This window comes from Babylonia areolata, chromosome 8, assembly GCF_041734735.1.
Source record: "Babylonia areolata isolate BAREFJ2019XMU chromosome 8, ASM4173473v1, whole genome shotgun sequence".
Lineage (NCBI taxonomy): Eukaryota > Metazoa > Mollusca > Gastropoda > Neogastropoda > Buccinidae > Babylonia > Babylonia areolata.
In genome coordinates this window covers 19625909-19697997 of record NC_134883.1, presented here as the reverse complement: position 1 = coordinate 19697997, position 72089 = coordinate 19625909, and the positions used below count along the sequence as shown (strand labels likewise).

The following is a 72089-nucleotide window of genomic DNA, read 5'->3' as shown; positions in this document are numbered from 1 at the left end:
AAATGTCCACCTTTTCAAAAAATCATGTTTGTCTTTTCGAGAATAACAGTTAGACACACACACACACACACACACACACACACACACACACACACACACACACACACACACACACACGCAGAGAGTGGGAGAGAGAGACAGAGAGAGAGACAGACAGACAGACAGACAGAGACAGACGCAGAGAGTGGGAGAGAGAGGCATAGAGAGAGAGAGAGATAGAAAGAAGGAGAGAGAGAGAGAGAGAGAGAGAGAGAGAGGACTGTGTTCGTTGTTTTTATGATCGGATCACTGACCACCCACGACAGCAAACCAAAGCGTCATGGTTGAACAACTGTGGTCAGCCGTGGCCTACCCAGGTCAGCACTGTGACAGGTGTCGGTAAAGGACGAAAACAACAAGCAAAAAAATCATGTGGCTGACTGCACCCAATTCTTGACATTTCTGATCCCCTCTTTGTACGTTAACCCCTTCTGGTTTGCCTTCTGAATCCACCCGCCTCTCTGTCTGTCTGTCTGTGTTTTCTGTCAAAGCCTCCGTGTTCACCCAACTCTCACTTTACTTATGTCTGTCTGCCGTCCGTACGTCAAGGTCTTTCTCCTTCCGAGAAGACAGTGGGGCAGAAGAGCACAGAGAGAGGGGGTGGGGGGGGGGGGACAGAGAGAGATAGAGAGAGAAAGGGAGAGAGAGAGAGAAAGAGAGAGGGGGGCAGAGAGACAGAGAAAGAGAGGAGAGAGAGAGAGAAAGGGAGAGAGAGAGAGAGAGAGAGAGGGGGGAACAGAGAGAGAAAGAGAGAGAGAAAGAGAGGAGACAGAGAGAGACAGAGAGAGAGAGAGAGACACACACACACACACACACACACACACAGAGAGAGAGAGAGAGAGAGAGAGAGAGAGAGAGAGAGAGACGCTTACATACAGTAATGTGAAGTGATCAAGCGAATGTTTCAGTTAGTACTGATTCTTTTTTTGTTATTTGAATAATGCACACTGCTACTACTACTACTACTTCTACTACTTATAATAATAATAATAATTATTATAATACTAATACACAAATGCAAAGTAATCATCGAAAGAAGATGAATATCATGGTTTAACCAGGCTGTCAGCGGACAAGTATACATGTATACTTTGTTAAGGGGTACTCCCAAAAAGTAACTTCGTTTAATTGTTCACCAAGATACATATATACCTTGTAAAGAGGTTCCCCTGAAAGTACTCACGCTTGATAGTTCACGGAGAGTAAACACTGTGGCGCACCTTGTCCTGTGTACCCGTAAGAACAGTGACCACCTGGTCTCAGACTGGACCCCGGAAAGGTCAACGGAAAGGAGGAAGGAAGTGGGTGGAAAGAGGGAGTGGGTGGAGTAGGGGGGTAGGAGTCAGTGTCGTCACGCAGCAGTACAGTCAACACCCTGTTTTCTTTGTCTTCTGGGCGGCAGTTAGCGAGTGGACTCCTGCTGGATACAAGTGGACAGCTGGGAGAGACCCTTGGGTATGCCTACCTCTCTTTTCTTCACCAGTTAAACCTTAGGAACGTGCGGATCCAAGACAGACACTCACACGAATGATGACTTTTTTAAGGACAGACGGTCACACTGTTTCAAGGTATACGCGTCATATAAGTCATACTGTTTCAAAGTATTCGTATGTCACAACCAACTGACCTTTTCACGAGACTGACTTGTTTTCAACATAATCGCTGTTGTCAAAAACGCAAAAAAGAGCCAAAAATAGATTAAACGAAGACAATAATGAATATAACATTTAAAGGTTTTGTCTTGCTTTCTTAAAGAAATGAGTAATATTGAAACCAATCTGACTTCGATTTGGAAATCCCCCCCCGTCTCTCTCTTTTGTTTTGTTTTGTTTTGTTTTGTTTGCCTTTGGTTGTCGCTCAAAAAAGACATTCCGACTCATACCCGTCTACTTTGTCATGTTTTTGAAGTGTAAGACTACCCTAGCTCTGGACTGGGCTAGACATAACAAGACTGAGTTGGGGACAACACGAATAGAATAAGAATAGAATTAATACATATAGGCCTATATAAAACAAAAGGAGAAGGGGGAGAAGGGTGAAGAGGAGGTTACACTGAGAATTGTATTTTCACTCCGAAGTGTTTTGTTCAGGAAACCCTGTTACCCTGACCGTAGAGAAAGGGATACTCACTTCCACAGTCCTGGCTTTTCCTAGTGATCAGGTAAGTCGAAAACAATCTCTTACTTCTTGTCTTATTGAAACATGTGACATGTTGTCATATTCACACGCGTGCGCTCACATGCGTGCGCGTACACACACACACACACACACACACACACACACACTACGGCGAGTAGAAACCATACTTTTCAATGCTTACAATCTAATGACTCTACACACATCCTATTGGATCTAGAACGTTCACATCCTAACGAAGTTACAACACTGACATACTAATTAATATACACGACTAGCATCCTAATGAACCCACAACACTGACATCCTAATGAATCTGCCATCCTAATAACTCTACAACACTTAAGCCTACATCCTTATGAATCTACAATGCTCATATACTGATGAATCTACAACGGTCACATTCCGATGAATCTACAACACTAACGTCCTAATAAGTCTATTTCACTGACATCCTAAGGAATCTAGAACACTCACATCCTAAGGAATCTACAACGCTCACATCCTAACGAATCTACAATACCGACATGCTAATTAATCTACGATACCTATCATCCTAATGAATCCACAACACTTACATCCAAATGAATCTATACATCCTAATAAATCTACAACACTCACATCATAATGAGTCTGCAATGCCCATATCCTAATAAACCTACAACGCTGACATCCTGTGAATCTACCCATCCCAATGAATCTACAACACTGACATCCTAAAGAATCTGGAACATTTAAATCCTAATGAATCTACAGGCAATTATTGTGTGAAAAGAGAAAGAGCATAGAACATTTGTGTGGAAACAAAGGGAATACTCAAATATTTGCATGTAAAGAGGGGCATTTAGAAAGTAGGGGTCTTTTTTTTCACATACAAAGGGTATGAATTTACTTACCTATATTCAGAAAAATATATTTGTGCTTAGAAAGAAAGGGCGTTTGCACAAATACTTCGAAAGAACACTTTAGAATGGTTGCTCAGAAAGCATGAGTGTTTATCCCTGTGTATAAGAAAGAAAGGGCATTGATTTGGTAGGCCATACTTGCATAAGAAGGAAGGGTATATATAGGAAGGCTATACCTATGTCTGTCTAAGAGCTGGTTTGGCTATACACTTGCATATTTGTATTGATAAAAAAAAACCCACAGTATATTCAAATAGAATATTTAAAATGACATTTAAATGTTTAATTTTTTTTCAAAGAAATATATGGTATTTAAAAGTTTATTTGGAAAGAAAGGGCGCCATGTATCAACGTGTTCTTCATAAATACACGTCTTTTGATATTCTTATTGAGACAAATTCAAAGGATTCTAAAACATTCATTTAAAGCATCAGATATTGTTTGACCAAACAGAAGAGGCATTTAAATTCTCGTTCAGAGATTACGACCGGATGGATGGGGCGGTGCATGCATACACTCATTTTGAAAAATGGTTGGAACGCTTGTTTAGAACTTAAAAATATGATGAGGGTGGGGGTGGGGTGGTGCATGCACACACTCAGTTTGAAAAAGTGTTGGTACGCTTGTTTAGAACTTAAAAAGGGATAGGAATGGGGGTGGGGGTGGGTTGTGCATGCACACACTCAGTTTGAAAAAAGGTTTGTACACTTGGGTAGAACTTTAAAAAAAAGGGATGGTGTTGGGTTGGGGGGTGCATGCACACACTCAGTTTGAAAAATGGTTGGTACACTTGGGAAGAACTCAAGAAAAGAATGGAGTGGGGGAGGAGGGTGCATGGACACACTTATTTTGGAAGACTGTACGCTTGGGTAGAAGTCAAAACGGGATAGGTCCACACACACACTGGGCTAGAAAGAGGGTTTGTACACTTGGTTAGAAATGAAAAACACCTGCAAGTTGCTGCAGGCGTTCTTGATACGAATACACATAGCGCCATGCACATCTCCTCGGTAACAATGACATCCAATATGTGTGGATGTGTGGGTGTATGTGTGTTTGTGTGTGCGTGCATATGTGTGTGCATGCGTCCATTTGTATGTGTATATACGTCATATATATATATTATGAGTCAGGTCGGGGGCATAGCCCTTGCTACTGGTACCATGTAAACCAGTACTACCTGCCGCATGTGAAGTCTCCCAACGACGGACCAGGCGGAGGAGGAAACCTTTCCCAACGGCTGTGAAGGCGGAAGAGGATGACCAAAGGGTAGGGGGAGCTCTTATCCTTGGCTGGAAGTCCTCCTAGAAGACGGAACTCCGAAGAAAAAACCTGCACCTACCGAGGCCGTCCTACACGTGGCAGTATCTGCACCTGTGGGACTCTGAGCGTCGGTAGGCGAGAGAGTGGGGAAGGGACTGCACAACTCCTCTTCACTAAAATAAGTTACCTGTGCTGGTCAGGCAACCAGGCTAATGACGGAACGACGAGCTAGCCCTTCAACACCCAGCTTTCCCAAGCCCTGCGGCGATGGAGAAGTGGTAACGGGGACAGGCAGAGGATGCTGCTGGCAGTTCCTTGTCACGACTCTGCACGCAGGCGGCTGTGGGGTGATGGTCGTCCGCCGTAGACTGGAGCAGATGCGGCGCCCGTATCCTCCCACAGTGTCAGAGCAGCCCTTTTTAGGGACAGCACTGCTCTCCCCACATGGGGAAGGGCAGATAAAAGGATCCCTAAACAAAGCCTGCCTCGCCTAGTACCTAGTAGGAAACCGCACCTACTTGGACATCCAACACTAGTGGTCGAAAACAACAGAAGAAAAGAACCAGGAGTCATGCCCTGACTCTGGGTGCCTGGAATGTTCGCACCCTTCTAGACAGAGATGACAGACCAGACAGACGAACAGCGCTCATTGCTAGAATGCTTGATCGCTACCAGGTGGACATAGCAGCCTTGAGCGAAACCAGGTTTGCCGGTGAAACCCAGCTGGAGGAAGTTGGAGGGGCTACACCTTCTACTGCATTGGGAAGCCAGGTGGCACCCCAAGAACCTCAGGCATGGGCTTTGCAATATGAACCAAACTTGCACGACAGCTTGACATCCTTCCACGTGGGATAAATGATAGGCTGATGACCCTCCGTCTGATGCTGTCCGAGGATCGCTTCTCCACAGTCATCAGCTGCTATGCCCCTACGATGACCAACCCTGATGACATCAAAGAAGCTTTCTACGAGGAGCTCAGCCGCACCATTTCAGTGGTAGACAGAAAGGACAGGCTGATCATCCTTGGGGATTTCAATGCCCGCGTCAGCGTGGACTTCTCCTCGTGGCCAAAAGTCCTAGGACAGCACGGCACTGGCAAGTGCAACTCCAACGGACTGCTTTTGCTCTCGCTCTGCGTGCAGCATGGGACTGACCATCACCAACACCCAACAAGCGGACAAGTACAAGAACACATGGATGCACCCCCGCTCCAAGCAATGGCACATTCTGGACTATGTGATTGTCCGCCAGAGGGACAGAGGTGATGTTTCCATTACACGCTGCATGAGAGGAGCAGTCTGTTGGTCGGACCATCGCCTGGTACGCAGCAAGATGAACATCAGACTTGCACGCAAGCTCCAACCAGCCAGGCAGAAACCCCCAAGGAAGCTGAACATCCACCGCATCCCTATCATCAAGGACGTGCTGCAGCAGCAAATCCAAGTAGCTCTCCAAGAAATTCCTGCATCGACTGATGTAGAAAGGGTATGGAGCACCTTTAGAGATGCTGTGTACACAGCAGCAGCTGACACACTCGGCTTTGTACAGAGGAGCCACAAAGACTGATTTGACGAGAACGACTCTGGAATCTCCAAGCTCCTGAACACACTGCATATACGGCATCAGGATCACATTTCTGATAAAGACTGCCAGAGGAAGAACCAGTTCTTGCAAATCAAGCAACTCGTACAGAAGAGGCTGCATGAGATGAAGTACACCTGTTGGGAGAGAAAGCGAAGAGCTTCAGTCCGCTGCTGATGCTCACGACATGAAGACCTTCCATGATGGTCTCCGAGCTGCGTATGGGCCGAGAGTCACAGGATCAACCCCTGTCCAAGCCTTGGACCAGACCACCCTCCTGACAGACAAGAAAGACATCCTTGCCCACTGGGCAGAGCACTTCAACACCCTCCTCAACAGAGGCTCGTCTGTATCTGAGGAGGTAATTGCAGCCCTCAAACAGCTACCAGTCAATGACTCGCTAGCTGCCCCTCCCACCAAGGCAGAGACCCGAAAGGCCCTGAAGCTGACAACGTCATGAAAAGCACCAGGAGCGGATGGAATCCAGGACGACATCTACAAGTATGGAGGCGAGGTGCTGACAGACAAGCTGACCGCCCTGTTCAAGTGTATCTGGGAGAGAGGGGAGGCCTCCCAGGATTTCAAGGATGCTTCAATTGTCCACATCTACAAACGGAAGGGAGACAAAACATCCTGCGATAACCACCGTGGAATCTCTTTCCTCTGCATCGCCGGCAAGATCTTCGCCCGCATCATACTGAACAGACTGGTTGACCATGTCTCCAACACAGTCATCCCTGAAGCACAGTTCGGCTTCCGCTCAGGCAGGGGAACATGTGATATGGTGTTTGCCGTACACCAGATGCAAAATAAGTGCCGTGAGCAGAACAAGGAGCTCCACATGGTCTTTGTAGACCTGACTAAGGCCTTCGACACAGTGAACCGCCGTGGTCTGTGGAAGATCTCCTAAAGTTCGGCTGTCCAGAGAGCCTAATCCAGCTGATTGCGTCATTCCACGATGGCATGCAGGCGAGAGTATAGGAAAATACTGACATGTCGGATCCGTTCCCTGTGGTAAATGGAGTGAAGCAGGGCTGCGTCCTGGCACCCACACTGTTATCCATTTTCTTCTCTGCCATGCTGATTGACGCCTTCCAAGACTGTGACTGGGGCATCTACATTCAGTTTCGCACAGATGGCAAACTTTTCAACTTGTGGCAACTCCACGCCAGGTCCAGGGTGTTTGAGGCACTGTTGAGTGAGTTCCTCTTTGCTGTTGACTGTGCACTTGCTGCACACATCCTTGAGGACATGCAGTTCATTATGGACAGGTTCTCAACCTACTGCAGGCGCTTTGGACTCACCATCAGCCTCAGCAAGACCGAGTCCATGTACCAACCAGCTAGCTCACAGAACGCCAGTGCCTCCCCCCAACCTGCAATCAAGATCGATGACACAGAGATCAAGTAAGTCGACAAGTTTTGCTACCTGGATGCAGAAGTGACGCTGCACATCGCTAAGGCCAGCTCTGTCTTTGGCAGACTCAACAACAGGCTGTGGAACAACAAAGGCATCAAGCTCAGTGCCAAAATAAAAACCTACAGAACTGTTGTGCTGACCACCTTGTTGTACTGCTGTGAAACATGGACGACGTATCGCCGTCACATTCAACAACTTGAGCAGTTTCACCAGAGATGCCTCGGCATAAAGTAGCAAGGTAGGGTCTCATACCTTCAGGTCCTAGAGAGGAGCGGCCTGCCCAGCATCGAAAGCCTGCTGATCCAGTGCCAGCTATGCTGGACAGGACACATTGTCCGCATGACAGACAGCAGGATCCCGAAGATGCTTTTGTATGGCCAGCTGAAGGAAGGCCATCATGAACTTGGAAGACCCTGCAAGCGCTTCAAGGACACCTTGAAGACAAACCTCAAAGCCTGTGAGATAGACATCGCTTCCTGGGAAACTGATGCCCTTGACCGCTCTCGCTGGAGGATGGTGTGCTCCAGTGGCATAAAGACGTTTGAAAACAAGAGAACGCTGGAAATTAAGGAGAAGCGTGAGCGAAGGAAGCAGGGCTCAACTTCTGGAGACGTACACCGCCAGATAAGCCTGCCTGCCTACTCATCCATCGGTCCGACGGGAGACTCCATCATATATATATATATATATATATGTGTGTGTGTGTGTGTGTGTGTGTGTGTGTGTGTGAAATAATAGTCTAATGTTGTGACTCAAAGTTAGTTAATACGTCCATGGCTCTAAATATTCAAACTGATAAAAAGAATTCCTTCCCCACATGTAGCGCCTGCACCCAAAGCCATGACGTCGACCCGAGACACACTCTGCTGGAATACCTTGAGAGTCACTTCACCAGGACCCTCAGTGCCTTGAGGAATATCTTGAGAGTCACTTCGCCAGGACCCTAGGTGACTTGAGGAATACCTTGAGAGTCACTTCGCCAGGACCCTAGGTGACTTGAGGAATACCTTGAGAGTCACTTCGCCTGGATCCCCTAGTGCCTTGATGCTGAGACCTGGAACAATATTGACCACAACAACTCAGACTTTGCCGACTGTCTTCTCCTGAGTCACGATGGTTGTCTGCACGCTGGTTTCTGACCGGCACACAAAGAACTGACCGAATGGTGGTTTCAGGAAGTCCAGAATTATTGTTGCTGAATATTTGTCAGAGGACTTCTTGGCTTGTCTGATTTGTTGGCCCAGTCACTCCCCGATCCAGGATGAATTTCATGACTCAGATCTGTGACAACGCCATGGGTCATGGCTACAAACAGCCCGTCAACTTCCACCTCAAACCCGACCACTTCCTGTACGAAGGGCACGGCTCCAGGTCCTCCATGCGACGTCACACCATGATCGGCACGTGTGATGACATCACTGTCAGCTCTGATGGTAAGCTGCAGCCAGACATGCCACGACCCAAGTCCACCAACCTGGACATCTCTTTGGAGGACTTGGGGTTCCATGGCCGGTCCAGTTCCTCCACCTACGTCCACAGCGGGAGCAGCGCACGTGCGCGCAGTCAGAGTCATTTGCAAGACGACTATCTGGAACAGTTACTGCCGACGGAAAGGGACTGCCTGGCGCCGGGCAGCGAGTACCTGATGCCTCCCCACACAGAATTCCTCTCCCCGGACCACAACTGTCGCCTGCAGGGCTGCCAGAGAGCCGTCATCAACGTCAGTGGTCTCAGGTTTGAAACCCAGCTCCGCACATTGGATCGTCTGCCCAACACTCTACTGGGTAACCCCGAGAAGCGAAGGAAGTACTGGGATTACAGTCGGCAGGAGTTTTTCTTTGACCGCCACCGACCCACCTTCCAGGCGGTGCTGTACTACTACCAGTCCGGGGGGCGGCTGAAGCGGCCTCTGGAAGTTCCAATGGACATCTTCCTCAATGAGCTCGTCTTTTATGAGCTGGGAGGCTCAGCCATCGATGCCTTCAAGCACAATGAGGGTTACATCGTAGAGAAGAAGCAACCAACATGTCCTTCCAACAGAACAATGTATAAGATCTGGTTGGCCTTGGAGTATCCAGAATCGTCCCTCGTGGCCAAAATCTTTGCCGCCATGTCCGTGTTTTTCATCCTGGTGTCAGTGGTCACCTTTTGCACAGAGACATTGCCTCAGTTCCGTGACGTGGACTGCATCAACGTCAGCTGGGTGGACCAGCACGGCAGACACGTGACCAGACACAGGCCCAACGTCATGCACCCCCTCTTCATCATCGAGTCGTGCTGCATCGCCTGGTTCGTAGTGGAGCTGGGTCTGCGGCTGGCGGTCAGTCCCTCCAAGCTGCTCTTCTTCCGCGCGGCCATCAACTGGATCGACCTGCTGGCCATCGCTCCTTACTTCGTCTTCCTGGCCCTCAACCTGGCCAGTGACAGCTGCAGTGGCGGCCACCAGAGCTCCATGCTCAGCGTGCTGCGCGTGCTGCGCGTGGTGCGCATCCTGAAGCTGTCCAAGCACTCCGTGGGCCTCAAGATCCTGGGCATGACGCTCAAGACGTCCATCCGCGAGCTGTCCATGTTCCTGCTCTTCCTGGGCATCGCCACCGTCATCTTCTCCGGCGCCATCTTCTACGCGGAGCTGGGTCAGGCGGACAGTCAGTTCGCCTCCATCCCGGACGCCTTCTGGTGGGCCATCGTGTCCATGACCACAGTGGGCTACGGGGACTTCGTGCCCAAGGGGCTGGCCGGCAAGCTGCTGGGGGGAATCTGCGTACTGTCTGGCGTGCTGGCCATTGCCCTGCCAGTGCCCGTCATTGTGGCCAACTTCAACAACTACTACCGACACTACACAGGTTCAGGCTACTGATGAGCCTGTAGTGATAATGTCACCTAGAAACACTAACAATAACTACCACCGACACAACACAGGTACAGGCTACTGATGAGCCTGTAGTGATAATGTCACCTAGAAACACTAACAACCGCTACTACCGACACTACACAGGTTCAGGCTACTGATGAGCCTGTAGTGATAATGTCACCTAGAAACACTAACAACCACTACTACCGACACTACACAGGTTCAGGCTACTGATGAGCCTGTAGTGATAATGTCACCTAGAAACACTAACAACAACTACTACTGACACTACACAGGTACAGGCTACTGATGAACCTGTAGTGATAATGTCACCTAGAAACACTAACAACAACTACTACTGACACTACACAGGTTCAGGCTACTGATGAGCCTGTAGTGTTCCTGTCACCTAGAAACACTAACAACAACTACTACCGACACTACACAGGTTCAGGCTACTGATGAGCCTGTAGTGATAATGTCACCTAGAAACACTAACAACAACTACTACCGACACTACACAGGTACAGGCTACTGATGAACCTGTAGTGTTCCTGTCACCTAGAAACACTAACAACAACTACTACTGACTCTACACAGGTTCAGGCTACTGATGAGCCTGTAGTGATAATGTCACCTAGAAACACTAACAACAACTACTACCGACACTACACAGGTACAGGCTACTGATGAACCTGTAGTGTTCCTGTCACCTAGAAACACTAACAACAACTACTACTGACACTACACAGGTACAGGCTACTGATGAGCCTGTAGTGATAATGTCACCTAGAAACACTAACAACTACTACTGACACTACACAGGTTCAGGCTACTGATGAGCCTGTAGTGATAATGTCACCTAGAAACACTAACAACAACTACCACCGACACAACACAGGTACAGGCTACTGATGAGCCTGTAGTGATAATGTCACCTAGAAACACTAACAACAACTACCACCGACACAACACAGGTACAGGCTACTGATGAGCCTGTAGTGATAATGTCACCTAGAAACACTAACAACAACTACTACCGACACTACACAGGTACAGGCTACTGATGAGCCTGTAGTGATAATGTCACCTAGAAACACTAACAACAACTACTACCGACACTACACAGGTACAGGCTACTGATGAACCTGTAGTGTTCCTGTCACCTAGAAACACTAACAACAACTACTACTGACTCTACACAGGTTCAGGCTACTGATGAGCCTGTAGTGATAATGTCACATAGAAACACTAACAACAACTACTACCGACACTACACAGGTACAGGCTACTGATGAACCTGTAGTGTTCCTGTCACCTAGAAACACTAACAACAACTACTATTGACACTACACAGGTTCAGGCTACTGATGAGCCTGTAGTGATAATGTCACCTAGAAACACTAACAACAACTACTACTGACACTACACAGGTACAGGCTACTGATGAGCCTGTAGTGATAATGTCACCTAGAAACACTAACAACCACTACCGCCACTACACAGGTAGAGGCTACCGCTGAACCTGTATTGCACTGGTCAGCTGGAAACACTCTAACACTTGTCAACTAGAACTAACCCAGACCCCTTGGAATCGGGCCACAACGAATGTTGCAGAAAATGCTATTTTCGGTGTATGAGTGGACTGCAGTCACACAATCTAAACTTTTAAGAACATTTAACACTGCCGTAAAGACAATTAATGTAGCTTGCATGCTGTGGATGGACTACACTCTGTGTTGGAAACGTTTGTTTTATTGCCTGGTATCTCAAAACTTGCCTGTGTGATAGAATGAGTGTCATATTCATTGCTGTTGCTCGGTGTAATCTGTGTGGTCTGAAGTACACACACACACACACACGGGAATGGGGATGGCGTAATTAAATAACACACACACACACACACACACACACATACACACTACTACTGCTGTCGCGACTACAACGATGGGAGCTCGATAAGTATCTGAACAGATACAAACTATGGGAACAAAGAATCACGAGTTACGTCATAAAATAAAGCAATGACATCCACGCTATAACGTGAAATATCATTCCATTCCTGAAAACCAGTTGTGCTGAGGAAGGCAGTTTGAGGGGAAAGGTGACGGCCATTCTGCACGAAACGTAGCCCTTTCACAGCGTGCTTTTGGTTGTGTGATCCATCAGGACTGCACGAAACGTGGCCCTTTCATAGCGTGCTTTTGGTTGTGTGATCCATCAGGACTGCACGAAACGTAGCCCTTTCACAGCGTGCTTTTGGTTGTGTGATCCATCAGGACTGCACAAAACGTAGCCCTTTTACAGCGTGCTTTTCGTAGTGTGATCCATCAGGACTGCACGAAACGTGGCCCTTTCATAGCGTGCTTTTCGTAGTGTGATCCATCAGGACTGCACGGAACGTGGCCGTTTCACAGCGTACTTTTCGAAGTGTGATCCATCAGGACTGCATGGAACGTGGCCGTTTCACAGCGTGCTTTTCGAAGTGTGATCCATCAGGACTGCACAAAACGTGGCCCTTTCATAGCGTGCTTTTCGTAGTGTGATCCATCAGGACTTCTGCCAGAGAAAATGGTTCAGTGAAAGATTTTCAAGTTTGGCATATTGCTTTGTTAGGCAAGCTCCACATTTTTTAAACTGGTTCAAAGAATTTAGGTATGGAAGATCAACGCTTGAAGATAATGACCGTTGTGGTCATCCAGTAACCGTCGGTACTCTAGAGGACGTTACCCATATAAGGTCAGTGAATGAGGAGAATCCGATAATGACCTCTAATGAAACGAAAATCCAATGAACTTTTCATCAGGAAGTAGATGTCAATGTCATTTTACATATCACATGGGCGTTGGAAATGTGCCTGTTGGGGCCCTCATACATTTTCGATGATCAAAAGAAGGTAAGGTTTATTAGAGCACACAGCTGTTCCATAACTTTGATGGAGGAATCGCGTTTGGGACCTTGCAACTAGAGACGAGACATAGATATTTCACTTTGATCCCGAAACAAAGCAAGTCCGCCGTCTCAGTCAGTGAGAACCCATCTGTAAAATTTAAAATAACCAGAAGTGCAGGCAAATAAATGGTGGTGAATTTCTTTTTTCAAAATCAGGTCATACAGCCACCATTCCACTTCAGGACAGAAAGACAGTGACCTCAGGCTAGAGTGCCAACCACTGCCCACATGACGTATCTGAGGCATGGTGCAGACAGCGTCCCCACACTGGAACTCAGGGTCTCCTGCTGCATTATGACAATGCCAGTGCACACACTGCTGCAGCAACTTTGGTCTTTCTGGTGGAATACAGTGCACTGCTGGTCACATGTCTCCCATATCCTGTCCGTTCTCCCTTGTGATTGGTTCCTGTCCCCACATTGGGGTGGATCATGTCAGGGTCAGGATGACCTGTCCCTACATTGGGGTGGATCATGTCAGGGTCAGGATGACCTGTCCCCACATTCGGGTGGATCATGTCAGGGTCAGGATGACCTGTCCCCACATTCGGGTGGATCATGTCAGGGTCAGGATGACCTGTCCGTAATGTCTGGGACATGGGGACTGACATTCACCCCCCCCCCCCCCCCCCCCCCCCCCCCCCCCCCCCCCCCCCCCCCCCCCCGCCCCACAAGTGATTAATTAGAATAACAGAGGTCTACCAAGTACAGAAAGAAAATCGACAGTCTGTCTCTGCGTCATATGGCAAAGTTCTCACAAAGTAGACAGGCAATGAAACAGCAGTGGAACTGCAATGTCCAACAGTGACCACCGAATTTGGTTGAACTAGGCCACTTGCTTGGCCAAGTGACTGACTGATCAACAGGCCCAGTTATCGACCCCAGGCTTTGGCAGCAAGCACCCCTACCTTCCTCCCCTCTCCCGCCCAGCAGGCACCAGACGCACGGTGAGCTGACTGTATGGTCCAGGCAGCAACAAGTGTCAGGCATGTCAAACAACAAACAGCAGCAGTGGGCACCGCGCCTTACCCGCACAGCAAAGCTCATGGTATTCGGCTTCGTGTGAGGAGGGGCTTAAGAATTATCGTGTGAGTGGCTTGAGAGTTATCGTGTGAGGGGCTTTAGAGTTGTTGTGTGAGGGGCTTTAGAGTGAGGGACTCTAGATTTATTGCGTGAGGGGCTTCAGACTTATCGTGTGAGAGTTATCGTGTGAGGGGCTTTAGAGTTATCGAGTGTAGAACTTTAGAGTGAGGGACTTTAGACTTGTCGTGTGAGAAGCTAAAGAATTATCGTGTGAGGAGAGGCTTAAGAATTATCGTGTGAGGGGCTTTAGAGTGAAGGGCTTTCGATTTACCGTGTGAGGGGCTTTCGAGTTATCGTGTGAGGGGCTTTAGAGTGAGGGGTTTTAGAGTTATTGTGTGAGGGGCTTTAGAGTGAGGGCCTTTAGAGTTATGGTGTGAGGAGCTTTAGAGTGAGGGGCTTTAGGGTTATCGTGTGAGGGGCTTTAGAGTGAGGTGCTTTAGACTTATTGTGTGAGGGGCTTTAGACTTACCGTGTGAAGGGCCTTAGAGAACGGGGCTCTAGACTTATTGTGTGAGGGGCTTTAGAATTATCGTGTGAGGGGCATCCTCGCTGCATGTCGGTGAAGTGTACTAACTGTGCAGTAGTCTTGTTCCAAAGCTTGCAGTGTTACCGCTATACATTACATACTGTGAGTGTTACAGCTATACTTTACACAATGTGAGTGTTACAGCTATACTTTACACACTATGAGTGTTACAGCTACACATTACACACTGTGAGTGTTACAGCTACACATTACCCACTGTGAGTGTTACAGCTATACTTTACACACTGTGAGTGTTACAGCTACACATCACCCACTGTGAGTGTTACAGCTACACTTTACACACTGAGTCTGTGACCGTAGGAAGGATTGCCACAGCCGGGCCACCCACAGGTCCGTGTTTCTTTCACACTGCTGTCATGACCTGAAACCACCACCACTTGGCCCCCACACACGTACACATCACCTGCATTATTTTATTAGCTCGGTCCCTGCATACAGTATACACCAACACGCTGACGGCGACAGAGAAAGAGAGAGAGAGAGGGGGGGGGAGGGAGGGGGTGGAGGGAAAGACAAACAGTCAGGTTGTCAAGACAGATGTGCAGATTTTAATTATCGACAATATGTTACCTTTGTTTTGTGTTGTTCTAAGCTGTTACATGCCGTTACTCGGTGGCATGACAGGGGCAACAACCACGGACCCAGAAAGAGTTACCGTCCGTGGGGAACATCTGGATGCACACTCACACACGCTTGCACATGCACGTGCGCCCTTGCGAACACACACACACACGCGTGCGCACACACACACACATGGTTAAATGTTCATGGCTCAATCTCGCCCCCTCCCCCATCACTCAACTGGATGACACAATCTGGTTGCGCTTTTTAGATACTTCGTAAAAGAAACGAAATACTTGCAATGCAGTCACTACATCATCTGCTGTCATAACGTGCTTCTGCTTCTGGACCATTTGGATCTATCCTTTGCATTATCTGAACATTAATTTTTGTCTAAAATCAGTGTAACTTCCATACCTGGAGACAACGTGTCCTTCCGTCTCGATCTCAATTTTACATAAAGGACACAGTAATTGACCTGGGCAGACATCATCAGTTTCTGTAGCTCGGTCTATGACGGAGAAATGGAGGTATTCCCAGTCTGAACTGCACATAAAAATCTCGGAAACATCATTTCTGTTTGTACGCTATGTGGTTTTCGCTTTTAAATACAGCTTTGAAGGAACAGTAAAAATCGTACCGTTTTGTTAAATCAGCATCTGCTGTCCATGTTTGTCCGTACTGGTCCGCGAGTCTTTGTTTAAAACACTGATAAACCAGTCAGTGTTACCTACACTTTTGTTGCCAAACGTGGCCAGACCCATCTGTGAAAAGCATATCATTAATCTGTGCGGACCACGTTCTTTTTCCATGCTCCTGCAGATGATACAACATTTTACACACCTTTCCTGCAAGTCTGTTGTCTGGCAAGTTTATGACTGAGCCAAAACTAAATACATCTTACAGGAGAGTGGATGAATATGGAAAATGTACCATGATCTAAAAGCATCTTATTTGGAGTCTGTAATCCAATGTTCAAAACCTTTCACATGCAAACATGTGAACCTTTCATAAAACCTCAAACTGCTGTACATGATTACAGGCAAGACATGAGCATCTTATATACGAAAGAACACATGTTAGACATAAGCATCATATATACGAAATAACACATCTTTTTCAACAGACTCCATTTTTCAGAGAGATTTCAATATCTGTTTAGTTCTTACTTTTTGCCTTTGTCGCAAGTCTGAAAAAGCCTGTGTTAGACAGTTTGGTCGCAAAATTCAACCCCAAGTATTTATAGCTGTTGACTACCTCTATTCTGTTGTTTCCATACCACCATTGCTTAGCTTTCCCAAGAAACCCTCCTTTTCTGAAAACAATTAACTTGGTCATACTCCAGTTCGCAGTCATTGAGGACCTCTCTGCAAATTCTCTGAGTATGTTTATTTAGGACTGGAGCTCATGCACACACTATGAAGTCAACACCACAGCATCAGCAAAAAGCAAAATTAAAATTTGTCTAACACTGGGAGTCAGCTGAACACCAAACTGCCCAGCTTGAGACATTTCTGTTGCCAGTTCATTAATAAAAGAAATAATAAAATAAAATAAAAAGAAGAAAGATAGAAATAAATAACTTTCGGTATAAAACACAACCTCGTCGACCTCTCTGGGGGATGGGGGGAGGGTGGTGGTGGGGTGGGGGGGAGGATGCTCATGAATCTATCTGTGAATGCGCAGACGGCTGAATAGTCCAATCTGCGCACGAAATGTTCGCTGACAGTTGGGGCAGACAAAGACAGGCATATCATTGTCAGGGAGCTTGTTTGCCCGTGACTTTCTGGCCTGCCTCTTCTGAACAGCTGCAGCAGTCCTGTTGGCCTCGCACAACTTGGCGCCTTTGTGCACAGCAGCGCGCCATTTGTTACGGTCCACTGCAGATTCCTCCCAGGAGTCAGGGTTGATATCAAACGCTTTAAGAGAGACTTTCAGAGTATCTCTGAAGCGCTTCTTCTGACCTCCGTGTGATCTCTTCCCTTGTTGCAGCTCGCCATAGAAGAACCTTTTGGGCAGCCGATGGTCTGGCATGCGCGCCACGTGTCCAGCCCAGCGAAGCTGGGACTGCATCAGGATGGTGAAGATGCTGGGAAGGGTGGCTTTTGCGAGTACCTCTGTGTCTGGGGTCCTGTCTTGCCACTTGATGTTCAGTAGCTTCCTGAGGCATGTTGTGTGGAAGTGGTTCAGCTTCTTGGCATGTCGTTGGTACACTGTCCAAGTTTCGCAGGCGTACAGTAGTGTGGGGAGAACTACTGCTCTGTAGACCTTTAGCTTGGTCTCAAGACTAATGCCTCTTCTGTTCCAGACATTTGCACTGAGTCTGCCAAAAGTTGCGCTTGCTCTTGCAATCCTGACGTTCACTTCATCGTCGATGGTCGCATTTCGTGACAGTGTGCTGCTAAGGTATGTGAACCGCTCCACCGCACTGAGTCTCTGACCGTTGACTGTGATGTTGGGCTCAACGTAGGGTTTCCCTGGGGCTGGCTGATGGAGAACTTCAGTTTTCCTCGTGCTGATGGTAAGGCCGAAGTTCCTGCTGGCAGTGGCAAACTTGTCGACGCTGAGTTGCATGTCAGCTTCAGATCCAGCGTTGAGGGCACAATCATCAGCAAACAAAAAGTCTCTGATGATGTCTGTCATGACCTTCGTTTTTGCTTGATGCCTTCTGAGGTTAAACAACTTGCCATCTGTTCGGTACTTTAGGCCGATTCCAACATCGCCATCTCTGAAGGCATCAGTAAGCATTGCAGAGAACATGAGGCTGAACAGCGTTGGAGCCAGGACACAGCCTTGCTTGACACCATTTGTGACAGCAAAAGGAGCAGATGTTTCGCCATTGTCCTGGACTCGAGCCTGCATGCCTTCATGGAATTGGCTGACCAAGGAAATAAATTTCCGAGGGCATCCATACTTGGCCATGATCTTCCACAGTCCCTCTCTACTCACGGTGTCGAAGGCCTTAGTGAGGTCGACATAGGTGGAGAACAGATCAGCATTTTGCTCCTGACATTTCTCTTGCAGCTGCCTTGCAGCAAACACCATGTCGGTGGTTCCGCGCTCTTTCCGGAATCCACATTGGCTCTCAGGCAAATGACCTTGGTCAAGGTGTGCTGTGAGGCGGTTTAGTAGGATCCTGGCAAGTATCTTGCCTGCGATGGAGAGCAAGGAAATGCCCCGATGGTTATCACAGGCTTGCTGGTTCCCCTTTCGCTTGTACAAGTGAATGATAGATGCATCTTTGAAATCCTGGGGGATCGTCTCTTCTTTCCATATGAGTGAGTACAGCTGATGGAGCTTCTCAGTCAGCACAGTGCCTCCTCCTTGTAGACTTCTGCTGGTATCGAGTCTGACCCAGGTGCTTTGCCACTGGATAGCAGACGGATTGCTTTCTGGGTCTCAAGAAGTGTTGGCGGATCGTCCAGTGCTTCGTTGATGGGGACTTGTGGGAGACGGTCTATGGCTTCATTTATGGAGGAAGGGCGATTTAAGACACTGTTGAAGTGCTCAGCCCAGCGTTCGAGAATTTTCTCCTTCTCGGTGATAAAGGTATTCCCATCTGCACTGAGGAGGGGGGATGATCCTGAGGATGTGGGGCCGTAGACTTCTTTTAAGGCATCATAGAACCTCTTCATATCGTGCCTGTCAGCATATCCCTGGATCTCATCAGCTTTGTCACTCAGCCACTTATCCTGCATCTGGCGTAACTTTTGCTGAACAGTCCTGCGGATGGCATCGTACGCATCCTTTTTTGATGTGGACTTTGGGTTGCTCAGGTAGGCTTGATGCAGACGGTGTTTCTCATCCAGAAGCTGCTTGATTTCATCACAGTTTTCATCAAACCAGTCTTTGTGCTTTCTGGTCATGGGTCCCAGGGTCTCTGAAGCTGTACTATAGATCAGCTCACGCAGGGTCCTCCAGTCAGACTCCACATTCTGGTTGTCCAGAGAGGCGGATTCCAGACGATCTTCCAGCAGCTCCACAAATGACTGTTTGATGGTGATGTTATTCAGCTTAGTGATGTTGAGCCGTTTTGGAGCCTTCTGGCCTTGGGGGCGTCTCTTGGGCTGGATTCGAATATTCAGCTTCGAGACTACAAGGCGATGGTCTGTCCAACACTCGGCGCCGCACATGGTCTTTGTTACACGTACATCTTGCCTATCCCTTTTCCTGACGATGACGTAATCGATGAGATGCCAATGCTTTGAGCGTGGGTGCATCCATGACGTCCTGTTACGGGTAGGGAGGCAGAAAACTGTGTTGGTTATCAGCAGTTCGTGCTCTGCACAAGTCTGAAGCAAAAGCAATCCATTTGGGTTGCAGTGGCCCACACCGTGCTTTCCAATCACTCCATCCCAGGAGATGTAGTCAGAGCCAACTCTAGCATTGAAGTCCCCAAGAATGATGAGCTTGTCTGCTTTAGGGATAGCAGCAATGACAGAGTGAAGGTCCTCGTAGAACTTCACATTCACTTCATCCGGGTTGGTCATGGTTGGGGCGTAGGCACTGACAATGGTGAGATGCTTCTGGCCAGATGCCAGTGGGAGTTTCATGGTCATAAGCCTATCGTTGACTCCCTTTGGGATTCCAGCTAGCTTGCTGACAAGTGCTGTTTTTACTGCAAAACCAACGCCAGCCTCACGTCGCTCTTCGCTTCCTCGTCCACTCCAGAAGAAGGTGTAACCAGATCCCCGTTCACAGAGCTCGCCTTCGCCTGCAAGCCGAGTCTCACTCAAGGCTGCGATGTCAATGTTGTATCTGGCGAGTTCGGATGCAACTAGTGCCGTTCTCCTTTGAGGTCTGTCCGCGTTATCTCTGTCCAGGAGAGTCCTCATGTTCCAAGCACCAATGGTGAGAGGAACGATCCTTGTTTTTTTTTCTTTTCTTTCTTGTTGTTTCGACCGCTGATGTAGGGTCCCCGCCAGCCGCGGTATGCTGGCCAGGGTGATATGGAGCAGGCAATTTTTAGGGCACCTTTTCTAGCCCCTTCCTCATGCCAGGGAGGTGAGCAGTGCATTCCTAAAGAGGGCTGCTCAGACGCTCAGACGGCTGCCGAGCTCCATCGCTGCTCCTGTCGACGAAGAACGACCCTATGGCCTGAGCCGCCTGCGTGCAGGTCTGCGGCTGCGACTGCCAGTGTACCCAAACCTGTCGTTTCGTCGCTCGCCTGTCGCCACAGGACTTGGGGGTGATGAAATGATGAAGGATGAAAAGTCATTTTGGATGACTGATGACTTGCGCGATGAGTTTGTTTAAAGTGAAGAGGAGTTGCGCAACGTCGACCTCACTCTCTCGTCCGGGTCCACCAATTTCCAGTGGCAAGACTAAGTCGAGACGACTGGAGGATGAGCACGGATGCAGTGGATGACCAAGATATCCTTTCGGTATCTCATCTTGCTCTCTGCACTCCACAGTGCGTTGCTGTAACCGCCTTCCTCTCCGTTGAACCGATAGGTTTCTTCCGCAGATTCTGCCGGATCCAGACTTCGCATGCATGGGTAGACACACCCCGGGGGCCAACTGCGTGTGGCATGCACACAGCACAGTGGAGCTAGATGGCCGTCGGTGGCTCTCCTGAGCCGACGCCCTTTTATGGATCTCCATAAGGGTGTCTAGCCACCCGCCTTACCAGTCCCGGAAGGGAACAGTGGGAGTGCCGGTTTAGTCGCCGGCAACCCGACCCTGAACAGGTTGTACTGGATTACAGGTTACCAGTAGCAAATCTAATGACCTGACCTGCACTACAAGTCTGTTGACTCACTACCTGTCTGTCTGCACTACAAGTCTGTTGACTTACTTACCTGTCTGTCTGCACTACAAGTCTGTTGACTCACTACCTGTCTGTCTGCACTACAAGTCTGTTGACTTACTTACCTGTCTGTCTGCACTACAAGTCTGTTGACTGTCTGTCTGCACTACAAGTCTGTTGACTTACTTACCTGTCTGTCTGCACTACAAGTCTGTTGTCTTACTCACCTGTCTGTCTGCAAGACAAGTCTGTTGACTCACTACCTGTCTGTCTGCACGACAAGTCTGTTGACTCACCACCTGTCTGTCTGCACTACAAGTCTGTTGACTCACTACCTGTCTGTCTGCACTACAAGTCTGTTGACTGTCTGTCTGCACTACAAGTCTGTTGACTCACTACCTGTCTGTCTGCACTACAAGTCTGTTGACTCACTACCTGTCTGTCTCACGACAAGTCTGTTGACTCACCACCTGTCTGTCTGCACTACAAGTCTGTTGACTTACTTACTTGTCTTTCTGCACGACATACTGTATGTTTCAAACTGGTGAAGTGCTGCCGGGCCAGCTGGCCTGATTGAGCCGCTAAAAGCACGAGTTTCCATTGTCTCCCTGACATTGGCCTCCATTTGGGTGCACCCGTCTCTGTCCCCTGTATGCGCGCGCGCGTGTGTGTGTAGTGTGTGTGTGTGTGTGTGTGTGTGTGTACACTGACACACACACACACACACGCACACATACACACACACACACACACACACACACACACACACACACACACACACACATATATATATATATATATATATATATATTATAATTATATCAGTTCTATGAATGATTGCAGTTTCATATTTGCCGCTTCTTTAGTGGACATTTCATCTAACTGAATAAGAATTAAAATGAAAGAGTTCATGGGAACAATAATGCATAAAACCTCCGTTGCGCCGCGTTCTTCAGCTTTCACGATGTATTCCTCAGTTGACTGAGAGGGTTTTCAATGTTTGACTTTTGACCATTACACTTAGAAACTGAAACACATCTCCGTGTGATGGGCGTGACGAAACGTGGACAGCCACGTGCAATTGTGAACTGAGGTGAACTCTGACCGGAACAACACACACACACGTCCGCGCCCGACCGTTCGCACGCATGCACGAACGCACCCCCCCCCCCCCCCCCTCTTTCAGCCAGTTCACAGCCAGCAGTCAGTGCACAGTGCAACAGGGAACAGAGAAAGTAGGGCACAAGGCTGTGAGTGACGGCCAGTCATGGATATCATAATTCACAGTAGTGCTCACCTCGTGTCAAGCCGTCACCGTGCCCCACACGCGGCATGGTGTTCCTGTTCCGAGTGCTGATGGCAGCTGTTGGTTTTCTGAGGCATCAGCCTGACAGAAGGCCCACTTTGAGCTTTTGGTGGATCACCTATCTCGCCTGCTTTTTTTGGCCGGGGGGAGGGGGCGGGGGGCGGAGCAGGATATATCATGTTTGTTTTTCCACGACGACAGAGAAGAAACAAAAACCCTCGAAACTGCAGCTAAAGTGACAGGGGCAGTGATTCTTGGCATTGTTTGCGATGCTGCGTCCGTCTTGTATAACTCCGTAACGTCCAAACTTCACAACGTTTTCTGTTGCCGTATTTGGTTTTAAACAGACAGCTTGGACATGCCGCCACCATGAAAGAATGCGATAGAATGGGTAGAGAATCTGGCTTAGTACCCAGAAACAGATACTCGAGAAAGTGAATGTGCAGATCTTTGCTTCATCTCTTTTCCTTGTCTTAAAGCTTCAAACTTTCCACTTCATTCTTTGTAATCACATTAATTTTCAATTTTCACCCATCTTCGTAAGTGTCGTACGCCAAGCTGGTAAGGGAAGTAACTCCAACCTACGATGTGGTAAATGTTAATGGAAGAGTTTTCTTCCTTTATTTTCTGAACTCTTGACCTGTAGTGATTCAACACTCACAGAACATCGCCCACTGAACTCTTGACTGACGGCTATATATATATTATTTACTCAGTCATTGAAACAGAAAGTAGAGGCCCCCACCATGTCCATCCATCTACAGTCCCCCGTGAATCTGCCCACACAACACACTGACAGGAAGTCACCACAAGCAGTTAGATGGAATGGAAATATCACCTGAGGTCACCATGACAACAGGATATGAACGGCCACAGTGATGTGTCACAAAATGATATTTATCATCCAGACGTTTTTCATTCATGATTGGTGTACTGGTGACTCATTGTAAAGAGGTGTGTGTGGCGAGTACATCATGACTGTGGTGGTAGTGGTGGTGGTGGTGTGGTGTGTGTGTGTGTGTGTGTGTGCATGCGCATAGATTATGTACATGCGCAGTACATATATGTGCATGTCTGTGTGTACATAAAAAAACTATAGAAAGTTAGGAAGGCAATGTCTGTCCTGCTAATCATGTGTACCTTTCGACATAGACCTGTCCATTCATTTGCTTCACTGTCCTTTCTCCCTAGGCCAACCCACAAATACTCTAAACCTACATGTGTTGTTCCGTCATTCAGAATATACTGTGATAGTCAGAAATCTCAGGGGCTTTTCGAACAGTTCAACATCCTTCAGTGACAGACAGACATCCTTTATCAACATACTTCAGTGACAGACAGAGAGACAACCTTTATCAACATCCTTTGGTGACAGACAGACAACCTTTATCAACATCCTTCAGTGACAGACAGAAATCCTTTATCAACATCCTTCAGTGACAGACAGACAGACGGATAACCTTTATCAACATCCTTCAGTGACAGAGAGAGAGACAACCTTTATCAACATCCTTCAGTGACAGAGAGAGAGACAACCTTTATCAACATCCTTCAGTGACAGAGAGACAGACAACCTTTATCAACATCCTTCAGTGACAGACAGAAATCCTTTATCAACATCCTTCAGTGATAGACAGACAGCCTTTATCAACATCCTTCAGTGATAGACAGACAACCTTTATCAACATCCTTCAGTGACAGACAGAAATCCTTTATCAACATCCTTCAGTGATAGACAGACAGCCTTTATCAACATCCTTCAGTGACAGACAGACAGCCTTTATCAACATTCTTCAGTGACAGACAGACAGCCTTTATCAACATTCTTCAGTGACAGACAGAAAACCTTTATCAACATCCTTCAGTGATAGACAGACAGCCTTTATCAACATCCTTCAGTGACAGACAGACAGCCTTTATCAACATCCTTTAGTGACAGACAGACAGCCTTTATCAACATTCTTCAGTGACAGACAGACAGCCTTTATCAACATCCTTCAGTGACAGACAGACATCCTTTATCAACATCCTTCAGTGATAGACAGACAGCCTTTATCAACATCCTTCAGTGACAGACAGACAGCCTTTATCAACATTCTTCAGTGATAGACAGACAGCCTTTATCAACATTCTTCAGTGATAGACAGACAACCTTTATTAACATCCTTCAGTGACAGACAGACAGCCTTTATCAACATTCTTCAGTAATAGACAGACAACCTTTATCAACATCCTTCAGTGACAGACAGACAACCTTTATCAACATCCTTCAGTGACAGACAGAAATCCTTTATCAACATCCTTCAGTGATAGACAGACAGCCTTTATCAACATCCTTCAGTGACAGACAGACAGCCTTTATCAACATTCTTCAGTGACAGACAGACAGACAAACAGGACAGATGAATAAACACCAAAAAGTGATTTTCAATTTTAATGGTAACAAAAGAGGAGAGTGGTGAGGTAAACCGCACAAAACACAACCTGTGAATTCTCCAATCAGAGACAGACAAAACACAACCTGTGAATCCTCCAATCAGAGACAGACAAAACACAACCTGTGAATCCTCCAATCAGAGACCGACAAAACACAACCTGTGAATCCAACAGCAGGAGTGAGGGACCATCACACAACACACAGAGACTAAGTTGCCTCCCTTCGTTGTCGTGTGAGATCACACACAGATTAAGTTGCCTCCCTTTGTTGTCCTGTGAGATCACACACAGACTAAGTTGCCTCCTTTCGTTGTCCTGTGACATCACACACAAGCCAAGTTGCCTCCCTTTGTTTTTGTACCATGACATCACACACAGGCCAAGTTGCCTCCTTTTGTTGTCCTGTGACATCACACACACAGGCCAAGTTGGCTTCCTTTGTTTTCCTGTGACACCAGACAGACCACATTGCCTCCCTTTGTTGTCCTGTGACATCACACACAGGCCAAGTTGCCTCCCTTCGTTGTCTTGTGAAACACCACATTGCCCCCTTTGTTGTCCTGTGACATCACACAGGCCAAGTTGCCTCCCTTTGTTGTCCTGTGACATCACACAGGCCAAGTTGCCTCCCTTTGTTGTCCTGTGACATCACACAGGCCAAGTTGCCTCCCTTTGTTGTCCTGTGACATCATACAGACTAAAGTGCCTCCCTTTGTTGCCCTGTGACATCATATAGGCCATGTTGCCTCCCTTTGTTGTCCTGTGACATTGACACAGATCAAGTAGCATTCCTTTGTTCTGCGAGTTCACACAGAGACTAAGTTGTCTCTCTTTATTGCCTTGTCACACATCACACAGGCCAAGTTGCCTCCCTTTGTTGTCCAGGGCTACTGATAAAACCTTTTCACTGTCACTGTTTCTGGCTGTTCAAGGTGCATAGTCATTGTCTGTTCTGGCTGTTCAAGGAGCACAGTCAATGTCTGTTCTGGCTGTTGAGGGTGCACAATGTCTGTTCTGGCTGTTCAAGGTGCACAGTCAATGTCTGTTCTGGTTATTCAAGGTGCACAGTCAGTGTCTGTTCTGGCTGTTCAAGGAGCACAATGTCTGTTCTGGCTGTTCAAGGAGCACAGTCAATGTAAGTTCCGGCTGTTCAAGGAGCACAATGTCTGTTCTGGCTGTTCAAGGTGCATAGTCAATGTCTGTTTTGGCTGTTCAAGGAGCACAGTCAATGTCTGTTCTGGCTGTTCAAGGAGCACAATGTCTGTTCTGGCTGTTCATGGTGCACAGTCAATGTCTGTTCTGCTGTTCAAGGTGTACAGTCAATATCTGTTCTGGCTGTCCAAGGTGCACAGTCAATGTCTGTTCTGGTTGTCGAAGGTGCACAGTCAGTGTCTGTTCTGGCTGTTCAAGGTGTACAGTCAATATCTGTTCTGGCTGTCCAAGGTGCACAGTCAGTGTCTGTTCTGGCTGTTCAAGGTGCACAGTCAATGTCTGTTCTGGCTGTTCAAGGAGCAGTCAATGTCTGTTCTGGTTGTTCAAAGAGCACAATGTCTGTTCTGGCTGTTCAAGGTGCACAATGTCTGTTCTGGCTGTTCAAGGTGCACAGTCAATGTCTGTTCTGGCTGTTCAAGGAGCACAGTCAATGTCTGTTCTGGCTGTTCAAGGAGCACAGTCAATGTCTGTTCTGGCTGTTCAAGGTGCACAGGCAATGTCTGTTCAAGGTGCACAATGTCTGTTCTGGCTGTTCAAGGAGCACAATGTCTGTTCTGGCTGTTCAAGGTGCACAGTCAATGTCTGTTCTGGTTGTTCAAAGTGCACAATGTCTGCTCTGGCTGTTCAATGAGCACAGTCAATGTCTGTTCTGGCTGTTGAGGGTGCACAAAGTCTGTTCTGGCTGTTGAGGGTGCACAATGTCTGTTCTGGCTGTTCAAAGAGCACAATGTCTGTTCTGGCTGTTCAAGGTGCACAGTCAATGTCTGTTCTGGCTGTTCAAGGAGCACAGTCAATGTCTGTTCTGGCTGTTCAAGGAGCACAGTCAATGTCTGTTCTGGCCGTTCGAGGATCACAGTCAATGTCTGTTCTGGCCGTTCGAGGATCACAGTCAATGTCTGTTCTGGCCGTTCAAGTTGCACAGTCAATGTCTGTTCAAGGTGCACAGTTGATGTCTGTTCTGGTTGTTCAAGGTGCACAATGTCTGTTCTGGCTGTTCAAGGAGCACAGTCAATGTCTGTTCTGGCTGTTCAAGGTGCACAATGTCTGTTCAAGGTGTATTTCTTCAACTTCCAGGCAAACATTTCAACAGATGCAGAGCAATTGATGAGATGACATCAAACATTGGCAAGAACACATAAAAACTTATCTTTTAGAATACTGATATATCGACAATCATTCAAAACTCCTCCTAATTGTCCCCTGGAATGAATAACCCATCAAAAATAAGCGCATCCACCTGTGTGTGTGTGTGTGTGTGTGTGTGTGTGTGTGTGAATGGAAAGCGTTTACTTCAGAGCTCCCATCCAACAAATGAATTATCCAAACCATCTTGTGTGTCCACCGCTGATTGAATGGCAACAATAAAGGAGGCGTGTTTGTCAAATAAAAGTTGCTCAGTGTCATGGGATCAAATCAGCCTAAAGTCTGTACACTACTTTGTATAAGAACTGTGATAAATAACAACACTCAGACACACACACAAGTAAATACATCTGTACAATGATACGCATACACCAGCCTCACACACATGTACTGGCAACCTACCACCATTTCTCAGACATAGTTACATGTCTCACTTTAACAAGGCTGGACATGTGTGTCTCAATGCAAACCATTGGATCACTAGGAAATAGTTCAACATTTTGATGTGAACAATGATGCAGACAGACAGAAATGATGAATGAGAGAGAGAGACAGACAGAGAAAGAGACAGAGACAGAGAAAATAGATTGAGGCACTGCACTTAAGTGACACGTTCTCCATGGAAAAAGTAATCTGGATTGACAAAGAGAACATCTGTTGCACTTGGCAAATAATGCCACACAAAACAACACAGTACAGTACAGCAGAGAAAGACTGAGATCTACAAACAAATAAACACGACATACAAATAGATGCAGACACAAACTTGCACACAACACTTTTTATTTTGACACCAGTATGGATGGAATCGGATCAGAAAAGACAAAGGAAAAGCTTGATCATCCCCAAATGTTATTGGCGCACATTTCACACCAACATCCAACATAAACTGTTGCCACCTTGTCACTTTGTTATGCTTTCATTCCCACAGATGGGTTGGCAACATTGTTCAACACCCACTTTCTACTCTTGTTCAAGTTGTCAGTCAAGTCTGAATGTGATTTGATGAACAAAATGGCTAAAAAACAAACAAACCATTCAACGACAGAATATCAAGTAATTCAAACATTCTTCCACCAAGCAGTGCATAAAAACCCCAGGAATTCTCACCACTTTTGTATGCCAAAAATATAAACCCTTGGACTGAGTGTATTTTAACAACAAAAACCAACAAGACATGCACAGACTGGACACCGAACAAAAACAGTGACATGACACAGAACAGGAAAACCAAAAGCTCTGTAGGCCCACAGTGAACAACAACCCATGTCACACATCATTCAGAGGTGAAGTATTGAGCACTGTAGGCCCACAGTGAACAACAACCCATGTCACATGCTGATCAGAGGTGAAGTATTGAGCACTGTAGGCCCACAGTGAACAACTACCCATGTCACACACTGATCAGAGGTGAAGTATTGAGCACTGTAGGCCCACAGTGAACAACTACCCATGTCACACACTGATCAGAGGTGAAGTATTGAGCACTGTAGGCCCACAGTGAACAACAACCCATGTCACACATCATTCAGAGGTGAAGTATTGAGCACTGTAGGCCCACAGTGAACAACAACCCATGTCACACACTGATCAGGATGAAGTATTGAGCACTGTAGGCCCACAGTGAACAACAACCCATGTCACACACTGATCAGAGGTGAAGTATTGAGCACTGTAGGCCCACAGTGAACAACAACCCATGTCACACATACTGACCTTTCAGAGGGGAAGTAGTCCAACACCCAAACTAGTAAAAGCAATCCGAACAGCAAGCAAGCAACAAGAAAACCATTACATCAACAACAACAGGGAGATAAGCTTCACAACTCCTCACACCCTCCTGGCAGATAAGTCCTACACTGATTCACCACACATTTCACACACATCTCAATGCCGCTCACAAAGCACAGGACAGAGTGCCTGATAAAAATAGCGGCCATTGCTTCAGATACCCTGTGAGACATGGAATCGGCATTGTTGGGTGCTATGGCACTTTGTATGGAGCTCCACAAGCACACAACACAGCTATCAACTGAACTGTATGGAGCCCACACAACACAGCTATCACCTGAACTGTATGGAGCCCACACAACACAGCTATCACCTGAACTGTATGGAGCCCACACAACACAGCTATCAACTGAACTGTATGGAGCCCACACAACACAGCTATCAACTGAACTGTATGGAGCCCACACAACACAGCTATCAACTGAACTGTATGGAGCCCACACAAAACAGCTATCAACTGAACTGTATGGAGCCCACACAACACAGCTATCAACTGAACTGCATGGAGCCCACACAACACAGCTATCAAATGAACTGTATGGAGCCCACAACACAGCCATCAAATGAACTGCATGGAGCCCACACAACACAACTATCAACTGAATTGTATGGAGCCCACACAACACAGCTATCAACTGAACTGTATGGAGCCCACACAACACAGCTATCAACTGAACTGCATGGGGCCCACACAACACAACTATCAACTGAACTGCATGGAGCCCACACAACACAACTGTCAACTGAACTTTGTATTTAGCCCAACAAGCACATGACACAGCCATCAACTGCTGCAGAAAGGCTGGAGTACAAGACAAGGAAAATTAAATCTGTGCATTTATTTATACATGCCATTCAGTTATTTATTTCAAACACAGTCAATTACACTTTTATATAAAATAGTGTAATCTAATTATGTCTCCACTTATGGACAAAAAACAGCTGAAGCATAGACAGTGTTTTGAATATCATATGGACTGTCCACTAACAGAAAACAACAACAACTGAAGTGTAGATAGCGTTTAAAATATCATATGGACAATCCACGAACAGAAAACAACAACAACATATGGACTGTCCTTTTACAGAAAACAACAACTGAAGCATAGACAGCATTTTAAATACCATATGGACTCTCCTTTTACAGAAAACAAAACTGAAGCACAGACAGCATTTCAAATACCATATGGACTATCCATTAACAGAAAACAGCAACAACTGAAGCACAGATAGCATTTTAAATATCATATGGACTCTCTCCTTTTACAGAAAACAACAACTGAAGCATAGACAGTGTTTTGAATATCATATGAACTGTCCATTAACAGAAAAAAACAACAAATGAACTGTAGACAATGTTTTGAATATGAAGCAGAAATAACTAATAACAACAATGAAAATACCATAGGATTCAACATATGAAGAATTTATCTGTGGACTTTGCTGATAATTTGTGGAGTGAGTGAAGGAGGAGGAAGTGTGGGGGGCAGTGCAGACATCACCCACTGCTGTCCATCTGTCAACACTGATACACAAAGGTTCAAATCCACAACCACCTACACAGTGCAGTCATTATCAACCAGTAACTGATGAACACTGACACAACACTGTCCTCAGCACAGTCATATCAACCAGTAACTGATGAACACTGACACATTGTCCACCGCACAGCTGTATCAACCACTGACTGATGAACAATGACACAACATTGTCAGCACAGTCATATCAACCAGTGACTGATGAACACTGACACGACATCGTCAGCACAGTCATATCGACCAGTGACTAATAACACTGGCACAACATTGTCAGCACTGTCATATCAACCAGTAACTGATGAATAATGACACAATATTGTCCACAGCACAGTCATATCAACCAATAACTGATGAACACTGACATGACATTGTCCTCAGCACAGTCATATCAACCAGTAACTGATGAACACTGACACGACATTATCAGCACAGTCATATCAACCAGTGACTGATGAACAATGACACAACATTGTCCTCAGCACAGTCATATCAACCAGTAACTGATGAACAATGACACAACACTGTCAGCACAGTCATATCAACCAGTAACTGATGAACAATGACACAACACTGTCAGCACAGTCATATCAACCAGTAACTGATGAACAATGACACAATATTGTCCACAGCACAGTCATATCAATCGATGATTGATGAACTGTGAGGAAAGTGACAGAATGGTTAAGACTCTCATCTGCCAGTACAGAGTCTGTGAAGGTCTGGATTCGAATCCTGCTCTCTCCCTTTCTCCCACATTTGACAAGAAAATCCAACTGGGTGTCTAGTCATTCAGATCAGACAATAAACTGAGGTCCCGTGTGCAGCACAATGAAAAAGGACCCATGGCAAGAAAATTGTTGTTTTCTGGCAAAATCCTGTAGAAGAAATCCACTCTGAAAGGTCGAAAAATATATATGCATACACTCGAGGCCTGTCAAAGAACTTTGGGTTATGCTGCTGGTCAGACATCTGTCTAGCAGATGTGGTGTAACGTATATGGATTCTGTCCAAACGCAGTGACGCCTTGTTGAGAAATGAAACTGAAACTGAAACTGCTGAACACTGGCACAACACTGTCCACCGCACAGCTCTGATGGGGACTTCTTTCCTTCTCAAACTACTGGGCTTTCCACAGAAGCAGACTCCCAGTGGTGCCCATCCCAGTGATGCCCATGATGTACTTGTTCCCAACTTTGTGTGTCACAACCCTGCCAGCACTGTGAGTTCAATTGTCAAAGGTCCAAAACCATTCATGGTTACACATCCACACAGCCAAGGGCTAGGCAAGGAACAGGGGGCACCACTTGAACATCCCCCATCCACAGCCAGGTACCAATTCACACCTGCCTGGAGTGAGGAAAGAGGGAGTGAAGTGCCTTTCCAAAGGACACACCATGCTAGAACGGAGCCAGAGGACACACCATGCTAGAACGGGGCCAGAGGACACACCATGCTAGAACGGGGCCAGAGGACACACCTAGAACGGTGCCAGAGGACACACCATGCTAGAACAGGGTCTGAGGACACACCATGCTAGAATGGGGCCAGAGGACACACCATGCTAGAATGGGGCCAGTGGACACACCATGCTAGAATGGGGCCAGAGGACACACCATGCTAGAATGGGGCCAGAGGACACACCATGCTAGAAAAGGGTTTGAGGACACACCATGCTAGAACGGAGCCAGAGGACACACCATGCTAGAACGGAGCCAGTGGACACACCATGCTAGAACGGGGCCAGAGGACACACCATGCTAGAATGGGGCCAGAGGACACACCATGCTAGAATGGGGCCAGAGGACACACCATGCTAGAACGGAGCCAGTGGACACACCATGCTAGAATGGGGCCAGAGGACACACCATGCTAGAATGGGGCCAGAGGACACACCATGCTAGAAAAGGGTTTGAGGACACACCATGCTAGAACGGAGCCAGAGGACACACCATGCTAGAACGGAGCCAGTGGACACACCATGCTAGAATGGGGCCAGAGGACACACCATGCTAGAATGGGGTTTGAGGACACACCATGCTAGAAAAGGGTTTGAGGACACACCATGCTAGAACGGAGCCAGAGGACACACCATGCTAGAATGGAGCCAGAGAACACACCATGCTAGAACAGAGCCAGAGAACACACCATGCTAGAACAGGGCCAGAGGACACACCTGTTCCCAGACACTGCTCCAGGTTCACTTCAGTTCACTTTCTCAAGGAGGTGTCACTGCATTTGGACAAATCCATGGTCTGCATTTCAGCTGCAAAGCAAATGCCCGACCAGCAGCGTAGCCAAATGTGCTCAGTCAGGCCTTGAGGGGGAAAAAAAGATGCATAAACAAATAACTGGATAATGCTCCAGGTGTGACAGTGTAGGATGACCACTGCACTGTTTTCAGTTCAAGCTCCAGCACCACACCTGCCTACCCTGTGTGCACTGACCCCAGCTGGGAACTAACCTGGACCAGTGTTAACAAAAATAACAGATACATTCACTGATCCTCTGACAGCAAAAAATAACAAGAAAAAGAAAGAAAGAAAGAAAGATAGATAGACAGACCAAACAACAACACACTGTTTCGTCAGAACAGAGGTCCAAAGCCACATGTCTGGCTGTGGGCTTGACCAGTTTCTGTTTCACTTCAGTTTTAAATCTTCATCAGCTTTTGTCCAGGTTGACTGATTTGTCACTGGGGTCTGGGGAAAACAACAGCAGCTAACACTCCACACTTTGCAGACATTATTCAGTTGTAAAATAAACCTGTATCATTCTAGCAAGAAGGTGATTAAAAAAAAACCCCAAAAAACAAACAAAACTCACAGACACCATACCACCCCCACAGACACCACCTCAGTTCACAGACATCACACCACACCTAACAGACATCATGCCACACCCCACACCTAACAGACACCATGCCACACCTAACAGACACCATGCCACATGTCACAGACACCATGCCACACATCACAGACACCTAACAGACACCATGCCACACCTAACAGACATCACACCTAAGAGACATCACACCACACCTAAGAGACATCACATCACACCTAAGAGACATCACACCACACCTAAGAGACATCACACCACACCTAAGAGACATCACACCTAAGAGACATCACACCACACCTAAGAGACATCACACCACACCTAAAAGACATCACACCTAACAGACATCACACCACACCTAAGAGACATCACACCTAAGAGACATCACACCACACCTAAGAGACATCACATCACACCTAAGAGACATCACACCACACCTAAGAGACATCACACCTAACAGACATCACACCACACCTAAGAGACATCACACCTAAGAGACATCACACCTAACAGACACCACACCACACCTAACAGACACCACACCTAACCGACACCACACCACACTAACAGACACCACACCTAACAGACACCATGCCACACATCACAGACACCACACCTAACAGACATCACACCTAACAGACATCACACAGACATCACACCACACCTAACAGACACCACACCACACCTAACAGACACCACACCTAACAGACATCACACAGACATCACACCACACCTAACAGACACCACACCACACCTAACAGACATCACACCACACCTAACAGACACCACACCACACCTAACAGACACCACACCACACCTAACAGACATCACACAGACATCACACCACACCTAACAGACACCACACCACACCTAACAGACATCACACAGACATCACACCACACCTAACAGACATCACACCACACCTAACAGACATCACACCTAACAGACATCACACAGACATCACACCTAACAGACATCACACCACACCTAACAGACATCACACCACACCTAACAGACACCACACCACACCTAACAGACATCACACCTAACAGACATCACACAGACATCACACCACACCTAACAGACATCACACCACACCTAACAGACATCACACCTAACAGACATCACACAGACATCACACCTAACAGACACCACACCACACTAACAGACACCACACCACACCTAACAGACATCACACCTAACAGACATCACACCTAACAGACACCACACCACACCTAACAGACATCACATCTAACAGACACCACACCACACCTAACAGACACCACACCTAACAGACACCACACCACACCTAACAGACACCACACCTAACAGACACCACACCACACTAACAGACACCACACTAACAGACACCACACCACACCTAACAGACACCACACTAACAGACACCACCACACTAACAGACACCACACCTAACAGACACCACACCACACTAACAGACACCACACTAACAGACACCACATCACACCTAACAGACATCACACCTAACAGACACCACACCACACCTAACAGACACCACACCTAACAGACACCACACCACACTAACAGACACCACACTAACAGACACCACACCACACTAACAGACACCACACTAACAGACACCACACCACACTAACAGACACCACACCACACTAACAGACACCACACCTAACAGACACCATGCCACACATCACAGACACCACATCTAACAGACACAACACTACATCCCACAGACACCTAACAGACACCACACCTAACAGACACCACACCACATCTCACAGACACCTAACACACCCCACCCCACAGACACCACACCACATCTCAGACATCACACCACATCACAGACACCACACCACATCTCACAGACACCACACCTAACAGACACCACACCAAATCTCACAGACACCACACCTAACAGACACCACACATCACAGACACCACACCACATCTCAGACATCACACCACATCACAGACACCACACCACATCTCACAGACACCTAACACACCACACCCCACAGACACCACACCACATCTCAGACATCACACCACATCACAGACACCACACCTAACAGACACCACACCAAATCTCACAGACACCACACCTAACAGACACCACACATCACAGACACCACACCACACCTTACAGACACCACACCATATCTCACAGACACCACACCTGACAGACACATACAAACCTGTGAAACAGTGAAATAAACAACATATCACAAATGCTTTACTTTTTTGTTTTCTTTTCTTTCTTGTTTTTACTAGAAAAGCAGAAATACATCACATTTCAAAGGAAGCTGCCCCTCCTTCTCTGTAGTTCAGGTGATTTTTATTTTACAGGGTGAAGCAAAGAAAGTAGGGGAGACTACTTTGGATATGGGTCCTCTTTGTATTGTAAGATTAACAATGGGGGAGGATTTGATGGATGTAGACCTGTGTATGTTGTTAGATTAACAATGGGGGAGGATTTGATGGATGTAGACCTGTGTATGTTGTTAGATTAACAATGGGGGAGGATTTGATGGATGTAGACCTGTTGGTTGTTAGATTAACAATGGGGGAGGATTTGATGGATGCAGACCTGTATGTTGTTAGATTAACAATGGGGGAGGATTTGATGGATGTAGACCTGTGTATGTTGTTAGACTAACAATTGGGGAGGATTTGATGGATGTAGACCTGAGTGTGTTGTTAGATTAACAATGGGGGAGGATTTGATGGATGTAGACCTGTGTATGTTGTTAGATTAACAATGGGGGAGGATTTGATGGATGTAGACCTGAGTGTGTTGTTAGATTAACAATGGGGGAGGATTTGATGGATGTAGACCTGTGTATGTTGTTAGATTAACAATGGGGGAGGATTTGATGGATGTAGACCTGAGTGTGTTGTTAGATTAAAAATGGGGCAGGATTTGATGGATGTAGACCTGAGTGTGTTGTTAGATTAACAATGGGAGAGGATTTGATGGATGTAGATCTGTGTGTTGTTAGATTAACAATGGGGGAGGATTTGATGGATGCAGACCTGTGTGTTGTTAGATTAACAATGGGGGAGGATTTGATGGATGCAGACCTGTGTGTGTTGTTAGATTAACAATGGGGGAGGATTTGATGGATATAGACCCGTGTGCTGTTAGATTAACAATGGGAGAGGATTTGATGGATGTAGATCTGTGTGTTGTTAGATTAACAATGGGGGAGGATTTGATGGATGTAGACCTGTTTGCTGTTAGATTAACAAGAGGAGAACACTGACCACAGAGTGGGTCTAGCTGCTGTCAACAGTCATCTTCTTCTTCAGCGTTTGATATTGTTGTCATCACCCTGACGAAGCCCAAGGTTTTCTCCAGGTCAGTCCGGTCACCCCAAAGCTGTGCCTGTAGCTTCACTCCCTCGGGCCAGGTCTGGCGCCACTGATCCCCATAAGTGGGGCAATGTTGGAGAATATGTTCTGGGGTTTGTGTTCCTGTGCCACAGGACATTCATCTGTGTGAGATTTTTCATTCAGCTCAGATGACTCAAAAGCCTGCAGTGGCCTGTACAAAGTCTGAGGAGGATTGTTTCCTGGTGTTACTGGAGTTGCTGAATCACATCTGTCCCTATCTGTCAGCATTCGGCTGTCTCTTCCTTCGGTACTGGCTGTGGATAATGGTTTTGCCTCTCTGTACGTCACTGGGTGACTGAACTGCTCCATTTTACTTCACACTTTTGACAGAGCATCAGCTTTTTCATTCCCAGTGATCCCGCAGTGGGATGGAATCCATTGCATTGTGATGGTAGACACTTGTGAGAGGTCAGTTAGGGTCTTTTGTACAGACACTTGCTGTTGGTCAGTTTGTTTTGCAGTGCTTCTAGCAGAGATTTGCAATAAGTCGAGAAGATGATCTTGGGTGGTGGTCTGGCTGATTCAGCAAGGCTTTTTGCTGCATGGAGGGCAGCACTTGTTTCTGCTCTGTAGTTGGAGGAGATTTTTCCAGTGGGAAATGTTTCTTGTGTGAGTTTTCCAATTGTGTGTTGGATGAAAACTCCTGCTCCTCCGTTGTTTACTGCTCCGTCTGAGGACCCATCAGTAAAGACATGTGTCCACACACTGGGATGGTAATTTCCATCAATCATCTGTTGTGCCACAGCCTTCACGACATATGGAGCTTGGTTTTCCTTACTTTCTATTCCTGGGACGTTTGTGACAATCGAGACTCCTTCCAGGGGGATGTCTGGCTCCTCAAAAACAGGCAGCAATTCCACTTCTTCCTGGTCTGTAGGTAGCAAGTCTGCATTTTTCTGGTGGAGGGATTTTGAGAGATGGTTAAAACTCTGTCTTTTAATCCTGTTCTTGGTGGGGTTCTTGATGCTGGAGTGCACAGGGTGGTCTGGCATGCGCAGCAGCTTCTCACTGTGAATGTAAACCTTCTCTTCCCGTCATTCTTCCAAGGGCTGTAGGTTTGTGTCGTTCTCCATTGCCTGGATCGGGATAGTCTTCAGTTCTCCAGTGATCAGCTGAAGGCCCGCATTTCGCACTTTGTTCAGGTGGTTGGTGTTTGTTTTTGATTGTTAGCAGTTTGTTTTCCTTCACCTTGTCTTCCCTCCACACTACCCAGTCACAAAGAAAGGAATGGTAAAAACATCAAACACCCTTCCACAAAACATTCTGCAAACAACAAACAAAGGAGTAAATCAATCAAATCAAATCAAATCAAACAGAAACCAACTAAAAAACAAAGCATGACAGCCAGGCTGGACTGTTCACAGAAACCTGTGAGGTCTCCACCAGAACAATGTGTGTGTGTGTTGTGCTGTGGTGATGACAGTTCTCTGTTGCACAACACAGTCACTGGCAACGAATAGACATCAGTCCACCTCTGGCACAGTTCTCTCTGTTGCACAACACAGTCACTGGCAACAAGACGGCCAAGACTACCAAAACAGGCTCTCTCACATATCAGCACAAAGCCCCAAACCTGCAGTTTACAATCAAAAGGAATGCCCACATTCCTGGTCATTGTAAATTACCATCACCTACCACAATGGTAAAAGGCCAAAACTAGCTCTCAAATACACAACAATACCAAAGCCTTTTTTAGGGGTATACATTGCTATTTGATTCTAGATTTGTGTCTGTTGCCTCAACATACATATACATGTTTCTATATGTATAAAGCACATAATATATCTCTCTCAATGTGTGGTACAGAAACAAAATGTATGTTACATCATCCATCATTATACAAGGGTCACACATGGAAACCTTGTATCTCATTTGATAGCAAGAAGTTACAAGGCCTGCACTGGTCACACCCAGTGTATACAAATAATCCTGGCCAGAGCACACAGGAAAACCATGACACACACAGACAGCAACATGCTGTGGTGCACATGTACCCTGATGCAGTCACTCCTCTCCACACCACCACCACCACCTCATCAGGCCACCATCAAGAGCAGTATGGAAGAACTTTCTGTTCAAAACAAAGGAAAGAAAACCAAGGCAATGGTTGAACAAGACAGTGAAAAACCCTACAGGCACAGTGGAGGCCCACCCCCCAAGACAAGACAGCCACCCCCTCACTGTCCACCGTTGGCTATATGGTTGTGGTCCGTCCTGCGATGGGTCAGCTGGCTGCTGTCAGACCTGTCCTTGCCTCGGTGCCCATGGGACGAGTGATGCTGGCCATGGTGTTTGTGGCGGTGGCGGTGGCCATGGTGGTGGTGGGAGGAGGAGGTGGAGGAGGCAAGGTTCTGGTAGCGGAGGAACTCCTCCACCTGGGAGATGGGGATGTAGCGGTACTCGCCGTGCTCGGTGTGACACCAGTGGATCCACACACAGCCCAGCAGCAGCAGTGCAGCCACCACCGCCACCACCACCCCCGCCACCACCAGACTGCGCCGCTCCACGTGAAGCAACAGGGACTCCCGCAGCTCTGCACACACAGCAGGCAGTGTTGGGGCACACAGCAGTCATGGCACTCCTCATCATTCATGGCACCCCTCATCATTCATGGCACTCCTCATCATTCATGGCACCCCACAGCAGTCATGGCACTCCTCATCATTCACAGCACCCCACAGCAGTCATGGCACCCCTCATCATTCACAGCACCCCATAGCAGTCAGTCATGGCACCCCTCATCATTCATGGCACCCCAAAGCAGTCATGGTACCCCTCATCATTCACAGCACCCCACAGCAGTCAGTCATGGCACCCCTCATCATTCATGGCACCCCAAAGCAGTCATGGTACCCCTCATCATTCACAGCACCCCATAGCAGTCAGTCATGGCACCCCTCATCATTCATGGCACCCCAAAGCAGTCATGGTACCCCTCATCATTCACAGCACCCCACAGCAGTCATGGCACCCCTCATCATTAAATAGCACCCCACAGCAGTCAGGCACCTCCCCCCCAGCCCCCTACCAGTCAGGGTATCAACACATCCATTTCCAAACACCCCTCATACATCAAACACCCCTCACACATCAAACACCCCTCACACCTCCATTTCCCAACACCCCTCACACCTCCATTTCTCAACACACCTCACACCTCCATTTCTCAACACACCTCACACCTCCATTTCCCAACACCCCTCAATTTCTCAACACACCTCACACCTCCATTTCTCAACACACCTCACACCTCCATTTCCCAACACCCCTCACATCTCCATTTCTCAACGCACCTCACACCTCCATTTCTCAACACACCTCACACTTCCATTTCCCAACACCCCTCACACCTCCATTTCTCAACACACCTCACACATCCATTTCCCAACACCCCTCACACATCCATTTCCAAACACCTCTCACACATCCATTTCCCAACAGCCCTCACACATCCATTTCCCAACACCCCTCTCACATCCATTTCTCAACACACCTCACACATCCAACACCCCTCACACATCCATTTCCCAACACCTCTCACACATACAACACCCCTCACACATCCATTTCTCAACACACCTCACACATCCATTTCCCAACACCCCTCACACCTCCATTTCTCAACACACCTCACACATCCATTTCCCAACACCTGTCACACATACAACACCCCTCACACCTCCATTTCTCAACACACCTCACACCTCCATTTCCCAACACCCCTCACACCTCCATTTCTCAACACACCTCACACATCCATTTCCCAACACCTCTCACACATACAACACCCCTCACACATCCATTTCCCAACACCCCCTCACACATCCTTTCCAAACACCCCTCAGACATCCATTTACCAACACCCCTCACACATCCATTTCTCACACATCCATTTCCAACACCCCTCACACATCCATTTCTCAACATCCCAACACCCCTCACACATCCATTTCCCAACACCCCTCACACATCCAACACCCCTCACACATCCATTTCCCAACACCTTTCCCATATCCATTTCGAAACACCCTTCACACATCCAACACCCCTCCATTTCCCAACACCCCTCACACATCCATTTCCCAACACACCTCACACATCCATTTCCCAACACCCCTCACACATCCATTTCCCAACACCTCTCATACTCCCAACACCCCTCACACATCCATTTCCCAACACCCCTCACACATCCATTTCCCAACACCCCTCACACACCCATTTCCCACACCCCCCAACACAGATCACACATCCAACACCTCTCAAACATCAATCTCCTAACACCCCCACACATCCATGTCCCAACACCCCCACATGCCAACCCCCGAAAGGCCCAGTGACTCACCGCCAGGCAGGTTCTTGAGTTCCTCCATGACCTCACTGGGCAGGGCCTTCAGCTCCTCCATCATCTTGGAGTGCATCACGTTCTCCATGATCTCGTTCAGTTTGTCCTCAAACGACTCACCCCCGCCACCGCCATCCCTGTCCTGGGTGTCACACACACCGCTCTGATCCCCCTCCTGTAACCATGGCAACAGGCCTGGTATGAAGCTTTACAATACTGGTCAGAGTGAGGCTGTACACCATTGACAGTAAGGCTGTACACTATGGACAGAGTGAAGCTGTACACTATTGACAGTGGACAGAATGATGCATTATGGACAGAGTGAGGCTGTGCACTTTACACTGAAAACAGAGTGAGGCTGTGCACTGTGGACAGTGACGCTCTACAATGGAAACAGAGTGAGGCTGTGCACTATGGACAGTGAGGCTCTACAATGGAAACAGAGTGAGGCTGTGCACTATGGACAGTGAGGCTGTGCACTATGGACAGAGTGAGGCTGTATGCCATGGACAGTGAGGCTGTACACTATGGACAGAGTAAGGCTGTACACTATGAACAGAGTGAGGCTGTACACTATGGACAGTGAGGCTGTGCACTATGGACAGTGCCAGGCTGTGCACTATGGACAGAGTGAGGCTGTGCACAATGGACAGAGTAAGGCTGTGCACTATGAACAGTGAAGCTGTACACTATCAACAGAGTGAGGCTGTACACTATGAACAGAGTGAGGCTGAACACTATAGAGAGTGAGGCTGTGCACTATGAACAGTGAGGCTGTGCACTATGAACAGAGGGAGGCTGTACACTATAGAGAGAGTGAGGCTGTGCACTATGAACAGAGGCTGTGCACTATGAACAGAGTGAGGCTGTGCACTATGGACAGTGAGGCTGCAGGCTGTACACTATAGACATAGGGAGGCTGTACACTATGGACAGTGAGGCTGTACTACAGACAGTGAGGCTGTACACTATGGACAGTGTGAGGGTGTACACTATGGACAGTGAGGCTGTACACTATGGACAGATAGAGGCTGTACACTATTGACAGTCAGGCTGGAAAGTGAGGCTGTACACTATGGACAGAGTGAGGCTGTACACTATCATTATGGACAGAGTGATTGATGCTGTACACTATCACTATGGACAGAGTGAGGCTGTACACTATGGACAGTGATGCTGGAGAGTGAGGTTGTACATTATGAACAGTCAGGCTGGACAGTAAGACTGTACTCTATGGACAGAGTGAGGCTGTACAGTGAGGCTGTACACTATGGACAGAGTGAGGCTATACAGTGAAGCTATACACTATCACTATGGACAGAGTGAGGATGTGCACTATGGACAGAGGGAGGCTGTATTCTATGGACAGAGTGATGCTGTACAGTGAGGCTGTACACTACGGACAGAGTAAGGCTGTGCACTATGGACAGAGTGAGGCTGTACAGTGAGACTGTACACTGTGGACAGAGTGAGGCTATACAGTGAAGCTGTACACTATCACTATGGACAGAGTGAGGCTGTGCACTATGGACAGAGTGAGGCTGTACTCTATGGACAGAGTGAGGTTGTACAGTGAGGTTGTACACTATGGACAGAGTGAGGCTGTACAGTGAGGCTGTACACTATGGACAGAGTAAGGCTGTACTCTATAGACAGAGTGAGGCTGTACACTATGAACAGTGAGGCTGTGCACTATGGACAGTGAGGCTGTACACTATGGACAGTGAGGCTGTGCACTATGGACAGAGTGAGGCTATACAGTGAGGCTGTACACTATCACTATGGACAGAGTGAGGCTGTACACTATGGACAGAGTGAGGCTGTACACTGTAACTATGGACTAAGGCTGTACACTATGGACAGAGTGAGGCTATACAGTGGACAGAGTGAGGCTGTACACTATGGACAGTGAGGTTGTACACTATGGACAGTGAGGCTGTGCACTATGGATACACACACACACAAGCGCATTAGCATGTATGTCTCAACAACAGATGCACACACACCAAGCATAAGGTCTCTCTGAGTCTCTCTCTCTTCTCTTGATGTCTCAACAACAAATGCAAACACATCCATGCACAGGCATTCTCTCTCTCTCTCTCTCACAGACACAGACACACAGAGGAAGAAGCAGTGACTGACCTGTTCCCCACACAGCAGCAGCAGGGCAGATAGCAGCGTCAGCATCTTTCTGTGGTGTGTGGTCGATGAGCTCCCCTTGACTGCACAGCTGACAACCAGTTCTGCTGTACCACACCACACCACACCACACCCCTCCCCTTGACTGCACAGCTGACAACCAGTTCTGCTGTCCCACACACCACACCACAACCCTCCCCCTGTCTGCACACTTGACAACCAGGGCAGTGCTACTGTGGCACACTGATGGTCCTGCCCAGCACACTACACCATCAACCTCACTGTCCACTGGGCACACCCTCACTGGGCATCCTGACTGCACACCATGCCCTGCCACCACCTGCAGGCAGCGCTCAGTCCCAGGAAAGTGGCAGCTGGCAGGGTTGCCCTGATGAAGAGCACCACTTGTACTGTTCAACACCTGCCTTGTACTGTTCAACACCTGCACACAACTGGACAGGTAGGTGTGGGGCACAGTGGCTGTCTCTTCACACACCTGGACAGGTAGGTGTGGGGCACAGTGGCTGTCTCTTCACACACCTGGACAGGTAGGTGTGGGGCACAGTGGCTGTCTCTTCACACACCTGGACAGGTATGTGTGGGGCACAGTGGCTGTCTCTTCACACTCCTGGACAGGTAGGTGTGGGGCACAGTGGCTGTCTCTTCACACACCTGGACAGGTAGGTGTGGGGCACAGTGGCTGTCTCTTCACACACCTGGACAGGTAGGTGTGGGGCACAGTGGCTGTCTCTTCACCTGTACACACCTGTCACTTGCTGCCTTGTGCTGATCCCTGGTCTCTGCACACAGACACCACCAGTTGGTAACATGGTTTTTTGCTCAGTCACTACTTGCTCTTTCTCCTCTTCTCTCTGAAAAAATGTCTGTCTTTTCCCCACAGGAAAACACTATGTCTTTCCCCCAGAAACATTCTCCCTCTGTGAACACACTATGTCTTTCCCACAGAAACATTCTCCCTCTGTGAAAACACTATGTCTTTCCCACAGAAACATTCTCCCTCTGTGAACACACTATGTCTTTCCCCCAGAAACATTCCCCCTCTGTGAAAACACTGTCGTCTTTCCCACAGGAACATTCTCCCTCTGTGAACACACTGTCTATGTCTTTCTCATAGAAACATTCTCCCTCTGTGAACACAGTCGTTGTCTTTCCCACAGAAACATTCCCCCTATGTGAACACACTGTCTGTCTTTCCCACAGAAACATTCTCCCTCTGTGAACATACTGTCGTTGTCTTTCCCACAGAAACATTCCCCCTCTGTGAACACACTGTCGTTGTCTTTCCCACAGAAACATTCCCCCTCTGTGAACACACTATGTCTTTCCCACAGAAACATTCTCCCTCTGTGAACACGCTATGTCTTTCTCACAGAAACATTCTCCCTCTGTGAACACACTGTCGTCTTTCTCACAGAAACATTCCCCCTCTGTGAGCACACTATGTCTTTCCCACAGAAAAATTCCCCCTCTGTAAACACACTATGTCTTTCCCACAGAAACATTCCCCCTATGTGAACACACTATGTCTTTCCCCCAGAAACATTCCCCCTCTGTGAAAACACTGTCGTCTTTCCCACAGGAACATTCTCCCTCTGTGAACACACTATGTCTTTCTCATAGAAACATTCTCCCTCTGTGAACACAGTCGTTGTCTTTCCCACAGAAACATTCCCCCTATGTGAACACACTGTCTGTCTTTCCCACAGAAACATTCTCCCTCTGTGAACATACTGTCGTTGTCTTTCCCACAGAAACATTCCCCCTCTGTGAACACACTATGTCTTTCCCACAGAAACATTCCCCCTCTGTGAACACACTATGTCTTTCCCACAGAAACATTCTCCCTCTGTGAACACACTATGTCTTTCCCACAGAAACATTCTCCCTCTGTGAACATACTGTCGTTGTCTTTCCCACAGAAATATTCCCCCTCTGTGAACACAGTGTCGTTGTCTTTCCCACAGAAACATTCCCCCTATGTGAACACACTGTCTATGTCTTTCTCACAGAAATATTCTCCCTCTGTGAACACACTGTCTATGTCTTTCCCACAGAAACATTCCCCCTCTGTGAACACACTATGTCTTTCCCCCAGAAACCTCTCTCTGTGAACATACTGTCGTTGTCTTTCCCACAGAAATATTCCCCCTCTGTGAACACACTATGTCTTTCCCACAGAAACATTCTCCCTCTGTGAACACAGTGTCGTTGTCTTTCCCACAGAAACATTCCCCCTATGTGAACACACTGTCTGTCTTTCTCACAGAAATATTCTCCCTCTGTGAACACACTGTCGTTGTCTTTCCCACAGAAACATTCCCCCTATGTGAACACACTATGTCTTTTCCCCAGAAACCTTCTCTCTCTGTGAACACACTGTCTGTGTCTTTCCCACAGGAACATTCCCCCTCTGTGAACACACTGTCTGTGTCTTTCCCACAGGAACATTCCCTCTCTCTCCACAACACTTGATTGTGATGAAGATGACTCGAACACATTCAGTACACAACAGACAGGCAGTCAGCAATGGCAACATCCCAACCTTCCAGGTGTATATGTCATGAAACTTCTAAAACACTACCAAGAAGAGAGTGATAAAAAACTGATGTGTGACAAAAGCTTTGTGCACTCTTCTCTTCTAACAGCCCTGGTAACAGGTGGGAAACATTGACTGTACCTTGTGTACTCACATATGTATAAACAATGTGAGTCTGTAACAACATTCATTTGGCTCCTGCCCCCCCCCCCCCCCCAATCCCCGTGTGTGTGTGTGTGTGTGTGTGTGTGTGCGTGTGAGAAAGTATGTGTGAGAGAGAGAGAGAGAGAGAGAGAGAGAGAGAGAGCGAGAGAGAGAGAGAGAAAGTGTGTGTGTGTGTGCGCATTAGTGAGTAAGAGTGTGTGTGTGTGTGTGTGTGTGTGTGTGTGTGTGTGTGTGTGTGTGTGTGTGTGTGTGTGTGAGAGAGAGAGAGAGAGAGAGAGAGAGAGAGAGAGAGTGTGTGTGTGTAAGAGTGTGTATGTGTGTGTGTGTGTGTGTGTGTGTGTGTGAGAGAGAGAGAGAGTAAATGTGTGAGTGTGTGTGTGTGTGTGCATGCATGAGTGCATGTGTTTGTGTATGTGTGTGTGTGTGTATGTGTGTGTGTAGCACTGCTAAAACACTCTTTCCTCCTGACCTGCTGGCTGCCAACTGAACTGCTTGTTTCCATGACATCCATCACAATCTGTTACCCAGCTCCAGCATGTGAATGAGTGCATGCCTGTGTATGTTATGTGGAGGAGAAGTGGTGGTGGTAGGGGCAGAGAGACCATATGCAAGCAGGTGCAGGGTGGTGTTTGTGCCTGAATGCATATCACTGGATTTTGTTGCTTGTAAACTGCCTGTATTCCAGAATATAAAGTGCTATGTACCAAAATATAAAGTATGTTTGCACAACTTCTAGAATTGTTAGAGAGAGAGAGAGAGAGAGAGAGAGAGAGGAAGAGAATGCACGGCACGCATGTGTGTGTGTGTGTGTGTGTGTGTGAATTTACTGTTGTGTGATTTTACTGTTGTGTGTATATTCAGTACTATCGTGTTCTTTTGCTTTTTCACAAATGTTTTTGTGAAGCACATAGTGTGAAAGAGCGCCACAGAAATATTCAACCAATATCATGACTGTTAATATCATGATGTCACAAACACAACAAAGTGCAAAAACCTGTAACAAATGACACATCACTTTGAAACGAAACACCACCATTTAATGACAAATTCAACATCTACTCAAGCATTTGCAGTCCTATTTGAATCTGTCAATGTGCGGCAGTCACACAGACAGGCCAGTGTGTCACAAGGAGTGGTTCACAACAGATACAACACCTACACTGCACAGCCCTTTTCTTTTGACTCAGTTAAATTCAGACGTGACAGGCTCAGTGACAGACTGGGGGCAAGATCAAGCAACAAAGTGTGAGCACCACAAGTCAAAGTGCAGAGAGCTAAACACTTGGCCATGCATGCCAACTATCTGGTGACCTTTCTTCCCATGACCTGGACAGATTGTGTGGCCTGCCCACTGTTTCCACACAAAACACCCAAACCCAGTGATGACCCACTAACACTATCACAAACCTTTCTTGAAAGACACAGATCAGTCAGGAGACACTTCACCAAACTGAAATGGTTGACAGCAACCCCATTAAGTTAACACGTGGACTGTGAAGCTGACTAACAAAGAGCAGTTGGGGTCTCACACAAAGGGAAAGTCCCATGGAAACATGAACAGCACAAAGCATAGACATGTGCCATACGTGCTGAAATGAATAGTTGTATACTCAACTTCAGAGATCAACATACATCATTTCACAACCTTGCAAACAAATTACCTGTGGTGACCCCTGTCACTTCCTTTTGGAAAGAGAGAAGCAAGGAAGACTGACCTAAAAATAGAACAAGGAGTGGGGTGGACTGTTGGATCTTGTGATTCATGCAGAGAGCTGCACATCAGTAGTAATGCCATGTAAACACCTGGTAAATCTGTTTGCATTTCCACCCTCTCCCTTTCTGCAAACTCCCTCCCCACAACCCCTCTATTGTCAATTCTGTGAGTGTGTGTCTTTCCACTCCCTCCCTGTCAATCTGTCTTTCCACTCCCTCCCTCTGTCAATCTGTCTTTTCACTCCCTCCCTCTGTCAGTCTGTGTCTTTCCACTTCCTCCCTCTGTCAGTCTGTGTCTTTCCACTCCCCTCCCTCCCTGTGTCAGTCTGTCTCTTTCCTCTCCCTCCTTCTGTCAGGCTGTGTCTTTCCTCTCCCTCCCTCCCTCTGTCAATCTGTCTTTCCACTCCCTCCCTCCCTCTGTCAGTCTGTGTCTTTCCTCTCCCCCTCTGTCAATCTGTGTCTTTCTACTCCCTCCCTCTGTCAATCTGTGTCTTTCCACTCCTTCCCTCCCTCTGTCAATCTGTCTTTCCTCTCCCTCCCTCTGTAAATCTGAGTCTTTCCACTCCTTCCCTCCCTCTGTCAATCTGTGTCTTTCCACTCCTTCCCTCCCTCTGTCAATCTGTGTCTTTCCTCTCCCTCCCTCCCTCTGTCAGTCTGTCTTTCCTCTCCCTCCCTCTGTCAGTCTGTGTCTTTCCTCTCCCTCCCTCTGTCAATCTGTGTCTTCCCCTCCCCCCCATGTCAATCTGTGTCTTTCCACTCCTTCCCTCCCTCTGTCAATCCGTGTCTTTCCACTCCCGCTCTGTCAATCTGTGTCTTTCCACTCCTTCCCTCCCTCCGTCAATCCGTGTCTTTCCACTCCCGCTCTGTCAATCTATGTCTTTCTACTCCCTCCCTCTGTCAATCTGAGTCTTTCCATTCCCTGCCTCCCTCTGTCAATCTGTGTCTTTCCTCTCCCTCCCTCCCTCTGTCAGTCTGTGTCTTTCCTCTCCCTCCCTCTGTCAGTCTGTGTCTTTCCTCTCCCTCCCTCTGTCAGTCTGTGTCTTTCCTCTCCCTCCCTCCGTCAGTCTGTGTCTTTCCTCTCCCTCCCTCTGTCAATCTGTGTCTTTCCACCCCCCCCCCCCCCTCTGTCAATCTGTGTCTTTCCACTCCTTCCCTCCCTCTGTCAATCTGTGTCTTTCCACTCCCCCTCTGTCAATCTGTGTCTTTCCACTCCCTCCCTCTGTCAGAGTCTTTCTTCTCTCTCCCTCTGTCAATCTGTTTCCACTCCCTCCCTCTGTCAATCTGTGTCTTTCCACTCCCCCCTCTGTCAATCTGTGGATTTCCACTCCCTCCCTTCCTCTGTCAGTCTGTGTCTTTCCACTCCCCCCCTCTGTCAGTCTGTGTCTTTCCACTCCCTCCCCCCCCCCCTTCTGTCAGTCTGTGTCTTTCCACCCCACCCCCCCTTCTGTCAGTCTGTGTCTTTCCACTCCCTTCCTCTGTCAGTCTTTGTTTTTCCACTCCCTCCCTCCCTCTGTCAATCTGTGTCTTTCCACTCCCTCCCTCCCTATGTCAATCTGTGTCTTTCCACTCCCTCCCTCCCTCTGTCAATCTGTGTCTTTCCACTCCCTCCCTCCCTCTGTCAATCTGTGTCTTTCCACTCCCTCCCTCCCTCTGTCAATCTGTGGAATTCCACTCCGTCTCTTCCTCTGTCAGTCTGTGTCTTTCCACTCCCTCCCCAACCCCCTGTCAGTCTGTGTCTTTCCACCCCACCCCCCTCCCACCTGTCAGTCTGTCTTTCCACTCCCTCCCCACCCCCCTATCAATCTGTGTCTTTCCATTCCCCCCCCCCCTCTGTCAGTCTGTGTCTTTCCACTCCCTCCCTCTGTCAAGTCTTTGTCTTTCCACTCCCTCCCTCTGTCAGTCTGGGTTTTTTTTTCCACTTCCTCCCTCTGTCAATCTGAGTGTTTCTTTAATGAAGGGGGGAAAGTGGGAAGGGAGAGGGGAGGAGAGAAAAAAAATTCAGTGGGAAAAGACATGTGTGTAACTCTCTGTGTGTGTGTGTGTGTGTGTGTGTGTGTGTGTGTGTGTGTAAGCATGCACACGTGCATGTGTGTTTGTTAAACTCTGTAACTGTGAGTGTGTGTATGTATGTGTTTGTGTGTGGGGGTGGGAGTCTGTGAGTGAGTGAGTGCGTGAGTGAGTGTGTGTGTGTGTGTGTGTGTGTGTGTGTGTGTGTGTGTGTGTGTGTGTGTGTGTGTGAGAGAGAGAGGGAGGGAGAAAGAGAGAGGGAGAGAGGGAGAAAGAGAAATCATGGAGAATATTTGCTCTTCTTGTTGTCCACTCTTTCTCTCCTCAGTTACCTTCACCTTTCAAAATGACTGAGTGCATCATGCACTACACGAGTGCAAGCAGGTGTACTAACAGAATACTGAGCACTCATCATGCACTACAATATAAATAGTGCAAGCAGGTGTACTAACAGAATAATGACCACACATCATGCACTACAAGAGTGCAAGTAGGTGTACTAACAAAATACTGAGCACACATCATGCACTTAGTGAGTGCAATCCGATGTACTAATAGAGTACTGACTGCTGTGTGGGGATATCTTTTAACTGAACTCAGCTCAATGTTGAATTGACCTGAAGATAAGGCCACTGTACTTTGTTCTGCTCCACAAACAATTCACTTTGTTCCACACATGCACCACTACAGTTCAAAGCAGGTGATTTCAGAAATGTGCTAACCTGACTGTTGCCTGAATACCTGCAAACAGCAGCCACTGGCCCCTGACTGATCAATGTAGTTAGCGATGTTGACTCTCACCCTTGGAGGGCAGACCTCTCTGTTCTGCTCATCGTCATTTCCTGCACTAGGTACAAACCACGGTGTTGTGTGCAGTATCATTTCACAGTCGGAGAACAGCATGGGGATGAAACACATGTGAACTGTTCAATTCCCCAATAAACCGTCACACACACACCAATAAACCATCACACACACACCAATAAACCATCACACACACACAATAAGCTGACACACACACACAATAAACCGTCACACACACACACACAATAAACTGTCATACACACACACACACACAATAAACCGTTACACACACCAATAAACTGTCAAACACACACCAATAAACCGTTACACACACACACACACACAATAAACCGTCACACACATCAATAAACCGTCACACACACACCAATAAACCGTTACACACACACACACACACACAATAAACCGTTACACACACCAATAAACCGTCACACACACACCAATAAACCGTTACACACACACACACTAAACCGTCACACACATCAATAAACCGTCACACACACACCAATAAACTGTCACACATACACCAATAAACCATCACACACACACAATAAACCGTCACACACACCAAACTCTTCAAGTCAGTCTTTCTATATACTGGAGACGTGTGATGAAGACAGTTCAATCTCTGACACAGAGACACCAAATGAAGAAAGATGGCAAAAGAGAGTGAGGAAGGGACATGTTAGACAGCTTCAAGACATAATCTAGGAGAGACTGAGACAGAGGCAGTGAGAGAGAGAGAGAGAGAGAGAGAGAGAGAGAGAGAGAGAGAGAGAGAGACAGAGAGAGAGACAGAGAGAGAGAGAGACAGAGAGAGAGAGAGAAGAAAAAATAATAAAAGAAAATAGAGACCAGGACAGAGAATAAGGAAAAATGAATGTAAAGCTACATGGCGTGAGACAGAAAGACAGACCAGGACAGAGAATAAGGAAAAATGAATGTAAAGCTACATGGCGTGAGACAGAAAGACAGACCAGGACAGAGAATAAGGAAAAGGAATGTAAAGCTACATGGCGTGAGACAGAAAGACAGACCAGGACAGAGAATAAGGAAAAAGAATGCAAAGCTACATGGCATGAGACAGAAAGACAGACCAGGACAGAGAATAAGGAAAAATGAATGTAAAGCTACATGGCGTGAGACAGAAAGACAGACCAGGACAGAGAATAAGGAAAAAGAATGTAAAGCTACATGGCGTGAGACAGAAAGACAGACCAGGACAGAGAGTAAGGAAAAAGAATGTAAAGCTACATGGCGTGAGACAGAAAGACAGACCAGGAGACAGACAGACAGCAAACCAACCAAATTCAACAAAATCTGACGACAATGCTGGACAAAAACTGTATATTCAGTTGAATCAGAAAAAAACAATCCACAAGACTCAACAAAAGAAATATGTCTTAGAGTTCCCACTCAAGAGATTCACACCACCTTCACACCCAAACTGCCAACAACTGCACAAAGCAGGCCAAGACCCTTTCAGTCCAACAGCACATGCCTGACCCCTTCCAGTCCAACCCTACAACCAGGAAACAAGTGTTACAGCAGTTGAGTGCTGTCTGAGATCGCTGGATGATCTCACCAATAACAGCTTGAACAGCTTACATCACCACACCTCTTCCCATTCTCTTCAGTTCTCCGCATGTATGTAATGTGGGCCCAGTGTTGGAACAATAGGGCCTAAGAACTGCACTTCACGTATAGACATCTCTGCTTTTTTTCGGCAAAACAAACCTGTTGTACTTTAACAGTTGCCACCCCAAGCCTGGAAAGACATGTGAGAATGTGTGTGCATGTGTAGGTGTGTGTGTGTGTGTGTGTGGGTGGGGTGGGGTGTAATCAGTTGCTGTGGGAAACTCCTGTGTCATCCCACCCACACCCTGTCCCACCCTCACTGTCACCACCACAGGCACTTGATGCACGATGTTCTGAAGTCAGGCACACAGCCAGCCTATTATCTTATTAATAAACCACGGCACATTAAACCAGGGACACATGGTATCCATGGTGCACATTAACTGCAACTGCCGTTCTCCAATTTGGAATTATACAGTATAGTATTGTCCACTGGTTGAGAGAGAGAGAGAGAGAGAGAGAGAGAGAGAGAGAGAGAGTTCATATTTCATGTGAAAAAAAAAGTTCATGCAGGTTCCTATGATTCAGGTCAGGCCAGCCTGACTCTAAGCCAACAGGGCAAAGTTCACAAATATCACCCTGGATTGTCCTCTCTCTAAGTCTTCACCTGCCATTATCCTGCTTTAGTAGATTAAAACAAAACAAAACAAAACAAAAACAACTGTAAAACTGCTGGGCCGGACGGCATTATTTGAAAACTTTTCAAAAATAAATGTAAAACTGATACAGTCTGGTGTTCTTTTTTGACAGTCTTTCTGATAAATGAATTTACCCTGAAAAAAAGTTGTGATCCATCTTTCTTCCCCTCTATAACTTAGAAAGGTAATGTAGATAATCCCAGTAACTATCAAGGCATTTCTCTCTGCAATGTTACAAATAAGAGGTACAGTAGAATCATTAACCACAGATGACAGGAATGGGGAGAAGGAAATAATATTACTGGAGAGTTTCAGGCCGAATTAACACACAACTATTCTATAGTGGATCATGTTTACTCTGATGTCCTTTATACAGAAACAGTTCTTTCAATTGTAAATTATAATGTAGCTTTTCTTGAGAAAACCTTCAATTCTGCAAATTGAAGCATGTTATGGCTTTTCTTGAGAAAACCTTCAATTCTGCAAATTGAAGCATGTTATGGGCAGTTCTGTTCAAAAATGGTATTCAAAGTAAATTCTTCAATGTGTAATGAGTATGGACAACTGTGTGAAATCCAGAGTTAAATGTGGTGGGAATTTTGTCAGATTATGTGCACAAGTGGCGTTAAACATAGGGAAGTATGCAGTCATGCAGTGTGTGTGTGCGCACGCGCGTGTGTGTGTGTATGTGTGTGTATACACATGTGTGTGTGTATATGTGTGTATACACATTACACGTGTGTGTGTGTGTGTGTGTGTGTGTGTGTCTGTGTGTGATTTGGGGTTGGAGATGGTGGTTAAAGGGGGATACAAAGAAAAAAAACAAAAAACAAAGGGGATAAACTGGAATAATGGAATCAACAATTCATAAATATCTGTGTAACAGCAATCAATTAACAACATAAGTACCAATATATAAAAAAATCAATAGAATTCAATATCAGGAGACAGCATCACAGAAACACTCCTACTGGGCTATGTAACAGGGATTCGGCAATTTCAGTCAACTGTAACTGGTTGGACATTATTTCTTCTATGTTTTGTTCTGAAAATGTTCTAACTTTATTTGACTTTGGATGTAACCTGGCAATCGTTTGACACTGAAACAAAATATGATTTTGTGTGATCTGTTTACCACAAACACAATAAACGTTTTTGCTAAACTTTGTCTTGAAAGGTTCTAGTCTTATTTGAGACACCAGAGAGGTTACCAGTCTATGGTAGAACAATGGGAAATCCATCAATTTGTATTGTGTAATTTCAGTTGTTAGCCCCTTTTCCTTTGGGTATGTAATCCTGTCATAAGCACTAACTTGACATCTGCTCCATATGGAAGACTCCAGAAGTCTGCAACATTCTGAAACTGTTGGATAACTATTTCCAAAGTATTCTCGGTTCTTTACGAACCCTTTTTTGCTGATCTGTCGGCCATTCCATTTCCTTTTATACCAACATAAGAGGGTACCCAGCAAAATTCAGTAGTTGTGAAAAGAAAGTCTGTCACACTCACTCACAGACAATAATAAACACATGAAGATGCTGTGCTCCACACCTCTGTTTGAACCACTGAATAACATGGTCAGCTTTTCTGCCACCATGGTACCACACCTCATAACAAGAAGCAGTTCTGGAGTTTCTACCAGCATGCAGTTAGGTGAGACACAGAGAGAGAGAGAGAGAATGAATGAATGAATAAATGAATTAATGAATTTTCTTTAATGAGGGAAGTGGAATAAGCAAGGACATGCTTTTTTTCATCTGGCCCTCAGGGCAAAGAAATTAAACAAGCAAACAAAACAAAATAAAAAAAATACACTACTACTACTATCACTACTACTACTACTTCTAAGTAAATAAGTTAAAATAAATAATGATAAAAAGAAGAGAGAAAGAACAAAATAATGTCATAACAAGAAAGATAAAATTATACAAATACTGAAACGGACAATTCACACTCACAAATGAGTACACTTGCTTATGCATAAATATGTAACCATCCCTAATCATGATAACAACAAGAGAGAGAGAGAGAGAGAGAGAGAGAGAGGGGGGGGGGAGAGAACACTTTACACTGAATTGTTTATTGTACATTGGCCATAGGCCCTTATACAAACACATGGAGGTGAGGGGGGGGGGGAGGGTTAGGAGGGTGGGGGAGATGGGGCATAGGGGAACAAGGGGGGGGGGGGGGGGGGGGGGGGGGGGGGGGGGGAGGGGGGGGGGGGTCAAGGGGGTAGGAGGTAGGGAAATGGGATGGATGTGGCAGCAATATTGAATCATAAACATATCAAATCCCATGAGTAAGACGTTTCCTTCTGTTCATTGCATCCCTTTTCAATGTACACTCAAACAGTACATGTTTTTCAGTTTCAATGGAAGATTTACAGCATAAACACATCTTTTTATCTGTTTAATCACTGTATCGGTGTATGTTATTACTAACTGGTAATACATTCAGTCTCAGTTGTGTGATAGCTACTCTGTAACAGTACACATCAATACTTGAGATGTATGCTTCTTTTTCAAAAATACTTTTAAACGATGTGTAGCTCATATATCTGTCACTGTCTCTCAAGGATCCAGTCCATTCTTGTATGTACATATCAATAAGCCTTTGCTTCAAAGCACTAAGAAAGATTTTTACATTACCAACACCTTGCTGAAGCCAAACAATATTAAAACCTGTTTCACAGAGAATCTTCCTAACATGAGTTACCCAACAATGTTTCCCTGACATATCTATCATCTCACACACACACACACACACAAACCCACAAAAAAAAACAAACGCACTTACACAAAGTGACAAACATAGGTACATGCACTCATGCATGCAACACACACATTCCAGAGAGACTGACCTACAATACATCAACAGACAAAAGTCATTAACTCCATTCAAACTATGATAAACACCAAAACTGATATGCATACTCCAATATCTCACAATAAATTTAATCAGAATGGTTTCCTTCACAAATGTCATGAATATTAACACACACACACACACACACACACACACACATATATATATATATATATATATATATATATACTTTATATCAAAATATATATACTCCTTTATAAACATGTCATAAATATTGAGAAATATCAGTTGATTCATCCTGATCAGGAAAATGACAACTGTACAGTTGGCTGCTTTAAAAATATGAAAGCAGTGTTGGGTGATATTGTTGCACTAGTTAAAAACCACACTGAATCACCATGTTCAATTCAGACATGCAAATCAAGGATACCTCTGTTGTAGCATATCACTACTGCTGTGTGATTTCATCCCTATCCCTATCCACCCCACAACCTCCAACACACTGATCAAATGACAAAGATCAGAATTCCCTGTGAAAGCTGTCAACAGACAGCCAGCAGTCACTGTGTCAGTCAACAGGTGTCAGGTGAACAATCAACAGCCTGCTGATGCTACCAGCCATCAGTGAACAGGTGTCAGGTGAACAATCAACAGCCTGCTGATGCTACCAGGTGTCAGTCAACAGGTGTCAGGTGAACAATCAACAGCCTGCTGATGCTACCAGGTGTCAGTCAACAGGTGTCAGGTGAACAATCAACAGCCTGCTGATGCTACCAGCTGTCACTGCTCACAAGGTCTCACCTTTCCTTGCCACTCAACCATGGAGCTTTATAACCACACTGCCAGCACACTGAATCATGGAGCTTTACAAAAACACTGCCAGCGCACTTTTCTTTGTTTGTGGGCTGCAATACCCACATTCACTTGTATGTATATGAGTGGACTTTTACATGTATGATGTTTTTACCCCGCCATGTAGGCAGCCATACTCCGTTTTCGAGGTGTGCATGCTGGGTATTTTCTTGCTTCCATGACCCACCGAACGCTGACACGGATTACAGGATCTTTAACGTGTGTATTTGATCTTCTGCTTGCGTATACAAATGAAGGGGGTTCAGGCAGTAGCAAGTCTGCACATATGTTGACATGGAAGATTGGAAAAATCTGCACCCTTTACCCACCAGGTGCCATTACCGAGATTTCAACCTGTGACCCTCAGATTGAAAGTCCAATGCTTTAACCACTCAGCTAATGCACCCACCTGCCAGCACACTGAAACACAGAGCTTTATAACCACAGCTTTATGCCTTTATAACCACACAGCCAATACACTGATCCATGGAGCTTTATACCTTTATAACCACACTGCTAACACACTGAACCATGGAGCTTTATGCCTTTATAACCAAACAGCCAACACACTGATCCATGGAGCTTTATACCTTTTTACCACACTGCCAACACACTGAACCATGGAGCTTTATGTCTTTATAACCACACAGCCAACACACTGAACCATGGAGCTTTATGTCTTTATAACCACACAGCCAACACACTGAACCATGGAGCTTTATACCTTTATTAGTTTATAACCACACAGCCAACACACTGAACCATGGATCTTTATGTCTTTATAACCACACAGCTAACACACTGAACCATGGAGCTTTATGCCTTTAAAACCACACTGCCAGCACAATGAACCATGGAGCTTTATAATTATACCTTTATAACCACACTGCCAGCATAATGAACCATGGAGCTTTATAAAAATACTGCCAGTACACTGAACCATGGAACTTTATGCCTTTATAACAACACTGCCAACACACTGAACCATGAAGCTACATAATTATACCTTTATAACCACACTACCAGCACAATGAACTATGGAGCTTTATAAAAATACTGCCAGCACACTGAAACATAGATCTTTATAACCATAGCTTTATTCCTTTGTAACACACTGTCAGCACACTGAATCAGGGAGCTTTATACCGTTATAACTCACTGAACCATGGAGCTTTATAAGCACAGCTTTATACAGGTCTTTATAAACACACTGCCAGCACTTTGAACCATGTCCTGTTGTAAATGCTTCATGAAACTGGTCTGCCATCTGATGTGTTTTAAATCTATGCAAAATAGCCATTTGTGGATGATTAGCACAGAACATTCACCTTCACAAGTGACACAGCATCCATGACAAAATGATAAGAGAAAAACAAAATATTTTCAACTCGTGCATGCATACGTAAGTGCATGCGTGTGTGTCTGTCTGTGTCTGAATGTTTGTCTCTGCATGTGCATGCATGTTTTATGTTAATGTGGATTTTGTAAACTATCAAATGTGCAGAAAATAACTCCTTTCTCGCCTGTTCTTTATCCCATGCCCCTCTCGTCAGGATATGCTGCACATGACACAATGTGTGCTGCTTATAAAATGAACAAGCTGAGACCACTATCTTTACGAGAGAGGGCACAAAGGCTGTCACTGATGTCTGGGTCCCCAGCTGACATGTTAATTACATCAACTTCTCAAAGTCAGCTGCTCATGTGACACTGCTTTATTCAACTTCAAGTCACTGAGAGATTCTGAGATCTCTGTGACAAGTGATTGTAAACAGTCACCACACTACTCACTTCATCCCCAGTCTACTTCACTGCCTGATGGGCAACTGGAATCCAGCATTACACATTCATACTGACCAAAACAATGTTTCATGCAGGTAACCATGTCCAAATAATAGAAAGAAAGCACATTTGACCAAAATATAATATTTCATGTTGGTAATGCTGAAGAACTTTAGTTACAACACATCTTGCTGCCAGTTATATATATCAGTTTTGTTATTTTGGAATGCTCATGATGTGAACTGGTCAAAACTTTCTCAAACTGTTGACAATTTTAATATGAACAAGACTGCTAAAATCTCAACAACTGGAAAAAAACAAACAACAAACAAAACGCACAGACACACACAAAACAGACACACACCATTTAATTTTTTAAAATATTTCATAGTACTTAAAAATGACATGTCAGACTTTTGGCCTCCAGTAACAAACACATATATTTCTAAAATATTACAACTCATGGCTACCTTGTTGGTACGTAACATCAAGAGGAATTCTTCCATAAAATTACAGATTAATTATCATTAAACTTAAAGAATGAAAAATGTTGTCAAGCCAAACTAAACTATCAGAATATTACCCAATGAATCATACTTGTTTCAATAAATAAAAAAGTCAAACATCAGAAATGAAAAAAGCAAACACAAAAACACTTGTAAGTGTTGTAAAATGGGTACTGTTACCTTGGCTACAGAGACTTGTAGGTTTATGTCTGCTTGCAATGCAGCAGCATCTTGGAACAGTTAGTGTCTGCATTGCCTGCATGTGTGTGTGTGTGTGTGTGTGTGTGTGCATGTGCGTGTGTGTGCGTGTGTGTATGTGTGTGTGTGCGCGCGCGTGTGTGTGACAGACAGACAGAAGTAGAGAGAGAAAGAGACTGAGAGAGATAGATACACAAAGAGGAGTAGTGGGCACGAGAGTTGGCTCTTCTTCTGTTCTTGTGAGATGCCTCATGAAGAAGCAGTGACAGACTGCTGATTGCAGAATGAACCATTTTCAGAATTGTTCAAGTCAAAATGGTAAACATGCAGGCAGTTTCTAAGCAGCACTTAGTGCTACTGCTGTAACAAAACCACCTGACACTTTTCTGTCTTTGTACGGTAACCTGGCACACTGACCGACTTTCATCCAATTCATGTCATGGTCACAATGACGCTGCTTTGTGGGTATGAGGTACAAGTCACTCTACCCCCCTGCCCCAGCACTCCCACCCCCTTCCACCTCCCCACGAAAAAACAACTCCCTGCAGCCTCCAGTGGTGTGAGCTGACCGCCTTGTCCAGCGTTGTCAAAGCAAACCCTGGAAGCCGTAGCCTGTTGCTGTCTGCACTCTACTCACGCGAAATTTGATACATAGGTTTTGGTATAAAGCTAACAAGTAATCAGGGCCAGGGGCCAGGAAGGGCCGGTGGGGAGTAAGACTGCCCTACTTATAAATGCCGTCACAGCTTGTTATCACTCAGATACATATCGACTGACAGGATTACTTACATGGACACGATACAAGCAGATCAGCAGTCAGCGTGAAACGTAAACTCTGGAAACTTCCCACTAACTTCAGTCACAAGTCACTCGGTCGCTAAGTCGACAACTAAAAAATGGTAGTCAAGTATGTCTCGATTGTCGAAATTACACTTCACAATCATTGAAACGGGTGAAAGTGATGGGATATAATCAACATGAAGAATCGCTGAGAAAAGACAGATGTTTCTTGATTCAGCTGCTCTGAGTAAACAGCAAGAAACTCACATTCAGTTACCGCAACTTCCACGCAAGAAAATTTCCCTTACCTCAGGCTCACCAGTTTTTCTCCGCCATAGTTACAGCGGGAGGAAACTCTTCGCGATTGTTTCTTGACTTTCATTGATCACCTCCCTTGCTCTCTCAGACAAGACAAGATAGATCAGGGGGTATTATTATTTGTGTAAAGAAAAGTATTGAAGATAAATGTAAGTATGTGCAATCCAAATCTCAGTTTGTATCCTGGTGTGATTTTGATAAAAGATTATTTAACACTGACAAAGATGTACTTCTTGGTGGTATATACACACCACCGGAAAGCTCACAATATGCTTCGCGACTCTTGTTTTGCAGACATAGAGCAAGAAATGGTTGATCTTAATAATGCTCATGAATTATATGTACTGTTAATGGGAGATTTCAATGCTCACACTAGTTGTAGTAGTGATTTTATTGACTCAGAAGATAACACTGCCCTAGAACTATTGAATACTGACATGCTTCTTGACAATATTGATCAGAATCCCTCCCTCACATTGAGCAGCCTTGGTATCCCAGTCAGTAGAAATACAGAAGATAAACATAGTGTTAATAATTTTGGAAAAGCTCTCCTTAATGTATGCCGCTCAAACAACTTGTATATTTTTAATGGCAGGCTAGGCGATGACGTTAACCATGGAAAAAAACACAAACGTAAAAGACCAAAGTACTATTGATTATGTTATTGGTGAAATTCAGTTAATGACACAAGTCCATGATTTCTGAGGGTAAATGAGCTTGATCCTACACTCTCAGATATTCATTGCTCTGTCCATACAAATTTTGCCATGTCAAGTAAATCACGTGTAAATGTAGAAAGTACTGCTCAAGCTAGACATGACAGTGTTACTCAACTGACTTCATGCCAACGCAAGATTGTTTGGCGTAAAGAAAATGTACCAAATGATGCTTTTTTTGTTAGTGATGAAGACATGCAATCCTTAAATAATATGAATGATGATGATGTTAATGACATGTATGATGTCATGAAAAAGGTGATCTTGAACACTTGCGACAAGTATGGCATGCTTAAATGAACAGCCGCTCCAAGACCCTCAACTGTGACAAACACCGGCAAATGTGTACACAACACTAACAAGGCCTGGTTTGACCAAGCATGTAAACTAAGTAGAGGAAGATACAACACATTCAGAAACGCTCATCTGAACGACAAGGACAATGTAATTCTAAAACAAGAGATGAAAGCAGCATGTAAACAGTACAAATCCACAATTCGAAAAGCTGAAAAAGGTGCAGAAAATCTATAGTTAATGATATAAGAAAAACGAAATCACATGATCCAAAACGCTATTGGTCTCTCGTAAATGGGAAGAACCATAAACAAGCAACAACAATTCCATTAGACAAATTCTAGGAACACCGTTTGTCCAAAATAAATACAAGTGACCAGACCACACTCTCACAGGAAGAAGAAACTGACAGATTATTGGGAGAATTTATTGAATCAGATGAAGCAAAAACAATTCTAAATAAAAGCTTCACAGAAGCAGAACTTTGTTCTATTTTTAAAAAGCTAAAGAATAATAAATCACCCGGAATTGATGGAATTATCAGTCAAGCCATTTATCATACCTTTGATAAATTAAAACAGTTTTGGTGTAATTTATTCAATAGAATATTTGAAACTGGCACCTTACCAGGTGACTGGCTCACTGGTACCATTGTCCCCATTTACAAAAATAAAGGAGACAATAACGACCCGAATAATTATAGGGGCACCACATTACTCTCATGCAGTGCTATATTCTTTACTGCTGCACCCAACGAAAGACTATGCACCTTTTCTGATACCTTAGATATTCTTTCCGAAAACCAGGCTGGCTTTAGACCTAACCATTCCACAACTGATCACATCTTTGCAAGGAAATGTTTGAATGACATAATGAGAAGCAGGAAGAAAAAAATGTTCTGTGCTTTCATAGATTATGAGAAAGCGTTCAACGAAGTATGGCATACAGGCTTATGGACAAAACCCATTCGCTCTGGAATCAATGGCAAGTTCCTCAATATTGTCAGGAACATGTATAAAGGAATTCCGGGGTTTCCGGGGTCAAATGGTACCGTTTCTGAGTCCTTTGCAGTTTATCAAGGTGTTCGCCAAGGTGAAAACCTACCCCCCTTTTTGTTTGCTTTGTATGTGACTGATGTGGAAACCCACCTTATCAGGAATGGTTGCTCCCCTGTCGATATGGGACTAAGCCATGATGAAAGAGTATCTGAATACCTCAAACTATTGCTAATTCTGTATGCTGATGATACAGTAATATTTGCTGACTCAGAAGCTAATCTTCAGAAGGCGCTAAACGAACTAGAAGCATATTGTAATGACTGGAAAATCAGTGTGAATTGCTCCAAAACAAAAATAATGGTATTCTGCGGTAAGAAACTAAATTACCAGTACCCGTTCACACTTAATGGAAATACTCTAGAACACGTTACTTGCTTTAAATACCTAGGACTGACTTTCAATTTCAATGGTAAGTTTAACATAGCTGTGAAACAATTAACAGATCAGGCCAGACGGGCAATGATGGCACTGTTAAGAAAAAGCAGACAACTTCAGCTCCCTATTTCCTGCCAGTTAGACTTATTCACTTCACTGGTCATGCCAATATTAACTTATGGTTGTGAAGTTTGGGGTAATAACTGCGTTGACATGCCGAATAATTACACTTGGAATGCTGTAAATACATACTCCGGCTTAAGAAAAGCACTCCAAACTGTTTCATCTATGGTGAAACAGGATGTTTCCCCCTGTTAGTGCATGTATATTGCCGAATGATCAAATTCTGGCACAAATTGTCCATTGACACAATGATGAGTAAAAAAAATTCTCCTCTCGCATGCTGAACACATTAACTGAATGTTTTAATTTACAAATGCACAAAAATGACTGGTTACTTAAAATCAAACAGATTTTAGATGAAAATGGGCTGTCTTTTGTGTGGTACTATCCACAATCTGTATCAACCGCAAGGCTGATAAACAATCTGACCCAAAGACTTGAAGATAGTTATACACAGAAATGGGTAGAAACTTGTCGTAACTCTACAAAAGCCAATAACTACAGTTTATTTAAAAGCCAAATAGCTTTTGAAAATTATCTAGACATTTTGCCATTGTGCTATAGCATCCCAATGTTGAAACTCAGAACAAGTAATCACAAACTACCAATTGAGAAAGGGAGACACATGAACATACCACAAGAAGCAAGATTGTGTCATCCTTGTGACACGAATCGAGTGGGAGACGAATGCCACTTTGTCATGGAATGTCCTGCAATTCAAAATCTCCGCAATCAGTATTTTCCAAAGTATTACAGAACACGTCCCAACTTCCACAAATATGCAACATTAATGTCTATTAGTAATAAGAAAAAGTTACTAAATTTGGCTACATTTATTAAAGAAGGTTTTAATGTGTTTCGTTAGGAGCCAGTTTCAGTCCGGATTCTTTGCCACTTATGCTTTAACTGTACTTGTTGAATAGGAATTAGAACAATGACTTGTGTTAATCTTGACACCGCATCCCGTACATATCCATTTGTAACTGCATGATCATTACACACACACACACACACACACACACACACACACACATATATATATATATATATATATATATATATATATATATATGTCCTTTTTTTCACTTGTATATATCAAACCAATCCCAGTATTACTGGCAAATGGGTGCTAAAATAACATGCAAATCACTGTGTATTTTATTTTGTTACACCATGTGATTGTTACTGCTATGCTCCAACTAACCCCCCAGTTCCCAGTTCAGGCTCAGCTAGTCAGATACAGAGCCGTATTGTAAATCTAAGTTGTGATCTGTGCATTTGTCTATTCCTATTGCATTGTACCAGACTGATGATTACATTTGGCCTTTTATTTCATTTTATTTTTCCCCCATTTGTATTATCCCCCCTTTGTTTCTTCTTTTAAAATTATCTTCGCTCTTCCTCTGTGGCCGTCATCCTGTTATTGTCATGTTTCCTTGTTTCTCTATGACTCAAACGAGTTAATGGGAATAAACAAACTCTGAAACTCTGAGACAAGACAAGACAAGACAAGACAAGACAAATGAAAATTATTCTTTATTTCGAGGATAATAGATAAGCACTGGTGTGCTGTTTTACATCCAGTCCCCGCCCTGAATAGGGTCTACACTACACAATATGAAATAGAAATAAAGCATGGTGTTAGTAAAAAAAAAAATACATAAGAGGGGGGAAAATTAAACAATTCAAAATGAACACACACACACACACACACACACACACACACACACACACACACACACACACACACACACACAGAGGCACAAGCATGGTGTTAGTAAGATGCATAGGAAAAAAAATTCTCAGTCAACCGTACACATGTCACAAACCGTCAGCAGTCAATAAATGAGCGATTTACATAACACATTATGGCATAAGGTGGGAAAGGTAATGTGTTTTTTGATGGTGGTTGGGCAATGGTGTAATTTAATTGTTCCTGGGAGTGAGTTCCACAGGGTGGCGCCTGAGTAAACCAGACTGGATTTCAACAAGTCAGTTCTTGGGATTGCGGGGAGGGGGAGGTCCTTCAAGTTCAGTGAGTGATGAATTTACAGAAAATTTGTTTATTGACGTAGGTGGTGCATTACCTGTTATTATCTTGTGCGCTGTGATTCCTTTGTTGTACTATAATCTGGTGTGTGTCCATCGAGATCGATGATGACCATCGGGGGATGGGGGGAGGGTGGTGGTGGTGGGGGGGGGGATGCTCATGAATCTATCTGTGAGTGCGCAGATGGCTGAATAGTCCAATCTGCGCACGAAATGTTCGCTGACAGTTGGGGCAGACAAAGACAGGCATATCATTGTCAGGGAGCTTGTTTGCCCGTGGCTTTCTGGCCTGCCTCTTCTGAACAGCTGCAGCAGTCCTGTTGGCCTCACACAACTTGGCACCTTTGTGCACAGCAGCGCGCCATTTGTCACGGTCCGCTGCAGATTCCTCCCAGGAGTCAGGGTTGATATCAAACGCTTTCAGAGAGACTTTCAGAGTATCTTCTGACCTCCGTGTGATCTCTTCCCTTGTTGCAGCTCGCCATAGAAGAGCCTTTTGGGCAGCCGATGGTCTGGCATGCGCGCCACGTGTCCAGCCCAGCGAAGCTGGGACTGCATCAGGATGGTGAAGATGCTGGGAAGGGTGGCTTTTGCAAGCACCTCCGTGTCTGGGGTCCTGTCTTGCCACTTGATGTTCAGTAGCTTCCTGAGGCATGTTGTGTGGAAGTGGTTCAGCTTCTTGGCATGTCGTTGGTACACTGTCCAAGTTTCGCAGGCGTACAGTAGTGTGGGGAGAACTACTGCTCTGTACACCTTTAGTTTGGTCTCAAGACCAATGCCTCTTCTGTTCCAGACATTTGCATAGAGTCTACCAAAAGTTGCGCTTGCTCTTGCAATCCTGACGTTCACTTCATCGTCGATGGTCGCATTTTGTGACAGTGTGCTGCCAAGGTATGGCAGTGATACAATGTGTTGGAGAATCAGTGTTCGATTCATAGTGATACAATGTGTTGGAAAGTCAGTGTTCCATTCATAGTGATACAATGTGTTGGACCTGAAGAGTCAGTGTTCCATTCCTAGCGATACAATGTGTTGGAGAGTCAGTGTTCCATTCATAGCGATACAATGTGTTGGATCTGGAGAGTCAGTGTTCCATTCATAGTGATACAATGTGTTGGACTTTGAGAGTCAGTGTTCCACTCATAGCGATACAATGTGTTTTACATATTAGAGTCAGTGTTCCATTCATAGTGATACAATGGGTTTGGCCTGGAGAGTCAGTGTTCCACTCATAGCGATACAATGTGTTTTACATGTTAGAGTTAGTATTTCATTCATAGCGATACAATGTGTTGGACCTGGAGAATCAGTGTTCCATTCCTAGCGATACAATGTGTTGGATCTGGAGAGTCAGTGTTCCATTCATAGTGATACAATGTGTTGGACTTGGAGAGTCAGTGTTCCACTCATAGCGATACAATGTGTTTTTCATGTTAGAGTCAGTGTTCCATTCATAGTGATACAATGTGTTGGACGTGGAGAGTCAGTGTTCCATTCATAGCGATACAATGTGTTTTACATGTAAAGTCAGTGTTCGATTCATAGCGATACAACGTGTTGGACCTGGAGAGTCAGTGTTCCATTCATAGCGATACAATGTGTTGGAGAATCAGTGTTCCATTCACAGCGATACAGCGTGTTGGACTTAGTGAGTCACTGTTCCATTCATAGTGATACAATGTGTTGGACCTGGAGAGTCAGTGTTCCATTCATAGCGATACAACGTGTCGGAGAGTCAGTGTTCCATTCATAGATATACAATGTGTTTGAGAATCAGTGTTCCATTCATAGTGGAGCAATGTGTTAGAGAGTCAGTGTTCCATTCATAGTGATACAATGTGTTGGACCTGGAGAGTCAGTGTTCCATTCATAGTGATACAATGTGTTGGACGTGGACAGTCAGTGTTCCATTCATAGAGATACAATGTGTTGGACGTGGAGAGTCAGTGTTCCATTCATAGAGATACGATGTGTTGGACCTGGAGAGTTAGTGTTCCATTCATGATGGAATGTGTTTTGTGTTTAACATGGAGAGTCAGTGTTCCATTCAATGTTCACAGCGACACAACGTGTTGCTCCACTGCACTGTCCTGTTCCGTGTGGTGAGCATGCTGACGATGGAACGAAGCGCGTCAAAATGGAAGTTGATTGGTTATTGTTTCTGTACACTGATCATAGTTATGACAAACATAATACAAATCAATGAGAGCAATTAAAAAGCGTTAGGTGTCTTCATTCTTATCATAAAATTACATGAGAAATACATATTGCACTGTATTGTATTGTATTCCATTAGATTTCTCTGTGTGAAATTCGGGCTGCTCTCCGTGGGAGAGAACGTCGCCACAGTGTAGTGTCACTTTTTTCTGCCTCAAGTGTCTTTCTTTTACGATCGTGGATTTTGCTGCAGAATCTTTCCAGGGACAACCCTTCTGCATGGGACCTCGGTTCATCGTCTGATCCGGACGACTAACTTATTTCTATTACTTTTGTCACAACAGATTTCTCCCTGTGAAACAGACAACACATCCACCATGTTATATAATCATGTATGTTTTGGGGGTTTTTTCATGTTGAACCAAACTGGAGGTCTACCGAGCAGTTGTACTCACCACCCTTCTCTGTACCAGCCTGGCCCGTCTACAGCAGACACGTTAAGTAACAATCATTTCCACTTGAGCTGCTTCCGGAGACTTCTCCACATACGATGGCAGGACATAGTCCCGGACACGGAGGTCCTGGAACGGGCCTAGCATCCACAGTGTCTACACCCTCCTTCAGGAAGCCCAAGCCAGATGGGCTGGTCATATCGTCAGGATGTCTGCCAAAACAACTGCTGTGTGCCAGTGTAAGCGCTCAGCTCGGGGGTGGAAGGGGGCCGCGGGGCGAGGCAGAAGAAACGTTTAAAAGACTGCCTCAAAGTGTCCTCCAAAGAACTCAACATCAGTCCCGTTGGTTGGAAATCGCTCCCTCTGGAGCGCCCAACCTGGCGAAGCAAAATCAGTAAAGGAACGTAGACAGCTGAAAGACTGAAGGTCAGAGGAAACACGTCGCGTGCAAGGCCAAGCGACCTCCACTTCTACTGCAGCGCCACCTATCCACACAGGTCCCCTTTTGTGGGCGAGCTTTCCGGCCCGGACTGGTTTCCTGTCCCACAGTCACCGATCCTCCGTCTGATACTGACGGCGTCATCTTCCAGTCCCAACATCATGTCGGCTGTACCCCACATTATACAAGACAAATTCAAAAGTACGCAATAGGTTCATTTTTAAAATCAAGAGAGAGAGAGAGAGAGAAACGGAAACGGAAACGGTTTATTCACATATAGGCCTCAGCCCCAAGTGAAGGGGTTAATATGAACATTATACAACTCAATAAGAGAACATAAGCAAACAAGCATAAATGCAGATAACAAAACATAATTATATTCATTTCACGAAGTGACTATTTCTCTAAGTTTGAAAGCCTTATACAAAAACAAGGAAAAATCACGAACGTCCTTACTGTTGATTGACGACATTAACAGACTTAATTTAAACAAAGAGAGAGAGAGAGAGAGAGAGAGAGAGAGACAGACAGACAGACAGACAGACAGACAAACACAGAGAGACAGAGGGAGGGGGGCTTTGTTGTGCTATCGATGGACCGTGAAAGCCTGAAACCTCCAAGCCAGTCCAAACACCACGTTCAATCAATGTGTCACCCAAATCCATTGCCATGCGAACAAGTGGTACTAATCAGTCGATCGGATAGTATGGCTTGTGGGGTTTACAGGGGACGTAGAAACACAGTTCTAGATTATATTGGAGGCGTTCTCCCTACATACCACAACAAGACGTGTGGTTTTGTTTTACAAGTAAAATTCACCACCCATCTTTCAAAGACAACTGTGTTACCAGGCAAGATTGGAGGGAATGGCATGACTCGCCTTGACCACCAAAGAGAGAAATTAGACCCAGGCCTACTTTCCGTTATCACCTGCATCATTCTCTTTCCATGACACCCCCTTTCCTTACCGACGTTCTGTTACCATAACACCCCCTTCCCTTAGAGACATTCTGTTGTTACCAAGACAACCCCTTTCCTTGGAGACGTTCTGTTGTTACCATAATACCCCCTTCCTTTGAGACGTTCTGTTGTTACCAGAACACCCCCTTTTCTTAGAAACGAACTGTTTCCATGACACCCCCTTTCCTAAGAGACGTTATGTTATCATGACACCCTCTTTCCTTACGAAGTTCTGTTACCATGACACCCCCTTTCCTTGGAGACGAACTGTTTCCATGACACCCCCTTTCCTCAGAGACGTACTGTTACCATGACGACAAATTTCCTTGGAGACATTCTGTTACCATGACACCCCCCTTTCCTCAGAGACGTTCTGTTACCATGACACCCCGTTTCCTTAGAGACGTTTTGTTACCATGACACCCTCTTTCCTTAGAGACGTTCTGTTGTTACCATGACACGCCTTTCCTTAGAGACGTTCTACTGTTACCATGACACCCCCTTTCCTTAGAGACGCTGTTACCGTGACAGCCCCCTTTCCTTAGAGACGTTCTGTTACCATGAGAGCCCCCTTTCCTTAGAGACGTTCTGCTGTTACCATGACACCCCCTTTCCTTTGAGACATTCTGTTACCATGACAGCCCCTTTCCTCTGAGACGATCTGTTACTATGACACCCCCTTTCCTTAGAGACGTTCTGTTACCATGACAGCCCCCTTTCCTTAGAGACGTTCTGTTGTTACCATGACACCCCCTTTCCTTAGAGACGTTCTGTTACCATGGCAGCCCCCTTTCTTTAGAGACGTTCTGTTACTTTCCTTAGAGACGCTGTTACCATGAAACGTGTTTCCTTAGAGACGTTCTGTTGTTACCATGACACCCTCTTTCCATAGAGACGTTCTGTTACCATGACAGCCCCCTTTCCTCAGAGACGTTATGTTATCATGACACCCCCTTTCCTTAGAGACGTTATGTTACCATGACACCCCTTTCCTTAGAGAGGTTCTGTTACCATGACAGCCCCTTTCATTAGAGACGTTCTGTTCTTACCATGACACCCTTTATCCTTAGAGACGTTTTGTTAACATGACAGCCCCCTTTGCTTAGAGACGTTTTGTTGCCATGATAGCCCCTTTTCCTTAGAGACGTTCTGTTACCATGACAGCTCCTTTCCTTAGAAACGTACTGTTCTTACCATGACACCCCCTTAGAGACGTACTGTTGTTACCTATGACAGCCCCCTTCCTTAGAGACGCTGTTACCATGACACCCTCTTTCCTTAGAGACGTTCTGTTACCATGACACCCCCTTTCTTTAGAGATGTTCTGTTACCATGACACCCTCTTTCCTTAGAGACGTACTGTTGTTACCATGACACCCTCTTTCCTCAGAGACGTTCTGTTACCATGACAGCTCCCTTTTCCTTAGAGACGCTGTTACCATGACAGTTCCTTTCCTTAGACATGTTCTGTTACCATGATATCCCCTTTCCTTAGAGATGTTCTGTTGTTACCATGACAGCCCCCTTTCCTTATGGACGCTCTGTTACCATGACAGCCCCTTTCCTTGGAGACGTACTGTTTCCATGACATCCCCTTTCCTCAGAGACGTTCTGTTACCATGACACCCCCTTTCCTTAGAGACATTCTGTTAACATGACACCCCCTTTCCTTAGAGACGTTCTGTTACCATGGCAGCCCCTTTTCCTTACAGACGTCATGTTACCATGACACCCTCTTTCCTTACAGACGTTCTTTTACCATGACACCCTATTTCCTCAGAGACGTTTTGTTAACATGACACCCCCTTTCCTTAGAGACGTTCTGTTACCATGGCAGCGCCTTTTCCTTAGAGACGTTCTGTTACCATGACAGCCCCCTTTCCTTAGAGACGTTCTGTTACCATGACAGCCCCCTTTCCTTTGAGACGTTCAGTTACCATGACACCCCCTTTCCTTAGAGACGTTCTGTTGTTACCATGACAGCCCCCTTTCCTTAGAGACGCTGTTACCAAGGCACCCCTTTCCTTAGAGACGTTTTGTTACCATGCAGAAGGCCAACTTCGCACGACTGAAGCTATGAGTAGTGCTGGGCTGTCCCAGCATAGATCGTGGTTGACAGTTATTTCCTTTGTATGTTCTGTTACCATGACAGCCCCCTTTCCTTATAGACGCTCTGTTACCATGACAGCCCCTTTCCTTAGAGACGTACTGTTTCCATGATAGCCCCCTTTCCTTAGAGACGTTCTGTTACTATGACACCCTCTTTCCTTAGAGATGTTCTGTTACCATGATAGTCCCCTTTCCTTAGAGACTTACTGGTAACATGACACCCCCGTTCCTTAGAGACATTCTGTTATCATGACACCCCCTTTCCTTAGAGACGTTCTGTTGTTACCATAACAGCCCCCTTTCCTTAGAGACATTCTGTTATCATGACACCCCCTTTCCTTAGAGACGTTCTGTTGTTACCATAACAGCCCCCTTTCCTTAGAGACGTTCTGTTACCATGACACCCTCTTTCCTTAGAGTCGTTCTGTTGTTACCATGACAGTCCCCTTTCCTTAGAGATGTTCTGTTACCATGACAGCACCCTTTCCTTAGAGATGTTCTGTTACCATGACACCCCCTTTCCTTAGAGACGCTGTTACCATGACACTCCCTTTCCTTAGAGACGTTCTGTTACCATGACAGCCCCCTTTCCTTAGAGACGCTGTTACCACGACACCCCATTTCCTTAGGGACGCTGTTACCATGACAGCCCCTATCCTTAGAGACGTTCTGTTACCATGACACCCCCTTTCCTCAGAGATGTTCTGTTACCATGACAGCCCCATTCCTTAGAGACGTTCTGTTAACACGACACCCCTTTCCTTAGAGACGCTTTTACCACGACACCCCCCTTTCCTTAGAGACGCTGTTACCGTGACAGCCCCTTTCCTTAGAGATGTACTGTTACTATGACACTCCCTTTCCTTTGAGACGTTCTGTTACCATGACACCCCCTTTCCATAGAGACGCTGTTACCATACCAGCCCCATTCCTTAGAGACGTTGTGTTGTTACTACCACATCCTCCTTTCCTTAGAAACGCTGTTACCAAGGCACCCCTTTCCTTAGAGACGTTTTGTTACCATGCAGAAGACCAACTTCGCACTGAAGCTATGAGTAGGGCTGGGCTGTCCCAGCATAGACCGCACTCGTGGTTGACAGTTATTCCCCTTGCATGGTCTGCTATGTTCAATGGCCATGGCACAGTTCTATGTTCACCAACTGAAATCCAGCCTCCCTAGGGTACAGTTGCCAAAGCAATGCGGTTCAGTGTTACTAGGATCATAGGTAAACAGTGTGTGCACAATTGTCATCATGGATGATTTGGCTACCACCGGCCCAGCTGGTCATTAAAAATGCTTGCTGGATCGATGAGCAATTGGAAAAGTGCAA

General features: G+C 45.8%; 2 protein-coding genes and 1 long non-coding RNA gene across 9 annotated transcripts; 1 reads left to right on the top strand and 2 right to left on the bottom strand.

Moving 5' to 3' along the window:
* The first annotated feature begins 8604 nt into the window (after positions 1–8604).
* Positions 8605–10200, top strand: LOC143284988 (potassium voltage-gated channel subfamily A member 7-like). The gene has a single exon (XM_076592150.1). It carries the CDS (start codon positions 8605–8607, stop codon positions 10198–10200), a length of 1596 nt encoding a protein of 531 aa, XP_076448265.1.
* Positions 10201–27948: 17748 nt separating this feature from the next.
* LOC143284628 (uncharacterized) lies at positions 27949–34478 on the bottom strand. Its single transcript, XR_013055589.1, has 2 exons — positions 33787–34478; positions 27949–33549 (listed from the first exon to the last, which is right to left on the bottom strand). It is a non-coding gene; the product is annotated as an uncharacterized LOC143284628 (long non-coding RNA).
* Positions 34479–36028: 1550 nt separating this feature from the next.
* LOC143284626 (uncharacterized) lies at positions 36029–60056 on the bottom strand. Of its 7 annotated transcripts, none has more exons than XM_076591489.1 (5): positions 60017–60056; positions 50388–50512; positions 43227–44023; positions 41085–41259; positions 36029–39272 (listed from the first exon to the last, which is right to left on the bottom strand). In XM_076591489.1, the coding sequence occupies exons 3-5, from the start codon at positions 43269–43271 to the stop codon at positions 38917–38919; spliced, it is 576 nt and encodes a 191-aa protein (XP_076447604.1). In that variant the 5' UTR covers positions 43272–44023; positions 50388–50512; positions 60017–60056; the 3' UTR covers positions 36029–38916. The 7 variants fall into 7 exon arrangements, with proteins under 7 accessions (XP_076447604.1, XP_076447605.1, XP_076447607.1 ...); XM_076591490.1 differs by lacking the exon at positions 60017–60056 and adding an exon at positions 52073–52281 and having other exon boundaries at positions 50388–50507; XM_076591492.1 differs by lacking the exon at positions 60017–60056 and adding an exon at positions 52073–52281 and having other exon boundaries at positions 50407–50507.
* Between the last annotated feature and the right edge of the window lie 12033 nt (positions 60057–72089).

Bases quoted from the DNA above. Each gene is read 5' to 3' on its own strand.
- LOC143284988 (XM_076592150.1), top strand. From the start codon at position 8,605: ATGAATTTCATGACTCAGATCTGTGACAACGCCATGGGTCATGGCTAC.
- LOC143284626 (XM_076591489.1), bottom strand. From the start codon at position 43,271: ATGCTGACGCTGCTATCTGCCCTGCTGCTGCTGTGTGGGGAACAG. The intron at 41,260-43,226 runs GTCAGTCACTGC...CCATGGTTACAG, and splicing joins TGCTGCTGTGTGGGGAACAG to GAGGGGGATCAGAGCGGTGT. The intron at 39,273-41,084 runs GTGAGTCACTGG...CTGTGTGTGCAG, and splicing joins ACTCAAGAACCTGCCTGGCG to AGCTGCGGGAGTCCCTGTTG.